Genomic DNA, 68,498 nt, shown 5'->3' on the forward strand with positions numbered 1-68,498 from the left:
GGGGCTTGCTGACAAAGCCAGTCATCCTGGGTTCAGTACCCTGGTACCCATATAAAACTGGCTGCACAAAGTGGCACACGTATCTGGAGTTCATGCACAGGGGCAAGAGGCCCTGAAGTGCCCATATGCTCTCTTTTTTCTCATTTTCTCTTTCAGTTAAATAAAGAATTTTTTTTCTTTTTTTTTCTTTTCAAGGTAGGGTCTTGCTCTAACCCAGGCTGACCTGAAATAGTGATGTAGTCTCAGGGTGGCCTCTAACTCACAACAATCTTCCTACTCTGCCTCTTGAGTTCTGGGATTAAAGGCATGTGCCTCAATGCCCAACAATAAAATTTTTTTTTTGAGACAAGCCCAATAGACAAGGCGTATTTTTGTGGGAGAGAGAGTGTGTGTGAGAATTGGCATACCAGGGCCTCCAGCCACTGCAATCGAACTGCAGACACATGTGCCCCCTTGTGCACATGTGTGACCTTGAACGCTTGTGTCACTTTGTGCGTCTGGTTTACATGGGACCTGGAGAGTCTAACATGAGTCATTAGGCTTCACAGGCAAGTGCCTAAACCGCTAAGCCATCTCTCCAGCCCAATAAATAATTTTTTTAAAGCTACCATTGACAGCCATTATTTAATTTGTTGATGCCATTAATTCATTTACATTGTGGCCAGATAGGGTTGCAAAAGAAAATGGCTTTCTTTGGTCTGACTTTTCCCCTAGGATAAAGCGCTTTGAGTTTCTATGAAAGGTACATGAGGGAAGAACTCTTAGGTGAGAATGAGCATGACCTCTTATGAGGTCTGTAAGTCAAGCAGGTGCGGAAGTTGGTGTTGGGAATAGATAGCCCGTGATAAAAAGTGTGGGGGCGGGGAGGACACGCCACCTCAGGCGTACTTCTAGCCAAGTCATAGGGCTGTATGTAAGGTTGGCTTGGAGAGAGAACGATGAGGCAAACTGTTCCTTGAGGGCACAAGATTTACTTAACACCGAGTGAGAGACTAGCAGGAACTGAAAGAAGGCAAGGAAAGCAGCTCTGGACCACCTAGAAGGAAAAGTTCTGTTGTGGGGGCTAGGAGCAGAATCACTGCAAGTAAGGTAGCTTGTGGCCTGTTGACGTGTCGTGTAGAAAGCACATAAGACATGAGGGCAGTGTGGGGACGGAGAGCCCATGTGACTCTTTCTCTGAGTAGGGTGGGTATGATCTCAGCTAATATAAATCCATTCTAATGGGTCACGAGTGGCTCTGGTTTCCAGGAGAGTCCTCTAAAATCCTTGGCGCATGATGAATTATGGAATCACAGTAGGGTGTTTAGTCAATTTCCTGTGACAGTGAGGATGACAGATGCCTGCTCGGTCCCAGTAGGGCTCTTTGCTACGGGGACAAAGAAAGACATCTGTAAGTGTGCCTTGCCTAAGATCTAACAACAGTATGGAATATCGTTTCCTTCTGTTTTATCATAAAACAGGCCAAAACAAAGGTTTCTTTTGACAGAGATTTTTGTTCTACTTAGTGATAAAGAAGGAAGAGGGAAAGTAACGGAAGTACTTGGATGAGAGAATAAGGTTGAGAATTGTGATGATTTAATGGACTGACCACCTGACAGGACCCGGAGTCCCCTGTGAGCGACTCCCTTGATTAGGTTATTTGAGGTGGGAAGACCCGCCTTAACTGAGTGAGGTTCTATACTATAGAAAAAAGGGTTCAGAGTTCCATTCCCCATCCTGGGCTGCCACCATTAGTGACTTAAGGTACGCAACTCCTTCCTGGAACCCTCTTCATTTCCCTCCCTTGGTCTCCAAGGATCACTGATTGCTGACTTCCATAACCCACTTCCATCTACCCATGGCCCTGTCCATCCCCCATCATGGGCCACCTCCACTGGGGAGTTTGGGCACATAGCTTCAAGTCAACGTTAGAAGAAATGTCTTTAGTTCTGACATAACATGTGAAAAATTTTAATACCTTATTCATTTTTTATCATATTTTTAAAACTTAGACCTCATTTGCATTTTTGTAAATTATCAATTTCATCATTTCTTTTCTTTACAAGTATTTAATTCTCAATTAAAATAAGTTGCCTTCTCATGTCCTTTAATTCTATGGCTTAGTGCTTTCAGTTTAGTACAAAAAATAAATTTAGGCTCAAATGCTTGTCATTGAAGGAAACATAAAGTCAAGTTATCTCCAGTTGAAATTCTTATTTTCCAAATACATCTATGTTAAATTAACACCATTATCAAACATAAAACCAGCTGAATATCAAATGGAAGTTTTTCTCCAAACATCTCTTCTTTCCTTGATTTAAACATTGGAGGACTAGAGACTTCCAGTTAAGATGGTGGAGTAGGAACCACGCCAAAGCAGCCTAGGAGAGAAAAGGTAAAACAAAACAAAACAACACAGCAAAATACACTCTTCCACTAAAAAGTGCAGGCATAAGAAATTATTGACCACAGCAGAGAAGTAGAGAGACCCAGAGCATCTAGAGCCTTCAGAAGCCGGCAGGGGCGGCTCCAGCAGCGGCAGCATCAGGTTTACGTGGCTGCGGCCGCAGGAGAAGCCAGGTGAGGGGATTTCCCATTCATATCGGCCTCCTCACGAAGTCAAGAAACGTGAAGGAACCAGCCTAGACGTCCCTCAACTGATGAGTGGATAATGAAGGTGGCACATTTATACAATGGAGTTCTACTTAGCAGTAAACAAAAATGAAGTTATGAAATTTGCAGAAAAATGCATGGACCTGGAAAGGATTATACTAAGTGAGGTAACCCAGGCCCAGAAAGCCAAGCGCCACATGTTCTCCCTCATATGTGGATCCTAGCTACAGATGATTGGGCTTCTGCGTGAGAAGGAAAATACTTAGTAGCAGAGGCCAGTAAGTTAGAAAGGAGACATAAAGGGAAGAGAAAGGAAGGGAGGAGGGGACTTAATAGGTTGGTATTGTATATATGTAAATACAATGATTGAGATGGGGAGGTAATATGATGGAGAATGGAATTTCAAAAGGGAAAGTGCAGCGGGGGGAGGGTATTACCATGGGATATTTTTTATATTCATGGAAAATGTTAATAAAAATTGTGAAAAGATTAAAAAAAGAAAAAGAAACGTGAAGGGGAGGATGGCAGGGACCAGCAGAGTGGTCTATGAAGCCAGCATCACCCTGATACTAAAACCAGACAAGGATAAAACAAAAAAAGAGAAAATTACAGACCAATCTCCCTCATGAACATAGATGCAAAAATTCTCAACAAAATATTGGCAAACAGAATACAAGAATATATTAGAAACATCATTCACCCCAACCAAATAGGCTTTTTTATCCCAGAAATTCAGGGATGGTTCAACATATGCAAATCGATAAATGTGATACATTATATAAATGAAGTGAAGGACAAAAATCACATGATCATCTCATTAGATGCAGAAAAAAATCATTTGATAAGTCCAACATCCCTTCATGATAAAAGTCCTACAGAAACTGGGAATAGAAAGAACATATCTCAACATAACAAAGGCTATTTATGACAAGCCTACAGGCAACATATTACTAAATGGAGAAAAACTGGAAGCTTTTCCACAAAAAGTAGGGACAAGACAAGGGTATCCACTGTCCCCACTTTTATTTAATATAATACTGGAAGTCTTAGCCATGGCAATAAGTCAAGAGATGCACATAAAAGGGGTACAGATTGGAAAGGAAGAGATCACGTTATCTTACTTGCAGATGATATATATAAAGCACGCTAGGCTCTGCGGTGTGCCCATCCCGCTGGGCCAGCCGCAGACCAGGCCTGGGTGGTGGCACTGCCAGCTCTAATCCTGGAGGTGTCTGTGCTGCTGGCCCACGACAGGGCCTAGGCGGAGACATCATGTTCTCGCTCAAGCTGCCCAGACCCTCCTACAGGTCCTACTTCCTGCCGCCCACCCAGACTGACCATAAGATCACTTCAGAACCAAAGATTAAAAAACTAGAGCCAGTCCTTCTGCCAGGAGAAATTGTTGTAAATGAAGTCAGCTTTGTGAGAAAATGCATTGCAACAGATACAAGCCAATATGATCTGTGGGGAAAGTTGATATGCAGTAACTTCAAAATTGCCTTTATTACAGATGACCCAATGCCATTACAGAAACCTTCTTTTTGGAGACCATGATGTCTCTTTAACATGTATTGAGCAGATTGTCACAGTAAATGACAAGAGGAAGCAGAAAGTCCTAGGCCCCAACCAGAAGCTGAAAGTTAATCCAACAGAGTTAATTACTGTTGCAGTCCGGTTTGTATTGCTGTTAGAAATCACCCAACCAAGAGCAGCTTCTGGGAAAAAGAGATTTATTTTGGCTTACAGCCTCGAAGGGAAGCTCCACGATGGCAGGGAAAAACGATGGCATGAGCAGAGGGTGGACATCACCCCCTGGCCAACATAAGGTGGGACACAGCAACAGGAGGGTGTGCCAAACACTGGCATGGGGAAACTGACTATAAAGCCCTTAAGCCCGCCCCCAACAAAACACTCCCTCCAAGAGGCGTTAATTCCCAAATATCCATCAGCTGGGGAGCTAGCATTCACAACACCTAGGTTTATGGGGGACACCTGAATCAAACCACCACAATTACTTATTGTAAAAATTTCAGAACTGTCAGAGTTCGTTTTGGTGAATCAGGTCCTGAAAGTGCCAAAAAGGTATGCCTTGCAATAGCTCATTATTCCTAGCCAGCAGACCTCCAGCTACTATTTGCATTTGAATGTGTTGGGGGAAAAATACTACAATTCAGCCAATAAAATTAATGGCATGCCTTCAGGAGGTGGAGGAGGAAGAAGGAGTGGTGGCAACAGCCAAAAGACACTGTTGTTTGAAACTTACTCAGATTGGGACAGAGAGATCAAGAGGACAAGTGCCTGTGGGTGGAGAGTTTGTTCTATTAACAAGGGTTATATGATATCTACTTGCCTTCTGGAATACTTTGTAGCGCCAAGTTCTTTAGCTGACCAAGAGCTGGAGATTTTTGCCCATTCTTTTGTTGGAAGAAGGATGCCATTGTGCTGGAGCCCCTCCAATGGCAGTGTTCTTGCACGAACAGCCCTCATCAAAGATGTCTGCAGCAGAGGAAAATTGACCAGAGAATCTGTAATGCAATAACTACAAGTCATCCACAGAGAAGTGATGTTTGTACGAATCAGATTCGGATAAGACCTTGCCCAATATTCAAGAAATACAAGTGGCATTTCTAAAACTTCAACTATGTGTAAACGAGCCTTTTGACGAAGCTGAAGAAAAATGGTTGTCTTCTCTGGAAAAGCAGTTGGGGGCTAGAATATGTCAGGGCCTTCCTTAAACATCCTGCAGAGCTTGTGCACATGCTAGAACGCAAACATGTCTGTGTAACCCTCCGAGAGGATGAGGGGACAGACTTGAGCTGTCTTGTAGCTTCTCTTGTTCAGGTGATGATGGATCCACATTTCCGGACAATTACTGGATTTCAAAGTCTGGTCCAGAAGGAGTGGGTGATGGTGGGATATCCGTTCCTAGACAGAAGCAACCACTTAAAGAGATCAGATAAAGTCTCCCTTATTTTTGCTATTCTTGGATACCACATGGCAGCTGTTAGAACAATACCCAGCCGCCTTCGAATTCTCTGAGACATGTTTAGCAGTGCTATGCGACACTGCCTGGGTCTCACTGTTTGGCACCTTCCTGTTCAACTTTCCTCATCAGTGAGAGCGCACAGAATTTGCTATAAGCAAAAATAGTCAACTGGGTGACAAAAAGGGCTTAAAATTACCTTCAGTTTGGGACTGGTCTCTTCAGTTTACAGCAAAGGAATGCACCCTTTCCACAACCCTTTCTACATCAGGAAGAGCACACCTCATCTACAGAATGGATCCAGGAAGTCTTTTAAGCACACACACACACAAAGCTACAGCTCAACACTGAGAAGAATGCCATCTTCCTTCAAGAATGGAACCATCATCCAGGCGTGGGGGCGCATGCCTTTAATCCCAGCACTTGGGAGGCAGAGGTAGGAGGATCGCCGTGAGTTCGAGGCCACCCTGAGACTCCATAGTGAATTCCAAGTCAGCCTGAGCTAGAGCAAGACTCTTCCTCAAAAAAAAAAAGAGAAAGGAATCATCAGTGACCAAGGACTACTTCCGAGGAGAAACTCACTGGTACTGAAGCTAAGACCAGGCCCACCTGAGCACACCACCAGCCACAGCAGTGATGTGGAGCAGTACTGTAGAGAATGGTTCTCCAAGACCTATGTACCGTTGTCCTGCCGCGTCTCTCTGGAACACACATAAAGCTGTGGAAACTGTGCTACTTCCGTTGGGTCCCTGAGGCACAGATCAACCTCAGGGGCTCCATCATGGCCTTCCACAAGCTCTCCCTCCTAGCTGATGAGGTGGATGTGCTCAGCCGGAGGCTGCATCAATGTCGGAGTGGCCCCTTGGAAGCCTGCTACACAGAGCTGGACCAGAATAGAAGGTACTTCAGAGCCAGTGGCCCCCATGGCACCTTGGGGACACCAGAATTTCTCTCCTCTTCAGTTCCAATTTCTCCTGTAGGGAACCTGTGCAGACGCAGCATTTTAGGAACACCATTAAGCAAATTTTTAAGTGGGGGCCAAAACATGGTTATCTACTGAGACACTAGCAAATGAAGACTAAAATGTATTTTCTGAACATTTTGAGGGAAGCTGAATTTTCCCACTGAACTGAAATTACTAACCAAGGCATTAAAACTGATTATTTTATATGTAAGTAATTTGCACTAAGTAGCAGAGGCCAGTAAGTTAAAAAGGAGACATAAAGAGAAGAGAAAGGAAGGGAGGATACTTAATAGGTTGATATTGTATATATGTAAGTACAATGATTGTGATGGGGAGGTAATATGATGGAGAATGGAATTTCAAAGGAGAAAGTGGGGGGGCAGGGAGGGAATTACCATGGAATTTTTTTTTATAATCATGGAAAATGCTAATAAAAATTTTTTAAAAAGAAAGAAATTTGCACTAATCTTTAAAGCATATTGAATCATTCTCCCTCCCTTCAGTTATTTTAAGAAAACTGTAATTTTTATTTTTTTATGCCCTTTCTGTAATTATAGGTCTGGCTTATTTTGGGTGATTTGCAGCATACATATCCCCATTGTTATAACTGATCTCACTAATCAGGTTTGCTCTGCTATTTTTTTCTAATTTTTTGTTCATTTTTATTTATTTATTTGAGAGCGACAAAGAGAAAAAGAGGCAGAGAGAGAGAGAGAGGGAGGGAGAGAGAGAGAGAGAATATGAGCGTATCAGGGCCTCCAGCCACTGCAAACGAACTCCAGACACATACACCCCCTTTTGCATCTGGCTAACATGGGTCCTGGGGAGTTGAGCTTCAAACCGGAGTCCTTATGCTTCACAGGCAAGCACTTAACTGCTAAGCCATCTCTCCAGCCCCTCCTCTGCTATTTTTTTATCCTTATTGATATTTCCTACTACTTACTGAAGGTTATCTGATAATGTACCAGATTAGCAACCTGAAGAAAGTGACATGGAGTTGACAAATTAATATTTAGTATATTTTCAGGAACATGTGCTAAAATCCTCAGTAGGCGTTGGTAGGTATATTCATGTATTTTTCTGGTCATTTGCAGTTATCTGTAGTTGAATTTACCTGATGAAGTTTCAGTGTTCTAAAGCTAGAATTTATTTTAGTTCACCTTGGTTAGGACTTTTCAATCACTGTTTGCAATCATGAGTTTGCTTTTGAATTCCAATAACTAACTTTAAAATGAAAATGGTTTGCACTGTAACTTTAAAGCATTCACTGTAGCTAGTTAAACCTAGAAGTGCCTTTGACATTAGGTATGAGTAACAAAAGTGATAGAACAATGGGAAATATAATATTACTTTTAATTTAGAACATTAAAAATCCTAATACGTCAGGAAATGGCCAGGGGACTCCAGACCACATTCTTGTTCTGTGGATGCTGATCGTGAGGGGCTCTTCGGACTACCCAGGCAGCTTCTGCCATAGACAGGAGCATGCCACACTCAGATCACAGGCCGTGGGGCATCCCCGCTGATGCGCTCCTGTTGGCCAGCACTTCCCTGAGGTACCTGGGCAGTGGGACACGTGCACACAAATCCTTCTCAAGTCCTCACTGCTTAGAATAGAGCTTAAGAAATAGAATTGCACTTCTCCCAGAATGTTGTTATTTTTAAAACTAGCGAGAAGAGACCCTCCCCATTTCCTGACTGTTGACAGCGATGTTAAGAGGAAATGGAGGGCTGGAGAGATGGCTTAGCAGTTAAGCGCTTGCCTGTGAAGCCTAAGGACCCCGGTTCGAGGCTCGGTTCCCCAGGTCCCACGTTAGCCAGATGCACAAGGGGGCGCACGCGTCTGGAGTTCGTTTGCAGAGGCTGGAAGCCCTGGCTCGCCCATTCTATCTCTCTCCCTCTATCTGTCTTTCTCCCTGTGTCTGTCGCTCTCAAATTAAAAAATGAACAAAAAAAAATATTTTAAAAAAGAGGAAATGGAGACGCTCACAAAGGTATGCTCCTTGTCCGAGGCTCCCTTCTTTTCATACTGGGGCTAGACCCTGGCCAGCTTTGCAGTGTCCAGTTAAACCAGCTCCTTGTAATGAAGTTTCATGCCATCCTACCATGCATCCTTTCCATTCCCTGATATTAAGGTGGACAATTTAAAATTGGTGTCATGTCTTGTTAATTTCATTTTCTAAAAACGTTTTTAAGAGAGTGTGCATTCTACTTTAGTTGTGTGCCTTCTAAAATTATGAGATCATATCTCTGGATTTAATGGCATGAGTTCTTATAAAATGGCTTAGGAAATTCATATCTTGTGCATACACCTCATTTTCATCTACTAGTTGCCTATAAAATTAAGGACTATGTTCAGTTTGTACAAATAGTATTGTTGTCAGTAAAGAAGTTATAGGCCTTGATGGGAAACCAGCCCTGATTTCCTATCACAATCCAGCATGTCCTGTCATTGACTCCTCCCTTTTCATTAAGCTGCTTTTTATTATTACAAATTGTTCTAGAGATTTTGGCTTGAGAATTTATTTCTTTTCAGTTTTCTTTTCACACATATACTTCAATTCTGTTAATAATTTGTGTTTTGTTAACTTACAGAAAATTAGGTACTATTAACATTATTTTAACATAGAAAGTTGCATATTTTTGTATGATAATCAAATATAGTAAAATGTTTTTATACTTAAAAAAAATACCCTAAAGACTCTACCAGCAAACTGTTAGAGCTGATAAACACTTATAGACATGTAGCAGGATACAAAATAAATGCACAGAAATCAATAGCCTTCCTATAGGCTAACAGCAAACACACAGAGGATGAAATCAGAAAGTCACTCCTAATTACTACTGCATTTAAAAAAAAATACCTTGGAATTATCTTAACCAAGGAAGTGAAGGGTCTCTACAATGAAATCTTTAAAACACTCAAGTGAGGAATTGCAGAAGACACTAGGAAATGGAAAGGCATCCCTTTTGCTTGGATTGGAAGGATCAATATTGTAAAAATGGCAATCTTACCAAAGCAATCTATACATTTAATGCAATCCCCATCAAAATTCCAACGGCATTCCTCAGGGAAATAGAAAAAACAATGTTAAAATTCATTTGGCAACACAAAAAACCTTAAATATCTAAAACAATTTTGAGCAACAAAAGTAAAGGTGGTGGTATCACCATACCTGATTTTAATTAACCTTTATTACAGAGGCATAGTAACAAAAACAGCATGGTACTGGCACAAAAATAGACATGTAAATCAATGGAACAGAATAGAGGACCCAGATATAAGTCTGGGTAGCTACAGCCACCTGATCTTTGACAGAAATGCCAAAAATACTCATTGGAGAAAAGACATCCTCTCTTGCAGTGGCTGGAGGCCCTGACATGCCCATTTTCTCTCTGTCCCTACTTTCTCTCCCTCTTTCTCTCAAATAAATAAATAAAAATTTTTTTTTAAAAAAAGGAGGATCACTATGAGATGGTGACCATCCTGAGACTATATAGTGAATTCCAGGTCAGCTTGGGCTCGAGTGAAACCCTACCTTGAAAAAAAAGAGGAAGCAGGTAGAGATAGAGAATGAGTACACTAGGACCTCCAGCCACCACAAATGACCTCTAGACACATGTACCACCTTGTGCATCTGGCTTACATGGGCACCAGGGAATTGAACCTGGGTCCTTAGGCTTTATAGGCAAGAGCCTTAACCACTAAGCAATCTCTCCAGCCCAGTCTTTAATGATCTTAATCTCCTTAACACTTCCAACCAAAGCCTCTGAAGTTTCTGTGCCTGAGTCTTTAAAGTTGTTTACATTTCTTTCTGTGTGGAACTTTATATTTTTATATAATAATTTATATTATATTTTTTTATATCTGTCTTATTTGTATTTTGTTCTTTTTCATTGAATCAGGGCAGCAAAAAAAAAAAAAAAAAAAATCCATATCACAGAGCTGGGGATGGTGGCACATGCCTTTAATCCAAGCACTTGGGAGGAGGATCGCCATGAGTTTGAGGCCACCCTGAGACTATATAGTGAATTCCAGGTCAGCCTGAGCTAGAGTGAGACCCTATTCTCAAAAAAAAAAAAAAAAAAAAAAAATTACAGAGTAAAGGTTTTCTGTCTTGAAATATCCTCTGCCAAGCATATTAGTCCATTAACTTAAATTCAACTTTGCTCAAGTTCTTGGGACATGCAGCCAGTCAGAATATCATAAGGACTGCCTCTGACCCAGTTCCCAACAAAGCCATGCTTCCCCTCTGAAACCTCATGAGTAAAACCTCCCCAGTCCACATTTCTTATGGCCTTATGGTCTTCCAAACTGCCATCAGAATGGCCCATTAAACTCTGCTTACAGCATGGTGAGGTGTCTCTAAGTCCAAAGTTACAATCATTGCATGTTCCTCCCACAAACCAGTTTCTAAAAACTATGAACCATATAATCATGAAAAATGTTAATAAAAATTAAAAAATTAAAAAATAAATAAAAACTATGAACCAGATGGTCACGTTGCTTACAGCAATAGCTTCTTGATACCAGTTTTCTGGTTTAGTCAACTTCTCATTGCTAGGACAAAATAACCAACAAAATTAGTCTGGAGGGAGGAAGAGTTTATTTCAGCTTACAGTTCCAGGTTACAGTCCATCATGGTGGGGAAGACATTTTCAATCAGGTCTATAGTGAGGAAGCAGAGAATTTGAATCAGGTCTAGCCCAGGATGAGGTAGAATTCACTTTGTAGTCCAGCTGTCTCTCCTCTTTATATAGTCAAGGACTCTGCCCAGAGTTAAGGAGTATCTTCCCACCTTGATTAATCTGATCAAGATAATCCCTCACAGGTGGTTCTACTTCCTGTCTAGTTGACAATCATATATACCATCATACCCACCAAAAGTTATTGACATCAATAGGATCACTCTTACTTAATTCACTACTATAACATCTGCAGAGCAGAAATATTGATCAGCTCTGGTCACTCCTATTGCTCATATTCTTTTTGTTTGTTTGTTTTTTGTTTTTCTGAGGTAGGGTCTCACTCTAGCTCAGGCTGGCCTGGAATTCACTCTGTAGTCGCAGGGTGGCCTTGAACTCACCATGATCCTCCTACTTCTGCCTCCCAAGTGCTGGGATTAAAGGCATGTGCCACTATGCCCGGCTCTCTTTTCTTATTTTTTATTTATTTGCAATCTCAGAGAGAGTGTGTGAGAGAGAATGGATGTGTCTGGGCCTCCCACCACCATAAACAAACTCCAGATGCATGTACCACCTTGGGCACCTGACTATAGGGGTAATGGGGAATCAAACCTGGGGCTTTAGGCTGTGCAAGCAATCGCTCCAGTCCAGTATTCTTTAATTAATTACTTTGCAAGCACAGAAGGAGTGAATATAGGTATATCAGTACCTCTTGCCTCTGTAAACAAACTCAAGAAACATGTACCACATTGTGCATTTGGCTTTACATGGATACTGGGGAATTGAACACTGGTAGTCAGGTTTTACAAGCAAGTGTTTTCATCACTGAGGCATCTCCCCAGTCCTCTAACCCCACTGAGGAGCATCCCCAATGGAATGGGTGCAGGAACAAAAGAAAAGAGGGTACCAGCCTGGTGTGGTGGCACATGCCTTTAATCCCAGCCCTTGGGAAGCAGAGATAGGAGGATTGCTGTGAGTTCAAGGCCACCTTGAGACTATGTAGTGAATTCCAGGTCAGCCTGAGCTTGAGTGACACCCTACCTTAAAAAAAAAAAAAAAAAAGCAAATAGTACAGAAAGAGGACCTTTTCATTAAAAAAAAAAAAAAAGCAAAGAAAAAGGAAAGAAAAGAGGGTACCAACACATGATGTATCCATACAAAACATCGTTAATAATAATAAAATGCTACAGATAAAAACAAATAAATCTTTAAATAATAATAATTTTTAAATCCCCGAGGGCTGGAGAGATGGCTAAGTGGTTAAGGAGCTTGCCTGCAAAGCCTAAGAATGCTTGTTTGAATCTCCAGGTCCCACATCAGACACAAAGTGACACAAGCATGCAATGTCGCACATGCGCACAAAGGGACGAACACATCTTTAGTTAATTCACGGCGGACAAAAAGCCCTGGCATGCACATTCTTTCTCACTCCCTACCTCTTTCTTCCTCTCTCTGTCAAAAATTTAAAAATTAAAAAAAAAAATTTTAAATCTCCCAGTTTAAAAAACTCCAGGCCTAAATGGATTCACAGGTGAATTTTATGAGACCTTAAATAGAAGAACTAACACCAAATGCTCCTCAAAAATCTTCATAAAATGGAAAAGGAAGAAATACTACCAAATTCCTTCTATGAAGCCAGGATTACTCTGATACCAAAATCAGACAAAGACAGAACAAAAAAGAAAAAAAAGAAAAAGAAAGAAAAGAAAAGAAAATTACAGGCCAATCTCCCTCATGAACATAGATGCAAAGATTCTCAACAAAACACTGGCACACAGAATATAAGAATATGTCATGTAAGTTATCTGTAGTATCCTTAGATGTGTAAATCTGATGTTACATATCTTCATGGTGTGAGTTTAGGGTGCATGGTGTGGCTCTTCTATTACTCCCAGAGTAACAGCAGAAGTGACCCTGAGTGTTGGGTTTGCCTGCTATGCAGGTATTCTAGCAGGCTGGGTGGAACAAAATACAAGTAAATTCTAAAATTCAACTGAGCAATATACACACTCAATCAAAACCAGCATGGAGTATTTATGTAAGAGTGGGGATTAAAACAAACAGGTGATCTAACAAAATCCAAGTCCCTAAGGGTGTGTGTTGCCCCACAACCTTAATCCTGTCAACTGTGAGGCTGAGATTTCTGGTCTGCAAAGGATTCCAGGTCAGTCTGGGGCCGAGTGAGATGTTGCCCCCAAGAAGGACAGAAGACAAAGACCAGGGCTCTTTAAATCAGGAAGCAACAAAGGACAACCCCAAAATACAGCTTATTTAAGAATAGCAAGGCTGGCCATCAATCAAACACATCACCTGCCTTGACATGGAAGGGTGTGATGAGCACTTCCAATGCAAACCTATATGGAAGGCTTTGGGGCAGGTTAGGCCTTGCTACCTTTTGGGATGGCTTTGGTCTCACCTATACTTCGTACCCACTTGGGTCCGTCTTTACTGTGCTGTGGGTTCAGTAAGCTGGCTATGTCAGTGGGTCCACTGTTATGATCACCTTTGCTGGGTCCTGTGTGGCTGAGTGCGGCGAACCCCCTGACCAGCAGGAGAAGAACGACCAGCAAATGAAGATCCTTCTTGATCACACTTTATTGGAGAGCCTCTTGGTTAACAGGAAAGCTGATGGCGAGGGGCAAGGGGCGCAGGAGTGTAGCTGCTTTTATAGGGCAGAATACTATGGGGTGCCTGCTGATTGGCTGCCATAGGCTCACCCACCCACAGGAGCCACGGGATAGGCTCAGGACAAGGTGCGTCAAGCGCATGCGCAACCTCAAGCGAGGTTGGCGCCAAGGCGCTGCCTAAATAAGGAATTGTTTACCTCAAGACTGGCAGGAAGCCAGCGCCATCTTGTAATGGCGTCTGCATTAGCTCCCTACAGCTGAGTTCCCTTCACCGGGTGGCTGCAGATCCAAACTACAAGCTAATATAACACTGCATATACTGGGGGCCATCTATTCAAACTACCACAGGTTGTTAACAGAAAATCTCAGTGCTGGGAATGGGAAATTTCCCAGTGATTTGTTGGTCAGGTAGGCTCCCAACACCATGGCAACTATTGCCAATACTCCTGGTTACCCACAAAAACTCCATGGTAAGACACTACTGCTGAAGACACTGCGTGCTTCACTTGCAGGACACTGAGAAGTCAAGCTGGATTGGAGCTAGAAGACTCCATCCTGCTAGCTAGCTGGGATAGGGTAGAAAAACGTCATGCAAGCTTCTGGGCAGGGAGATTAACATCCTTACCTAGCAGTGGACCCTGTGATATACACAACTGACCAGCCAGACAGAATGTGCTCACTGATCTAATAGCAGCATGACTATTACAGGGTAACTAACTACTCTGATTGGATTTGAGGACTGCTTCACAAGAAGAAATTCATGCCTGGTAAATCTAGTTAAGAACCTATGATGCTGAGTGTGGTGGTGCACATCTTTAATCCCAGCATACGGGAGGCTGAGGTAGGAGAATTGCTGTGAGTTCAAGGTCAGCCTGCATAGTGAATTTCAGGTCAGCCTGGGCTACAGCAAAGCCCTACCTCAAAAAACCATAAAAATAAAACAAGGGGGCTAGAGGGATGGCTTAGCAGTTAAGGCATTTGCCTGAAAAGCCAAAGGACCCTGGTTCGATCCCTTAGGACCCATGTTAGCCAGATGCACATGGGGGCACACACATCTGGAGTTCATTTGCAGTGGTTGGAGGTCCTGGCATGCTCTCATTCTCTCTCTCTCTCTCTCTCTCTCTTTCTCTGTCAAATAAATTTAAAAAAAAATAAAATTTAAGAAAAATAAAATGAAACAAGGGCTGGAGAGATGGTATAGTGGTTAAGGTGCTTGCCTGCAAAGCCAAAGGACCCAGGTTTAATTCTCCTGGACCCATGTAAGCCAGATGTACAAGGTGGCACATGTGTCTGGAGTTCATTTGCAGTAGCTGGAAACCCTCGCATATCTGTTCCCTCTCTTTCTCTCCCTCCCTCTCTTGCTCTAAAAAAATTAATAAATTTTAAAAACAAATAAATATGTAAAATAAAAATAAAATAAATAAAACGAAACCCATAGGTTTTAGATACCTTCTCATGGCTGGCCCAAAGCAGCTTGAGGGAGACAGGAATTATTTTGGCTCTATACATTCAAGGGAAAACTCCATGATGGCAGGGGAAAACATGGCACAAGCAGGGGAGGCTAGACATCACCTCACTTCCTGGCCAACATCAGGCGGACAACAGCAACAAGAGAGTGTACCAAACACTGGCAAGGGGAAGTTGGCTATAATCCCCAACAACATACCTCCTCCAACAAGGTTCTAACTCCCAAATTTCCATCAGCTGAGAATCAAGCATTCAGAATACATAAGTTTATGAGGGGCATCTAATGCAAACCACTGCATTGTGTCCCTGATCCCAATAAATTGATAACCATCCCTGATGTAAAATGAAATGCTTTAAGTCTAGCTTTAAAAGTCCCTATACTTTCTCTTTATTTATCAAATAAATAAATAATAATTTTTTTAAAAAAAGAGGGGGGGGGCTGGAGGTATGGCTTAGTGGTTAAGGCATTTGTTTACAAAGCCAAAGGACCCAGGTTCAATTCCCCAGGACCCACATAAGCCAAATGCACAAGGGAGCACACACTTCTGGGGTTCATTAGCAGTGGCTGGAGGCCGTGGTGTGCCCATTCTCTCTTTTCCTCTCTTTCTCTATCAAATAAATAAATAGTAAAATTTATTTAAAGTCCTTATAGTTTTTATAAATCTCAACATTATTCAAACATCTCCATAGTCCAAGGTCTCTTAACTATTAATTATAAAACCAAATTAAAAAAAAAAAGCCAGGCATGGTGGCACATGTCTTTAATCCCAGCACTCAGGAGACAGATATAGGAGGATCGCCATGAATTCAAGGCCACCCTGAAACTACATAGTGAATTCCAGGTCAGCCTGGGCTAGAATGAGACCCTACCTTGAAAACAAACAAAAAAAAAAACCATAATGGCACAAAGTAAAACTTGACACTGCAAAGATGGCATTGGGCATAGCAAGAAAAGATTGAACCAATACAAGATCTAAAACAAACTGGGAAAATATCAAATACTGCAGCTCCAAGTCAGATATCTCTAACCAGTAAGTCTCTGGAGGACCAATTCTGCCCCTCCAGCTGGGATGTTCACAGCCTGGTGAACAATCAGTCCTAAGGTGGCAGCCCTCCTTGTGGCCATTTCACAGTCCTGGCATTTCAAAAAGTCCTAGGGTCTCTACCACAACCCATGGTTCACTCTCATGTTTCCAGCAAGACTCCACACAAGGACTTCCAACAACCCTGCCTCACGTTTCCCTTGGCCATTTCCAAAAAACAAAACTGTTGCAAATCCAATGACCCTCTCTTTCCTGCATTTGTCATACTTCCATACTACCAGGTGGGCTACCAAATTTGTTAATCCAGGAGATAATAGAGATGACTTGAAGAGCAGGACACTCCTTCAGCATTCAGGCCTCCTACTATCACAAAAAGTCAGCAGTCTTTCTGCTGCTCCAAAATGCAGAGCAGCTTGCCCAACCTCAATGGTTGTAATCTCTCAAGAAACTGCAGTTGAGTGGGCTGCAGTTTCAGCCCAAGGCTTTCATTTCTTTCTGTAACATGTCCATCTGCTCACACCAGTCCATATCTATGCAACTCTACACAAGTTCTCAGGACATAGGAAGGCAGAATGCAGCAAGGCTCTCACACAAACTGCTTCTAAACCAGTCTCATCTTCTGCCTTCTTTTCCTCAGCCAAACCTCACAGTTGATAATTTCTTACTGTATTCAGGTCTTTCAACTCTGACCAGAATGGTCCATGAAACTCTGCCTTCAGCACTACAAGGTATCTCTTAGACCAAGATTTTAAATTATTCCACATTCTTTCCACAAATCTGTTCAGACTTATGAGTTTTATTAAAACTTGTATCTGGGATTTCCAACTTCCTGGCTGGGTAAGGTATCACTAGGGGTTAGCTCCTGGGTCCAGCCCAAAGGTGTGTTTGGGATTGGATCTGAATTCCAGCCTAAGGTATGCACAGTGAGTTCTGCCTGTGTTTCCTGCTGTTTGGCTGCTGATTTTGCCTCTTGCTTTTGGTGGTGGTAGTGGTAGTTTTTTCTCTCTCTTCATGGATTTGTTTAAGGGGGCCAGGATCTTTTACCATTATGGAACTTCCCCTAGATGTATAAGCCTGAAGTAAATCCTATTCCTCCTATGAACTGTGTCAGGTTTGGAAGTTCAACTCAGCAGCATGGAACTAACTGCAACAGCCACACAGTCAAGTTTCTAGAAGAAATGCCCCCACTCCTGGTACCAATTTTTACTGTTGCAGTTACCTTCTCATTGCTGGAACAAAGCATCCAACCAAGCAGCTTGTGGGAGAAAAGGGTTTATTCTTGCTTGCAGACTCAAAGGGGAAGTTCCATGATGGCAGGGGAAACATGGCATGAGCAGAGGGTGGACATTACCTCCTGGACAACATCAGCTGGAGAACAGTAGCAGGACAGTGTGCCAAACACTGGAAAGAAGGAGCTGACTATAACACCTCTTAGCCCACCCCAAACTACATACTTCCTCCAACAAGGCTCCAATTTTCAAATTGCCATCAGCTGGGGATTGGGTGTTCAGAATACATGAGTTTATGGGAGATACCCTAGGAGGGAAGTTAGCATTATTGTTCTCCTAAATAGGTACTGTATGTCCATTAAATTTTTATCAATATTTATGTTTATGTCAAGAAATTAGTGTTTCTAAATGAGCTTCTCCAGCACCCCCCCCCCAAAAAAAAGAAATTAGTGTTTCTTTCAGCTTTGGGTCAGAGAAGCTTTGTTTTGCAGTTGCCCACGAGTACTGGGGAGATGCAAAACTCATCAAAGTGCTGAAAACAAGTGACTGTTAAGTGCTCAGCACTAAATATTTCTCACCACCCCCCAAGGCTCCATTAAACATCATGAAAGTGGGAGCCAAGAGAATATTAGAGCCAGAGCACGAGAAGGAGTGCTTTGGAACGCTGTCTTCCAAAGATGAAGTAACCACTGCATTCATGACCTCACAGCAACTGCCGTTACCCACACAAGACCTGCACAGTCCCAGATCCATCAACATTCTTCCGTGGATGGCAAAGGGAGGGAGTGAACCCATCAAAGTAGAAGGGGGACTAATTGGAAAGAAGAGGTGTAGTAGCAACCTTCTCATTACTGCGACTAAACAGCTGACCAGAAGCACCATATGGAAGGATAAGGTGTATTTACCACATAGTTTCAAAGGGAAGTTTCATCATAGCAGGGGGAAGCCTATCAGAAGAAGACAGATAGGCATCACATCTTGTCACATCAGCAGGGAACAAGCAGCAAGAGTGCGCTGTTGCTGGGCTCTGAACGCCTGGTGGGAATGGACTGATAAACCGCAAGGTCCCACCCTCAGAGACACACTTTGACCAGCAAGGCTCCACCTCCCAAAGGCTCCCCAGCCAGGAACTTTCTATGAGGCTTCATCACAAACACATGAGGCCACGGGGAACATTTCACCACAAAAGAGATGTAGTGGAAGCAGGGCTGTAGGGTGGGCAAGAGAAAGTAGTCACAAGGGATTTTGACCAAGATGTAATGTGCACATGTATGAAGTTGTCAGTAAAAAGGTTTATCAGAATTGTATACTACTTTTCCAAACACAGCAACAGCTAGGGACTGTGTACTTAAACACATTGAGGATATTTTACCCTCAAGCCATAATCCCAAATTTCATGAGCGATTTCATCTCATCATCCTTGTATGATGACAACTACAGACTTTGAGTACAAATGTTTCTCTCCATGTGTTCCCATGCAGCATAAGATTAAACCATTTCAAACAGCACATAGTTTCTAGCAGCTCAAGGCTGTAACTCTTGATTGAGCCTAAACCCCTATTAAGTGCCTTCCTGAGAATGTCCAAGGGTAACCTCCAAAACTCAGCAGTTGTTCAAGCTAACATCTGAAATTAACCCCTGCTATGCCCTTTCTTCAGTCTAATAGTCTCCCTACTGGGCTATTTTGGCTGGGCTGCTACACCCTTTCTTAAAAGATTTTCTTTCTTTCTTATTTAATTTTTTATTTTTTATTAGCATTTTCCATGATTATAAAAAAAATCCCATGTTAATTCCCTCCCTCCCCCCCACACTTTCCCCTTTGAAATTCCATTCTCTATCATATTACCTCTCCACCTCAATCATTGTATTTACATATATACAATATCAACCTATTAAGTACCCTCCTCCCTTCCTTTCTCTTCCCTTTTATGTCTCCTTTTAAACTTACTGGCTTCTGCTACTAAGTATTTTCATACTCACGCAGAAGCCCAGTCATCTGTAGCTAGTTTCCACATATGAGAGAGAACATGTGGCACTTGGCTTTCTGGGCCTGGGTTACCTCACTTAGTATAATCCTTTCCAGGTCCATCCATTTTTCTGCAAATTTCATAACTTCATTTTTCTTTACTGCTGAGTAGAACTCCATTGTATAAATGTGCCACATCTTCATTATCCACTCATCAGTTGAGGGACATTTAGGCTGGTTCCATTTCCCAGCTATTATAAATTGAGCAGCAATAAACATGGTTGAGCACATACTTCTAAGGAAATGAGATGATTCCTTTGGATATATGCCTAGGAGTGCTATAGCTGGGTCATATGGTAGATCAATCTTTACCTGTTTTAGGAACCTCCACACTGATTTCCACAATGGCTAGATCAGATTGCATTCCCACCAGGAGTGTAGAAGGGTTCCTCTTTTTCCACATCCCAGCCAACATTTATGATCATTTGTTTTCATGATGGTGGCCAATCTGACAGGAGTGAGATGGAATCTCGATGCAGTTTTAATCTGCATTTCCCTGATGACTAGTGACGTAGAACATTTTTTAAGATGCTTATATGCCATCTGTATTTCTTCCTTTGAGAACTCTCTATTTAGTTCCATAGCCCATTTTTTGATAGGCTTGTTTGATTCCTTATTATTTAACTTTTTGAGTTCTTTGTATATCCTAGATATTAATCCTCTATCAGATATATAGCTGGCGAAGATTTTTTTCCCATTCTGCAGGTTGCCTCTTTGCTTTATTCACTGTGCCCTTTGCAGTGCAAAATCTTTGTAATTTCATGAGGTCCCAGTGATTAATCTGTGGTTTTATTGCCCGAGCAATTGGGGTTGTATTCAGAAAGTCTTTGCCAAGACCAATATGTTGAAGGGTTTCCCCTACTTTTTCCTCTAGCAGTTTCAGAGTTTCAGGTCTGATGTTAAGGTCTTTAATCCATTTGGACTTAATTCTTGTGCATGGAGAGAGAGAAGAATCTATTTTCATCCTTCTGCAGATACATATCCAGTTTTCCCAACACCATTTGCTGAAGAGGCTGTCTTTTCTCCAATGAGTATTTTGGGCATTTTTATCAAATATCAGGTGGCTATAGCTACTTGGGCTTACATCTGGGTCCTCTATTCTGTTCCACTGATCGATATGTTTGTTTTTGTGCCAGTACCACGCTGTTTTTGTTACTATGGCTCTGTAGTATAGGTTAAAATCAGGTATGGTGATACCACCAGCCTTATTTTTGTTGCTCAGTATGATTTTAGATATTCGAGGTTTTTTGTGATTCCAAATGAATTTTTGGATTGTTTTTTCTATTTCCATGAAGAATGCTTTTGGAATTTTGATAGGGATTGCATTAAATGTGTAGATTGCTTTTGGTAAGATTGCCATTTTCACAATATTGATTCTTCCAATCCAGGAACAATGGACGTTTCTCCACTTTCTAGTGTCTTCTGCAATTTCTCGCTTGAGTGTTTTAAAGTTCTCATTGTAGAGATTCTTTACATCCTTGGTTAGGTTTATTCCAAGGTACTTTATTTTTTTTTGATGCAATTGTGAATGGGAGTGATTCTCTGATTTCATCCTCTGTGTGTTTGTTGTTAGCCTATATGAAGGCTACTAATTTCTGTGTATTTATTTTGTATCCTGCTACATGGCTGTAGGTTTTGATCAGCTATAACAGTTTGCTAGTAGAGTTTTTAGGGTCCTTTATGTATAGAATCATGTCATCTGCAAATAATGATAACTTGATCTCTTCCTTTCCAATTTGTATCCCTTTTATGTGTGTCACTTGCCATATTGCTATAGCTAAGACTTCCAAAACTATATTAAATAGGGCTGGAGAGATGGCTTAGCAGTTAAGCGCTTGCCTGTGAAGCCTAAGGACCCCAGTTCGAGGCTCGGTTCCCCAGGTCCCACGTTAGCCAGATGCACAAGGGGGCGCACGAATCTGGAGTTTGTTTGCAGAGGCTGGAAGCCCTGGCGCGCCCATTCTCTCTCTCTCTCTCTCCCTCTATCTGTCTTTCTCTCTGTCTCTGTTGCTCTCAAATAAATAAATAAATAATTTTTTTAAAAACTATATTAAATAAAAGTGGGGACAGTGGACACCCTTGTCTTGTTCCTGATTTTAGTGGAAAAGCTTCCAGTTTTTCCCCATTTAGTAATATGTTGGCTGTAGGCTTGTCATAAATAGCTTTTATTATATTGAGATATGTTCCTTCTATTCCCAGTCTCTGTAGGACTTTTATCATGAAGGGATGTTGGATTTTGTTGAATGCTTTCTCTGTGTCCAATGAGATAATCATGTGATTTTTGTCCTTCAACCCATTTATATAATGTATTACATTTATAGATTTGCATATATTGAACCATCCCTGCATCTCTGGGATAAAGCCTACTTGGTCAGGGTGAAGGATCTTTTTGATATACTCTTGTATTCTGTTTGCCAATATTTTGTTGAGAATTTTTGCATCTATGTTCATAAGGGAGATTGGTCTGTAATTTTCTTTTTTTGTTCTATCTTTGCCTGGTTTTGCTATCAGGGTGATGCTGGCTTCATACAAGGAGTTTGGTAGAATTCCTTCCTTTTCTATTTCCTGGAAAAGCTTTAGAAGCAATGGTGTTAGCTCTTCCTTAAAAGGTCTGGTAAAATTCAGCAGTGAATCCATCTGGGCCTGGGCTTTTTTTAGTTGGGAGATTATTGATAACTGTTCGGATCTCCATGTTTGTTGTAGGTCTATTTAAGTGATTAATCTCATTTTGGTTCAATTTAGGTAGGTCATATAGATCAAGGAAATCATCCATTTCTTTCAGATTTTCATACTTTGTGGAGTATATGCTTTTGTAGTATGTCCCTATGATTTTTTGAATTTCTCTGGAATCTGTTGTGATGTTACCTTGTTCATCTCTGATTTTATTAATTTGTGTCTCTTCTCTCTTTCTTTTGGTCAGATTTGCTAAGGGTTTATCAATCTTGTTTATCCTTTCAAAGAACCAACTCTTTGTTTCATTAATTCTTTGGATTGTTTTTTTTTTTTTTCTATTTCATTAATTTCTGCCCTAATCTTTATTATTTCTTCCCACCTACTAATTTTTGGTTTGCCTTGTTCTTCTTTTTCCAAGGCTTTAAGGTGAAGCATTAGGTCGTTTACTTGAGACCTTTCTAATTTCTTAATATAGGCACTTAAGGCTATAAATTTACCTCTTAGAACTGCCTTCATTGTGTCCCAGAGATTTTGATATGTTGTGTTCTCATTATCGTTTGACTCTATAAATTTTTTGATTTCCTTCTTGATTTCTTCATTGACCCATTCATCATTTAGAAGTGTATTGTTTAGTTTCCATGATTTTGTGTATGCTCTATAGCCTTTCTTGCTACTGATTTGTAGTTTAATTCCATTGTGGTCAGATAGAATGCAAGGGAGTATTTCAATTTTGCTGAATTTGTTAAGATTTGCTTTGTGTCCTAATATATGATCTATTTTAGAGAATGTTCCATGTGCTGCTGAAAAGAATGTATATTCTGCAGCCTTTGGGTGAAATGTCCTGTATATATCTGTTAGGTCCATTCCTTCTATGACCTCATTTAGTCCAGATACCTCTCTGTTTATTTTATCCTGGGATGACCTGTCCATTGATGAGGGTGGGGTGTTAAAGTCACCCACCACCACTGTGTTTGGTGTTATCTGTGACCTTAGTTCTAATAGTGTTTGTTTGATGAATTTGGGAGCCCCCATGTTAGGTGCATATATGTTTAGGATTGTAATGTCCTCCTGTTGGCGTGTGCCCTTAATCAATATAAAGTGACCTTCCTTATTTTTCTTGACTAATATTGGACTAAAGTCTACCTTGTCAGATATTAGGATAGCAACCCCTGCTTGTTTTCTAGGCCTATTTGCTTGAAACACCGTCTTCCAACCTTTCATCCTAAGATAATGTCTATCCTTTGTAGAAAGGTGAGTTTCTTGGAGACAACAAACTGTAGGATCCTGCTTTTTAACCCAGTCTGCAAACCAATGTCTTTTTGTTGGGGCATTGAGGCCATTGATATTAAGAGATATTATTGAAAGGTGTGTAATTATGTTTGCTTTTTTTTTTTTGTTGTTTTGTTTTTGTGGTTCTGGTTCTACCTGTGCTCTCTTGTGTTAACTTATATTTGAGTATTGCTTGTTTTTTCTAGGGTCCTTGTGATTTCTGGAGATGGGCACTGGCTTTTCCTGTGGGGCAAACTGAGCCTGGCAACTGTGGCCCTGCAGATCAGCACCCCTGCTGCTGGAACTGCTGCTGCTAAAGCTGCCTATGCTGGGTCTGTCAGCAGCTGAAGCTGCTGCTGCTGGGCCCACTGCTGCTGCTGCCTCTGCTGCTGCTGCTGCTGCTGCTGCTGTAGCTGCCACTTCTGGAGCCACTGCTGCTGCTGAAGCTGCTGCTGCTGGGTCCACTGCTGCTGCTGCTGCTGCTGGGCCTGCCGCTGCTGTCGCTCCTGGGTCTTTTGCTGCTGCCCTTACTGGATCTGCTGCTGCTGGGGCCGCTGTTACCAGTGCCGGAGCTGCTGATGTTGCTGCCAAACTCTGCTCCTGCTTAGGTCCCACTGTCAGCCCAAGTTGGCGTGGCCAGGTCCCGGGCCGCTGCTCTGTTCACTGGAGCTGGGCTCAGGCGGTGGGGGAAGGGAGGGAGCCACAGCTGCTCTGGTTCTCTCGCTATTTCACATGTTCTTCTGCTTTGTGGTCTGCTCCTCCGTTGCTCACTGCCGCTCTCCCTTCATGTTTCCTGAGTTGCGAAGAGCACCTATGGGAGTGCAAAATCCCCGCACCTGGGGCTGGAGAGATGGCTTAGCGGTTAAGCACTTGCCTGTGAAGCCTAAGGACCCCGGTTCGAGGCTCGGTTCCCCAGGTCCCACGTTAGCCAGATGCACAAGGGGGCGCACGCATCTGGAGTTCGTTTGCAGAGGCTGGAAGCCCTGGCGCGCCCATTCTCTCTCTCTCCCTCTATCTGTCTTTCTCTCTGTGTCTGTCGCTCTCAAATAAATAAATAAAAAATAGACAAAAAAAAGAAAAAAAAAAAATCCCCGCACCTGGCTTTTCCTGCAGCTGGAGCTGAGTCTGGCCACTTTATGTTACGCTGCTGCCGCCACGGTTGGCCGAGCTTTTGCCGGCCTGTGCGGGCTCTGGATGTTCTGGATCTCTTCTACTTCTCTGCTGCTGCTTCAATTTCCTATACACCTCACTTTTTAGTAAAAGTGTGTATTTTGCTGAGTTTTTTTGGTCTTTTTCCCCCCAGACTGCTTTGGTGTGGTACCTACGCTGCCATCTTAACCGGAAGTCCCATCAAAAGATTTTCTATTGCATCTAGTTGACAGACCTGAAGCAGTTATTGTCTGCTGCCAAGGATTCCACTAAAGATGCAAGAAAGTAGCCTTAAACTGGGAGTGGTCACTCACACCTTTAATCCCAGCACTCGGGAGGCAGAGGTAGGAGGATCGCCATGAGTTCAAGGTCACCCTGAGACTAGAGTTAATTCCAGGTCAACCTGGATCAGAGTGAGATAGATCCTATCTCGAAAAACCAAAAAAATAAAAAATAAAATAAAAGAGCAGCCTTGCACTTTCTGACTGTCCGATTATAGCAGCCGAGATTGAACAGAGGAATATAGTGGGGAAAAGGATTTACTAAAAACAGCTTACAACTGGGATGCTTCCTCTGCCCATCTGAGATATATAGGACTCTCCCACAGTTCTGGAGTGTTCCTCTCTAAGACCTTCTTGTGGGGTGGGGGATGTAGCTCCTCTTGCTGTTTAACCCATAAAGAGTAAAACCTTGATTCTCTAAAAAAAAAATCTATGAGTCAATAAAGTCAGAGCTTTTGTCAGTAAACTCAATCCAGTATTTACTCATTGGTTAATTCTTTGGCAAGAAGAAAAACAAAACCAACAAAAAACAGGAAAGTTTTTTTAGTCCAACTCTGCTGATTTTTTTCTTTTTTTAAATATTTTTTTATTCATTTTTATTTATTTATTTGAGAGTGACAGAGAGAGAAAGAGGCAGAGAGAGAGAGAATGGGCGCGCCAGGGCCTCCAGCCTCTGCAAACGAACTCCAGACGCGTGCGCCCACTTGTGCATCTGGCTAACGTGGGACCTGGGGAACCAAGCCTCGAACCAGGGTTCTTAGGCTTCACAGGCAAGCACTTAACCGCTTAGGCCATCTCTCCAGCCCCTGATTTTTTTTTCAATGTGAGGTCTGATAAACTGCCACACACACAAAAGGAAGAGGTGAAGGTGTTCCAAAATTTCACACAACAAACTACATTTGGGTGTGTTCAGAGGCATATATCAGACCCTGTAGTCTTCCCATTGAAAATATATCCATTAGAAAGGAACTGATCATTGTTTTAGTCTTCATTTGACAAATGCCAGGTAACAGATGCAGTTTGCCTAGTTGGCTGCTGCCCCTTCTGATTCCATACTCTGCCTTTGAACACAGGTCATATGTGTGCAAACCAAAGTGGAATGGCTCCTTGTCCCTAAGGAAATGCTTCATGACCAGTGAAAATCTATCCTCCGTATCAGATACACACACACACACACGCACACACACACACACACACACACACAATTTATTTATTTGTTTATTTATTTATTTTATTTATTTGACAGAGACGGGGAGAGAGAGAGAGAATGGGCACACCAAGTCCTCCAGCCACTACAAATGAACTCCAGACGCATGCAGCCCCTTGTGCTTCTGGTTAATGTGGGTCCTGGGGACTTGAGCCTGGGTCCTTTGGCTTTGCAGGCAAATGCCTTAACCACTAAGCCATCCCTCCAGCCCAGGCTTGGTACCTTTTTGACAAAATTAAGTCATTTGATGTTTAGAAGTCCCAATTCACCCAACCTCAATTTGCTTTTAGGCATCAAGGCTTATTGAACCTGCTAAGCAAATATAAAATGTAACAAAAAAAAAAAAAAAAGGAAGTGGCAGGCTCAATTCTAAGGGTAGTCACAGACAATTAGAGAAAAGAACCTTCATAATCCCAAATTTAGCAAAAGACTCTTTTCCAACATTTTTCTTTTTTTAAAAAAAATTATTTTATTATTTATTTGCAAACAGTGAGAGAAAGAGTGAAAGAGAAAACAGGCATGTCAGGGCCTCTTGCCACTATAAACAAACTCCAGACACGTTCATCACTTTGTGCATTTGGCTTTACGTTCGTACTGGGGCATCAAACCTTGACCAACAGACTTCAAGCAAGGCAACTTTACCTCCTGCGCCATCCATGCAGCCTCCCCAACACTTTTTTTCCTTACACCAACTATGGAACTGTGTTCTTTATGACAAATAACAGTTTAAAACTAGCATATACTAAAGATGTGGTTTTATTTTACACATGAGTAAATGGGACAAGATTCACTCTGAATATAGCAGCCAAAGTAGTCTCCGAATGTTGACGCGCAACAACTAAAGCACAAATGTCTCTAATCCTTAGCAGTCAGCAGGAAGATCCTGGACCTCCATGTTTCTTCCTTGTTTGTATTGACTAGAACTCAAAGTACTATGTTACCTAGAAAAACACCAAAACCAAGATCCAAGCTGGGGCTATTGTAGAGCACTCATCCAATTTCAGTGTGGCCCTTGGTTTGATCCTCAAGACAAGAAAACAAAACAAAACAAACCAAACAAAAAACCAATAATATCTAGGCATGGTGGCACATGCCTTTAATCTCAGCAATTTGGGAGGCAGAGGTAGGAGGATCATTGTGAGTTCAAGACTAGCCTTGGACTACATAGTGAATTCCAGGTCAGCCTGGACTAGAGTGAGATCTTACCTCAAAAAAAGCAAAATTTTTAAAAATCACCCAAACCTCTTGAAAAATAGCTAGGTGTCAGCTTTTAATCCCAGTATGTGGGAGGTAGAGATGTGAAGGTTGCTGCAAGTTGGAAGCAAGCCTGGCCTACATAGTGAGTTGCAGGTCAGCCAACACTTTCTATTAAGATTGTGTCTCAATAAACAGAACCAAATTATAATAGCAATAGAATAATAATGATAATAAGATAAGCCAGCTATGGTGGTTCACTCCCATAATCCCAGCACTTGGGAGGCTGAGGTAGGAGGATCGCCATGAGTTCAGGGACAGCCTGGGCTGCAGAGTGAGTTTCAAGTCAACCTAAGCTAGAGCAAGGTCCTGCCTAAACCAAACAAAACAAGAAAGATAGTTAGAAATGCGCAGACATACCTGGAGGTTTATCTCCTGGTTCTAAATTCTATCAAGTTGGCAATCTGTGTTAACCATCACACGCTTAGTCAACTTTTCTTTTGTGAGATGAGAATCTCTCTGAGCCTGCTTCAAGCACACAATCTAACTCAACCTCCAAGAAGATGTGATTACAGATCGGTAACATCCCACAACACGCTGCTTTCAGTTGAGTTTAACAAGCATCACTTTTGTAGGTCTTGCCTCTGAACATTGTCATTCACACACACTTGTGGTCTTTTGGAAGATGGCTCTGACTCATAAGTTATGAGGATAACCATCGCCTGGACTACTTTGCAGGGACTTGAAGCGCATTGGGGTATGCGTGTGTGTGTGTGTGTGGGGGGGGTTATAACCTTCTCTTTGCTTGGACAAAACACCCAACCAAAAACAGCTTATGGAAGGAAAGGGTGTACTTCCGGCTCAGTGTCCAGGGGTAGTTTCTATCATGGTGGGGAAACATGACGGTAGCAGACGGTCTGATTCCCATAGTCACGCCAGCAGCAGGAGGAAACAGAAAGGTTCGAAAGCACCCAGTGAGGCTGGACTATACTCCCGCAGTGACACACCTCCTCCAGCAAGGCTCTACATCCTAAGGTTTCCACGGGCCTCACAAACAGCCCTGTCATCTGGGAATTAAATGTGGGGCTTACTCGCCAACACATGGGACCAGAGAGGACACGTTACATTCAAACCACCACAAAGCCCATTTCAGTACAAAGCACCAACTCCCTCTTGGGCCTATGCCTACATTAAACAAGTGACTTTCCTTTGTTTTCTTTCCTGTTTTGTTTTAGGTTTTGGTGGTCAGGATAGAACCCAGAGCCTCTGGCTCGCTAGGCAAGCACCAAAGTGCCACTAATCTATGCCCCTATCATCAATCGTTGCCTTTTGACAGCCAGAGGCTGAAAGCACCACAGATTCTGTTAACACCACCACGTTCTGAGCATGAACCTCACGGAGACCCATCATGTGTAAATATCATACAGAGACCAGTGATTAACTGCTGATCACTTTCCCTCACACTTCAGAGCACACTGGTTACTCGGTCCTGTGTGTTTGTACATGTCCACGTGTGTGGTTTGTGCATGTGTGTGTGCATGCATGTAAGAGAATGGGTACGCACATTCCCTGGCACATGTATGGAGGTCTAAAGTTTGTTTGCAGTGGCTGGAGGACCTGGTGTGCCCACTCTCACTGTCTCTGTCTCTTCCTCTGTTTCTCTCTCTCTCTATTTCTCTCTCCCTCTTAAATAAATAAATAAATATTTTTGTTTTTGGTTTTTCAAGGTAGAGTCTCACTCTAGCTCAGGCTGACCTGGAATTCACTATGTAGTCTCAGGGTGGCCTCGAACTCTCAGCGATCCTCCTACCTCTTGCCTAGCAAGTGCTGGGTTAAAGACGTGTGCCACCACACCTGGCCCTAAATAAAAGTTTTTTAAAATATTTTAAAAAAACTTACACAATACCCTCCTACTAATCTCCTTTGTCCCCTTCCCCCCTTTCTCCACTGAACCCCTCTTCTTCTTTCTAATATTGTTCCCACTTTTATTTTGATATCTTTTTTTTTTTTTTTTTTTTTTGAGGCAGGGTCTCACTCAGGCCCAGGCTGACCTGGAATTCACTAAGGAGTCTCAGGGTGGCCTCAAACTCATGGCAATCCTCCTACCTCTGCCTCCCGAGTGCTGGGATTAAAGGCGTGCACCACCACGCCTGGCTATTTTGATATCTTTTTAATATTTTATTTATTTATTTATTTGAGAGAGAGAGGCAGATACAGAGAAAGAATGGACATGCCAGGGCCTCTAGCCACTGCATATGAACTTCAGATACATGTGCCATCTTGTGCACCTGGCCTTACATGGGCACTATAGAATTGAGCCTGGGTCCCTTGGCCTTGCCAACAAGTGCCTCAACCACTAAGCCATCTCCCCAGCCCTATTTTGATATTTTTGCTGTTGTTGTTTTACCCACCTCCATCATCCTGGGCAATATGTTGATGTGCCCAATGTTATGCCAATCTTGTGCAGGCTACAGCAGCCACTGTGAGAGCCTGAATGCACTGGCCACTCTGTGTTTGGAAGACCACGTTCCCAAGCACTTTGGCTCTCACATCCTTTCCAGCACCTCTTCTGCTATGGACCCTGAGCGCGCATCACCACGTCCAGCTTCTCTCTCTGGATCCTTGCTTAGCTGTTCCTTTCTGCACTTGCCTGCCATGAGCTTTCTAGGAAAGTCTCTAATCTCATGGTCAACATCAGTGTGCTAGGTTTGCAGAAGCCGGCCACTGCTCAGACTCAAGTATACCAGCGTGGACAGCAAACACGGCACCCACCGGGCCATCTCCCCAGCCCATTTTTAGTTTTTGAAGACAGGGTCTCACAGTGTAGCCTAAGCTAGCCTTGAACTCCTAAAATTTCTACCTCAGCCTCCTGAATGCTGAGATTACAGATGTGAGTCACCGCACCCACCCACGTTTGTTTGTTTTTTCCATCCTAGAAATGTCCCTAACCCCTGTCTTCTGGAAAGTAGATATGAAACTTATGACTTCTCCTTGCATGCTCAGTTTCCCTGTGAATAAACTTTCTCTTTTGCAAAACTCATTAATTAGCAAATGGAGTTGCAGACAAAAATGTACCTAAAATCCCATGAAATAACTTCTTAGTAATGTATAGCATTTTCTACACTGTATTTTCTGGGAAATCTAGCCCCAGCGGCTTCTCCTTTCTTGTGGTGGTGCCAGGACTGATAGGAATCCAGGGGACAAAGTCATGGCACATGCCTTTCCTCGGGGCTTTGGGTTTTTTGGGGGGTTTTTGTTGTTGTTGTTTGTTTGTTTTTGTTTTCGAGGTAGGGTCTCTCTATAGGCCAGGCTGACCTGGAATTCACTATGTAGGCTCAGGATGGCCTCAAACTCATGGTGATCATCCTACCTCTGCCTCCCAAGTTCTGGGATTAAAGGTGTGCACCTCCATGCCCACCTTAACTTTAAAAACAAAACAAAACAAGGCAGCAAGACACTTACTATGTTCAAACTCCCCTGCACTCCATGACCTAACTCTGAGAGATGCTTTGCTAAATTAACTGCAACCCACAACCTCCTACGACCGGCTCAACCCAGCCACAGAAAAAAAGTACTAGCAGTGGGGGAGAAGAATAAGACTTGTTTCCCAATCTGTAACCCCACTTGGCTGCCACATACACCCCTTTCCCAGTAATGGACTTGCCAACCTTTTCCATTTAGCTTACAGTTTCAAGAAGTTTCTTTTAAAAATAAAAAATATATATAAATATATATATACTTTATATATAATTTTTAATTATATATTATATATAATATATAAAACTATATATAATTTATGTTTATATATTATATATAATTTATATTTATATTATATATAATTTATATTTATATTATATATATAATTTATATATTATAAAAAAATATATATTTGAGAGCAACAGACAGATGGAGAGAGAAAGAGGCAGATGGATAGAGAGAAAATGGGTGTGCCAGGGCCTCCAGGCACTGCAAACGAACTCCAGATGCGTGCGCCCCCTTGTGCATCTGGCTAACATGGGTCCTGGGGAATCGAGCCTTGAACCGGGGTCCTTAGGCTTCACAGGTAAGCGCTTAACCGCTAAGCCATCTCTCCAGCTCCTACCCCAAATTACTTATTTGCAAGCACAGAGAGAGACACACACACAGCGAAAATGGGCATGCCAGGGCCTCCAGCCACTACAAACGAATTCCAGGTGCATGTGCCACCTTGTGCATCTGGCTTTACCTGCCTTAATTCCTGAGTCATCTCTCCAGCCCCTGAGAGGGAGTTTCTACCACGGCAGGGAAAACATGAGATGAACAGATAGTTGTCATCACACTGTTTCGTCAGCAGAAGTAGAAAAACTAATAAACACCAAGTGGGGTTGAACTATGACACCTCAAAGCCCATTTCCAGTGATATATTTCCTCCATCTCCTAAAGGATCCATAAGATTCCTAAATAGCACCACCAACTGGGGATCAAGTATTGAAACACAGGAATCTATGGGGGACATTTTACACTCAAACCACAATAGGCAGTAAGGCAAGTTTTTTGGGAAAACTCTATTTGCAATCCTACACTTATATACGTTGGGCTGCACATGATTAAAATCGGGTGCATTGTGGGAGAAGACATAGACAGGGTTGTAGTCAGCTCCATGTTGCTGGGTGAACATCCAAACCAGACACAGTTCATGGGAGGAAGGGGTTTAGTTCAGGCTGACAGATCCAGAGGGACGGTCCATTGGCAGCGGAAGAAGCTGTCTCCACCCATCCAAGCAGAGGGAACAACATAGCAGCCAGCAAACAACCGAAAGCAACAAGCACAAACCTGGCACCAAGCAGCAGGGACCCCTCCAGAGCTCATACTGCTCAGCATACCTGTGCGCTGGAAATCAGGTCCCTCCCCAAACACACCTTAGGGCTGGACCCCAGGATCCAACCCCCAGTGACACTTCCTCCAGCCAGGAAGCCCCATGCAATAACACGCTCTTGAGCCTTCATCTCAAGGGGCCCATTGCTCCTTGCAACCCATCCCTCAGTAACCGTGGTGTGCAGAGAGGCCAAACAATGAAGACAGTGGGATAAGGAAGAAAATCCAAACCCATGAATTGCACAGAATGAAAAAAAGAATTGCTGCCAGGAGTGGTGGCACACGCCTTTAATCCCAACACTCAGGAGGCAGAGGTGGGAGGATTGTTGTGAGTTTGAGGCCACCTTGAGACTACATAGTGATCCAGGTCAGCCTGAGCTAGTGAGACCCTACCTCAAAAAAAAAAAAAAAAAAAAAAAGCATTGCCAAACATTGCCTGTTTTGCCTGTTTTGTGATGACTTCATCTATACAACATTTAAAAAAATTTTTTTGTTCATTTTTATTTATTTATTTAAGAGTGACAGAGAGAGAGAGAGAGAGAAGAAAGGCACATAGAGAGAGAGAATGGGCGCGCCAGAGCCTCCAGCCACTGCAAACGAACTCCAGACGTGTGTGCCCCCTTGTGCATCTGGCTAACGTGGGTCCTGGGGAATCGAGCCTTGAACCGGGGTCCTTAGGCTTCATAGCCAAGCCATCTCTCCAGCCCCTATACAACATTTCTGAAGTAACAAAACTAGACTGGGACACAGAGTGAGTTCCAGGTCAAACTGGGCTAGAGTAAGACCCTGCAAGAGAGAGAGAGAGAGAGAAAGTAAATTCTCATGAAGATGCTCTGGGTCCTGCTGTGCTGGATCTCCAGCTTGTGTATATGGTTAAAAAAAAAAAAACCTACACAGAATGAGACACTCGTAAATGAGGACACAAGCTCAGTGGATTATTTTGTTGTCACTTCACGTGTGATGCTGTACTATAGTTTTACAAACTCAGGAAAACTGGCTGACAGTTAAACCTCTGGGCTCTTCTTTGCAACTACATGTCAATCAGTCATTATCTCAGAATTTCCAATGGACGCTGAACAGCGGGGCACATGGCTGGAATCCCAGCATCTGGAAGGTAGAGGCAAGAGGATTAGAAGGTCAAAGTTGTCTTCAGCTACAGATGGAGTTCAAAGCCAGCTTGGGCTGCATTAAACCCTGTTTTAAAAAAAATACATATCTCAGTTGGAAAAAAGAAGACGGCCGGGCGTGGTGGCGCATGCCTTTAATCCCAGCACTTGGGAGGCAGAGGTGAGAGGATCACGGTGAGTTTGAGGCCAGCCTGAGACTACATAGTGAATTCAAGGTCAGCCTGGACTAGAAAGAAACCCTATCTCTCCCCGCCGCCAAAAAAAAAAAGAAGGGGATCTTTTAAAACTATCAACTTTTTGTTTAAAAAGATAATTGAAGGCCGGGCATGGTGGCATGTGCCTTTAATCCCAGCACTTGGGAGGCAGAGGTAGGAGGATCGCTGTGAGTTCGAGGCCACCCTGAGACTCCATAGCAAATTCCAGGTCAGCCTGGGCAAAACTCTACCTTGAGAAACCAAAAAAGAAAAGAAAAAGATAGTTGAAAAACTACTTTAAATGGCAACATGATTGTCACCTATGTTAAGGGAAGCTGAGCAGCGGGATAGTCTACCATGAGAGAGACATCTCCTGTTCGTACCGCTGAGTGTAGTGGCCTCAAGTGCACATCCAGAGCTCGTCACATGGCTACTACAAGTAAGACTGGTCTTCCTAATCACATTGATTTCAATGAAGTCTGGACTTAATGGCTGGTGAGTACCCGTGAGACAGCAGAGAAAGGAAGCTTGGCCCGCTGAGCACCTCTTCCTCTGATGCCCACAGAAAGTATTAAAGACTTCCCAGCACTGAACCTATTTATAAGCCTTCTGAGCTTTATTTCATTCTCCTGTGAGGATGTAAAAGTGCATCCTGGCCTTGAAAGACGGCTCAGTGTTTAAGATGCTTGCTTGCAAAGCCTAAAAGCCCCCAGTTCTATCCCCTAGTACCCATGTCAAGTCAAATGCACAGAGTGGAGCACACATCTGGAATTCGTTTGCAGTGGCAAGAAGCCCTGGTGCACCCATTCTCTCCCTCTCTCTCTCCTTGAAAATAAGCAAGCAAACAAACAATAAATAAAAGTTTACCCTGGACCTGGGGAGATTATTCAGCCACTGAAGTTGCTTGCGCAAGACCAGGTTCAATTCCACACACACATACACACACACACACACACACACACACACACACACACAAAGTCAGATAGAAAGTTGATTGTAGCAGCAAGAGACCCTGGAGCATGGCGTACACACAACGTGTACACACATAGACAGACAGATAAATAAGTAATTTATTTTTTACAACATACACCCTTGAAAGTAAAAACAAACAAACAAAAAAAAAAAAACAGATTGCTATGCTCTCTGGCACCTGTACATTTCCATTTTTACCTGAAGGTAAGTTGGTGGTCTTGCAAGTACCCAGAGTTGTAACCCTGTGATGATTAAAGATTTTTCCTAGTAGCGGAGAACCTAGCCCAGGACTAGCTGGTGAGTTTGCTTGCACATATTAGTAAGGTGGAAAGGAACAGCAGTCAAACCTCAGTCACATCTTGCAGTTCTAACTTCAAAGGCTTTCTTCATCTGTAGAGGTAAGTTGTAAGTTCTGAGAACGGGGGAATAAATATAGAAGCCTGTTTCTTCAAGCCCACCATAAAAAGATGAAGAGCTGCACTTACCAGCCTTAGAGAAGCGGGTGTGAGGTGAGGTCACATCAGGTCTGAATGGCTCCTGGCTGCCAGGTGGACAGCTGCCAGCAGTTGACAAAACTCCTTTGGCAAGGACCAGGCCTCCTTTTCTAAAAAAAAAAAAAAATTATCTATTTATGAGTGAGAAATTGGCAGATAGAGAGAATGGGTGCACTAGGGCCTCTAGGCATTACAAACGAACACCAGACACATGTGCCATCTTGTGCATCTGGCTTTATGTGGGTATGTGTCCCAGGGCCTCCAGCCACAGCAACAGAACTCCAGATGCATGTGCCACCTTGTGCATCTGGCTTTATGTGGGTCCTTGAGAATTGCACCTGGATCCTTTGGCTTTGCCAGCCACTGCCTTCACCACTAAGCCATCTATCCAGATCATCCAGGCCTCCTCTCTTGAACCTTTTCCTTTTCCCAGGTCTGTACACTCAGGGTCGGCCTGACTACTCTCCTTCCAAACTCCTTCCAGAAAACCCTAGTGTTTGCCTGGCTCCTAGGGACCCAGTACCCCCGGACTTCAGGCTTATTTGACTTCTCTTCCAATATGCTCCATAGTTGGGCATTAGAAACCATTCCATTTCATTCATTATAAAACTTAATCTATGTGCTGGAAGACACTTATTAAGTAAATATTAACAAAAAGGCTAATGACAACATTAGGAAAGCTAAAGTGGGTGGCAGGGAACAGGTAGCCATTAACTCAAACATACTAGTTTTCTCTAAAACCCCAACGGATGTTGCCCGGTGTGCCAATGACCTCTCAGGTGCCTGGGCTCTGGGCCTAATGTCCCCAGGCATAAGACCAGCAGGCACCTCGTGTGCCTCCAAGCTCACAAAAGTCTGAGCCTCAGCTTGGAGATTGCAGGATCCACTCTCCCAACAACAGGTGCAGCCCCGCCGCCCAGCCATGTCGTCCTGCAGCCGCGTGGCCCTGGTGACCGGGGCCAACAAGGGCATCGGGCTCGCCATCACGCGTGAGCTGTGCCGGAAGTTCTCCGGGGACGTGGTGCTCACGGCGCGGGACGAGGCTCGGGGCCGGGCCGCGGTGCAGCAGCTGCAGGCCGAGGGCCTGAGCCCGCGCTTCCACCCGCTGGACATCGACGACCTGCGGAGCATCCGCGCGCTGCGAGACTTCCTGCGCACGGAGTACGGGGGACTCAACGTGCTGGTCAACAACGCGGGCATCGCCTTCTGGCCTAACAATCAACCACCAACCATCGAGACCATCTTCAAGGACTTTGGGCCAGGTTAATGTGCTCCTAGCTGGGCAATGCTGGGGCGGGGCACGACTGGTCTACAGGGTTCACAACAGGACACCCCTCCCCTCCCGGGAGTGAGACAGGCTGGGAGGTGTGTCAAAGCAGAGCATGACCTTAACTGAGAAAGCTGGTGTGGCTGGCTTGTGCTCTGGGACCTTTTCCGGGGTCTTGTCACAGGTGTTTCTGATTGACGTCAAGGGCAGATGACTTGACTTCCAAATGATTTTTAAAAATATTTTATTTTTATTTGTTTATCTGAGAGTGAGAGAGTGAGGGAAGGAGAGTCAGATAGATAGATAGATAGATAGATAGATAGATAGATAGATAGATAGATAGATAGATAGATAGATAGATAGATGACAGATAGATAGATGGTAGATAGAGGGAGAGAGAGAGAGAATGAGCAGGCCTCCAGCCACTGCACATTAACTCCAGATGCATGTGCCACCTTGTGCATCTGGTTTACATGGGTGCTAGGGAATTGAACCTGGGTCCTTTGGCTTTGCAGGCCAGTGCCTTAGCCCTAAGCCATATCTTCAGCCTTCAATTGATTTTGAAATAAACAAGAAATAGGGGAAAAAAATCTTACAGCAAGATCCCTTGTAGGCTCGTCCACTCATGCCATATTCCAAAATTTTAGAACATGATCAGACCAATACTGGTCCTGGTGGCAGGACTGGCCTTCCCATATTTCTTTTTCTTTCTTTTTTTCACTTTGAAAAATTAAGTTTAATAGGTTATTTTTTTAAAAAAAATATTTTGAACTTAAAAAATATATTTCTTTATTTGCAAGCAGAGAGAGAGAGAGAGAGAGGAAAAATGGGTGTTGCAGGCCCTCTAGCCACTGAAAACAAACTCTAGATGCATGAAGCACTTTTACATCTGGCTTTACCTGCATACTGGGGAAATCGAACCAGGGTCATTAGGCTTCACAGGAAAGCGCCTTAACCATTGAGCCATCTCTCCAGCACTTAATTCTGCATATTGGTTATATTTCCATGAGTCACTCTTCTGTCCCCTCTCCCCTGCCCCAGTCCATTGAGGGTCCAGCTGTTGATACTCACCATGGAGTCAGGAATACACCAGTCCCTGTGGTGGTGGAAGGCCGAGAGGTCAATGCCTCAGAGCACTCTTCCCAACCCCGTGATCCTTAGTCTTTCTGCTCGCTTGTCCACAATGTTCCCTGAGCCTGAAGGGTGTGTTCCAAGTCCACTTTAGTGTCAAGCCTCCGCATCCTGTGAATTTCTGCTTAGGTCAGTTTTGCATCTCCTCAGGGTCTACCATCGTCTCCCTGGAGGAGGTTCTTAGGCTGGCCGAGAGAGCCGCGCTCTTATCTAATCTGCCGCTTCCTCGGCAGTGTTTCCTGGTACCTAGCAGATGTGATAGAGACGACTGGCCTCATACCAGGCAGTCGGCTTTCTTTTCTTGTGGTACTGATGGATATTGGGTCTCTCTGGTCTCCGATGCCATCTGAAAAAAGCACATTCTCCAGCCAAGAATGAGAGCAGCATGGATCAAAGAGGGAAAGCCTAAGTGATTCCCAACATCACTAGGTGCGCATTCGCTCTCCTCCTAGCCAGGCTGGTTGATTCTGTAGCTTGCAGGGTCTCCTGCTTGTTCACACTGTTGGTAATTATTGGCCTCCCGGGTAGCTCACACAGCACTTTACAGCACTATGAGGGATACCCAGCACTTCCTTCTCATTTCCAGCATGATCTCTTGACGTCCTCTGAAGGTGACCTGTGGAATCTTATCATTTAGCTCTGGTGGGTAACCAAGAGCTTTGGCCTTATGGGCCTCCCTGACCAACAGCTCACTTGTGTGTGTGTGTGGGGGGGGGGCGGTAATCCAGTTCTGGTACTAAGATTTACCAGCAGAAGCCTATGGCTTTTGGGTTAAGCTTTCTCCTCCCACTACAGGGTACTTCTGCTCAGACTCTTCCCTATCCTGCCCCTTATTAAGAGTTATATCTTATTTTTTTTAAAGGCAAGCCCAAAGGACTGGCCTTTTTAAAAAATAATTTTTTGTTTATTTTTATTTATTTGAAAGCGACAGACAGAGAGAGAGAAAGAGGCAGATAGAGAGAAAGAGAGTGGGCACGCCAGGGGCCACTGCAAACGAACTCCAGACGCGTGCGCCCCCTTGTGCATCTGGCTAACGTGGGACCTGGGGAACCGAGCCTCAAACCAGGGTCCTTAGGCTTCACAGGCAAGCGCTTAACCACTAAGCCATCTCTCCAGCCCCCCCTGTTTTTAATGCAAGAGAGCAAGAATGAAAGCAAGAGAGACACTGAAAGAATTGGTGCACGAGGGCTTCCAGCCACTGTAATAGAACTCCAGCTGCGAGCGCTATCTTGTGCGCATGTGCAACCTTGTGCACTTGCATCACCTTGTGCATCTGGCTGATGTGGGACCTGGAGAGCCAAACATGAGGCCTTAGGCTTCGCAGGCAAGTGCCTTAACCACTAAGCCGTCTCTCCAGCCCAAGAGTTATATCTTTTAATTAGCTAATGCAGAGGTTGGTTTCTATTGTACTGATTCATGCTGTCATTAGTTTTGAGCATTCCCCTCCTCACCCCCGCTTCAAGAGCCTTCCCCTGTATTCTGTTCCTCCACTTGCACAGACTTGACTATATTTTTATTTTTAACTTTTTATTGACAGCTTCCATAAATATAGAAAATGAAACCATGATAATTCCCTCCCTTCACTCCCATTGGCCCCCTTTCAAATCCACCCACCGTCAAATTCCTTCCCTCTTCCAATTAGTCTCTTTTATTTTATGTCATCATCTTTTCCTCCTATTATGAAGGTCTTATGTAGGTGATTTCACACAGTGGGAGGTCATGAATATCAAGGCCATTTTGTGACTTGACAATATTTCTAATGCCTTATTGTACTTTTATGAAGTTCTTTTATTTTATACATATATATATGCAAGAAGAGAGAGGGAGAGAGAATAAGCACACTAGGGCCTCCTGCCCATGAACTCCAGACACATGTACCACTTTGTGTATCTGGCTTTCCATGGGTGCTGGAGAATTGAACCTGGGCAGTCAGGTTTTGCACGCAAGCACCTTTAACCATTGAGCCATTTCTGCAGCTCTCTTCTATGAAGTTCTACATCATGACTAATGTTAATTGTCTCTGTTCTCTTTCTCTCCTAAAAGATACCAATACCACGCGTTTTCATATTCAAGCAAAAATGACAATGAAAACAAACTTTTTCGGTACCCGAAATGTCTATTTAGAGTTGTTGCCTCTAATAAAACCCCAAGGTGAGTCTCCTGCCTACCTGAGACTTCTCTAGGCCCTGTTTCCTTTCCTGCTACAGCTGAAGCACAGGCGTCAGGTACCCTGGTCATTTTTCCAGAAGTTACTCATACTCACTCTGCCATGATGCTCTGCATTATCTTGCCCCTCCTTATCCTTATCCACATCTGGGCAGAGTCTCTTTGCCCCATGTCTCTTTGACATGTCAGAAGCTTTTAAGATCTGATCCTCTGCTTATCCTCTCTTGTGGGAGTGATCTTCTTCAAGCTGGTGGAGATTTCATTACCACCCATTAACTAGACATACCATCCAGAAAATTCTGTCACCTGCCTCGAACATTCCCAAAGTTCCCTTCTCCTAACAAATGTTTATCTCCTGCTCCTTAACCTTCTCACAATGCCCACCCCCCTCCAAACGTGAAGCAGTTATTTCCAAAGGATGGCCATACCTATCCCCGAATCGTCTTGTTATGTGTGTTTCTGTGACTGCCCTCAAGGGTAGTCATGTTTATTTTTAACTGAGTTTTCTTAAATAAGCAAGAACTTGAAAAACTAAATTTTATACCATGCATAATGCCTCATCCCAGCTCTCCCAGTTTGGTGATTGTCACAGCTGCCCTTCAAAAGCACTTACCCAAACCTAATATTGTACCCAAGGGTCTCTCTTTTTTAAATATTTTATCTTTTATTTTGATTATTAGAGAGGAGAGAATGGGCACACCAAAGCCTCTAGCCACTGGAAACAAACTCCAGATGCATGTACCACCTTGTACGTCTGGCTTATGTGGGCTCTGGGGAATTGAGTCTGTTCCTTAGGCTTTGCAGTCAAGTGCCTTAACCACTAAGCCATCTCTCCAGCTCCCCAAGAATCTATCTCTCTCTCTCTCTCTCTCTCTCTCTCTGTCTTTTGGTTTTTGAGCTAGGGTCTTATTCTAGTGCAGTCTGACCTGGAATTCAATATGTAGTTTCAGGGTGGCCTCAAACTCACGGCGGTCCTCCTCCCTCTGCCTCCTGAGTGCTGGGATTGAAGGTGTGCGCCACCACGCCCGGCATTCCCAACAGTCTCTTGAAGGCATCACTGCGCAGCTCCACCACGGGCCCCCAGCTGTCAAACCACACAGTTGCAAGCCCTCCTGGCTGACCTCCATTCTTTTTTTTTTTTAATTATTTATTTATTAATTTGAGAGCGACAGACACAGAGAGAAAGACAGATAGAGGGAGAGAGAGAGAATGGGCGCGCCAGGGCTTCCAGCCTCTGCAAACGAACTCCAGACGCGTGCGCCCCCTTGTGCATCTAGCTAACGTGGGACCTGGGGAACCGAGCCTCGAACCAGGGTCCTTAGGCTTCACATGCAAGCGCTTAACCGCTAAGCCATCTCTCCAGCCCTGACCTCCATTCTTGACTCTTTTAAAGATTTGTTTTATTAATTTATTAGAGACAGAGAGAAGGAGAGAAAGAGAGAGTGAGAATGGGCACACGAGGGTCTCTAGCCACTGCAAACAGACTCCAGATGCATGCGCCACCATGTGTGTCTGACTTACGTGGGACCTGGAGAATCAAACTTAGGTCCTTAGGCTTCACGGGCAAGTGCCCTAACCGCTAAGCCATCTCTCCAGCCCACTTCACTTTTTCTTTCCTATGGTTCTCATAGTCTTGTCTAGCTCCACCCCACCCAAAAAATTCACGGAGAAACTTAATTGCTCAGCATGGCTTATAGAGATCTCTGTAATCTGACCTCCACCAGGCTCATTTTAGCTCCTTAACCTATATGTTCTGTGTCCTCCATATACAAACTCTCTCATGCCGTCTTCATTGTAAAATGCTCTAATTCCACACTGAATTTGTACTGCAGATGAACCACTACTCATTAAAGATACACTAATAAAGATAAGTGTCACTTTTTAAAATTTTTATTTATTTATTTGAGAGAAGGAAACACATGATGAGAGAGAGAGAGAGAAGAGAGAATGAGCATTCCAGGGCCTCCAGCCCTGCAAATGAACTCCAGACACATGCGCCACCTTGTACATCTGGCTTACATGGGTCCTGGGGAATTGAACCTGGGTCTTTTGGCTTTGCAGGCAAGCACCTTGACCACTAAGCCATCTCTCCATCCCAGTTCTACTTTTAGAAACACAAATCATGCAGATTGCTGTTCAGTACTTGCATGTACAGCTTACATAAGTTCCTATCTTGCATCCACGCTGTTTTCTCAAAAGATTTAACTACTTTTTAAAATATATTTTATTATTTTTATTTATTTGAGACAGAGAGAGAGATAGGCAGAGAGAGGGAAAGAGAATGGGCACACCAGGGCCTCTAGTGGCTGCAGACAAACTCCAGACGCATGCTCCCCCTTGTGCATCTGGCTTACATTGGTCCTGGGGAATGGAACCTGGGTCCTTTGGCTTTGCAAACAAGCACCTTAACCGCCAAGCCATCTCTCCAACCCTTGACTACTCTTGAGACCACTTTCCATAGACCTCAGAGGTCAGCTCTTTGCAATGCCATTTTAATTGAAGGCAAGCATGGTGGGTCTTAGGCTACGACGCCACAGACTGCCCGTGTGTGTTCCTCTTCAAGTTCATGGTGGTGATATTCTCTCAAGATGAAAGCTTTTACACTAAAATTCCTGCTAATCTGTTACCCATGACGCCGGTGTACGCCTCTCTGGGTAATTGTTACTGTCTATTTTAGGCAGAGTGGTGAACGTGTCAAGCATGGCCAGTCTTTTGGGCCTTGAAGCATGCAGCCTGGAGCTGCAGAAGAAGTTTCGAAGTGAGACCATCACAGAGGACGAGCTGGTGGGGCTCATGAACAAGTTCGTAGAAGACACAAAGGATGGTATGCACATACAAAAAGGCTGGGTCAATTCTAGATACACGGTCACAAAGATCGGGGTGACCGTCCTATCCAGAATTCATGCCAGGAAACTCAACGAGCAGAGGAGAGGAGACAAGATCCTCCTGAACGCCTGTTGCCCAGGGTGGGTGAGAACCGACATGGCAGGACCAAGAGCCTCCAAAAGCCCAGAGGAAGGAGCCGAGACCCCCGTGTACTTGGCCCTCCTGCCGCCAGATGCAGAGGGGCCTCACGGGCAGTTCGTGATGGAGAAGAAAGTTGAGCAATGGTGAGCAGTCAGCGCACACCTCCGCCCCTAGTCCCCCTGATGTGACCCAAACTTTTTTAAATTCGATGGAACATTTTCTGATTTCCTCTGTAATAGAAGGAAACCAAAAGCAAAAAAAAAAAAAAAAAAAAAAACTGCTGGAAATAGCGAATGAAAATCACGATGACTAAATGGGTCTTTTGTTTTGCTCATTTCTTTTTTGTGTGTGCGTGCGTGCGTGCGTGCGTGTGCATGTGGAGACCAGAGGTGGATGGCAGGTGTCTTCCTCAATTGCCCTCCCCTTTATTTCTTGAGGCAGGGTTTCTCACATGAGCTCAGAGCTTAGCAACTCAGCAAGTCTGGCTCACCGGCTGGCGTTGGAGATTGCCTGTCTCCACCTCCTGAGCCCTGGGATGACACGCAGGTTCCCCTGCTCACCGGGCATGGGTTCCTGAGAGTCTGAGCTCTGCTCCGCGCGCGCATGCGGCCCACACTTGTCCACTGAAGCATCTCCCTGGCCCTGCGCGGTTTCTTTGCATGTGTCGTTTCTATAGACTGCTTTCAGGCCCAGCCAGCTCCATCTCAGAGTTTAATAAATGTAAAAGGTTGGCCAAGGGAAGGGACAGTGTGACTCAGGGGTCAATAACCATAGTCTTGGGCTGGAGAGATGACTTAGCGGTTAAGCACTTGCTTGTGAAGCCTAAGGACTCCGGTTCGAGGCTCGATTCCCCGGGACCCACGTTAGCCAGATGCACAAGGGGGCGCATGCGTCTGGAGTTCGTGTGCAGTGGCTGGAGGCCCTGGTGCACCCATTCTCTCTCTCTCTCTCTCTCTCTCTCTCTCTCTCTCTCTGTCTGTCTGCCTCTTTCTCTCTCTGTCTGTCACTCTCAAATAAATAAATAAAAATAAACAAAAAAAGAAACATAGACTTGATTTTAATTGTCATATAAACTAATGAGCTTCATTATGACATTTTCATACACATGTGCCGTAGTTAGTTCATGGAACCCGTTGACCCCTTTGTTCCCTCCTCCCCCTCTACTGGTCTTCTTCCCATCTCCAAAGCATCCCTCTACTTTCATGTTATATCTACATATCTATAGATAATGTGTGTGTGTGTGTGTGTATACATACATATATATATATATATGAAACTTTAATCTAGATTCTCCATATGTTGTATTTACCTTCTTATTGTTGGGACAAAACATCTGTCTAGAAACAGCTGGTGGAAGGAAAGGGTTTACTTGGAGTTTCAAGGGAAGCTTCATCATACCAGGGAGCAGATGGCAAATCAGAGGCTGGGAATCACTTCGGGTTACAGAAGCTGGCAGAAAGCAAGAAGAGTGAGCTGGCTCAAAACACTGGCGAACTGGGGCAATAAACTTCAAGGGTTATTTGGATTTGGACACTTAATTTTTTTTTTCTTTATTACTTTTTTGTTTTGTTTTGTTTTTTGAGGTAGGATCTCACTTTAGCCCAGGCTGACCTAGAATTCACTATGGAATCTCAGGTTGGCCTCAAACGCACAGCGATCCTCCTACCTCTGCCTCCCGAGTGCTGGGATTAAAGGCGTGTGCCACCACACCCGGCTCTTTTTTAGTTTTTTAAGGTAGGGTCTCACTCTAGCTCAGGCTGATCTGGAATTCACCATGGAGTCTCAGGGTGGCCTCGAACTCACGGTGATCCTCCTACCTCTGCCTCTGGAATGCTGGGATTAAAAGTGTGTGCCACCACACCCGGCTGGACACTTAATTTTGTTTATTTATTTATTGTATTATAGACAGAGAGAGGGAGCAAGAGAGAGAGAAAGAATGGGCACACCACGGCCTCCAGCCACTGCAAACTCCAGACACATGTGCCACCATATGCATCTGGCTTACATGGGACCTGGAGAATCAAACCTGGGTCCTTAGGCTTCACAGACATGTGCCTTAACCACTATGCCATCTCTCTAGCCCTGGACACTTAATTTTTAAGCACACATTCCACCACTGTATACACCCAGTTCCTAAAGCTCTCTTTTCTTTACAAGTTACCGAGTTTAAGGTATAATTTTTTTCCTGGATAAATTATTTTATTGTTTTTTTATTTTATTTTATTGTTTTATTTTTATGTTTTTGTTTTTTGTTTGTTTGTTTTGTTTTTGTCTGTTGAGGTAGGGTCTCACTGTAGCCCAGGCTGACCTGGAATTCACTATGTAGTCTCAGGTTGGCCTCCAACTGACAGTGTTCCTCCTACCTCTGCCTCCCATGTGCTGGGATTAAAGGTTTGTGCTACTATGCCCCGTTTTAATTATATATTTTAATTTACAAATGGAGGGGGTCTCTTTCTACTGCAAATGAACTCCAGACACATATGCACATATGCCACTTTGCATCTGGCTTTATATAAATGCTGGGGAATTGCACAGTCAAGCACCATTTTTGTTTGTTTGCTTTTGGCTTTTTCAAGGTAGGGTCTGGCTCTAGCCCAGGCTGACCTGGAATTCACTATCTCGTCCCAGGCTGGCCTTGAACTCACAGTGCACAGCAATCCTTCTACCTCTGCCTAGGAGTACTAGGCTTAAAGGCACATGCCACCATGCCAGGGAAAAAGAGAGAGGGACATAGAAAGAGAGAATGGGCACACCAGGGCCTCCAGCCACTGCAAACAAACTCCAGACGCATGTGCCACTTTGTGCATCTGACTTTACGTGGGTCCTGGGGAATTGAACTCGGGTGGTTGGACCTTGGGAGAGTGCCACAACCACTCAGCCATCTCCCCAACCCCAAACTTGTATTTAAAAAGCACTCGCTACAGAAAAACACTAGTATTTCACTCATTTAACTCGAAACTAAGTTATAGCAACATAAAAGAAAAAGAGACAATACAGAAATGGTCAAATCAAATTAAATCAGAGTTTAATTTTTCTCCTGGAAAAATATGCATTCAGGCAATACTTCTAACCAAAAAATTAAAAAGGGAGAAAGAGAAATAAAAGCTGGCTAATGTGCTCTGGCCTGACTCTGAATGCACATTAACTATGGAACGTGCAAAGTGAGAGAGTCTAGTTTTCTGGTAGGATTGTTTAAATCAGCTTTTTTAAAAATTATTTTTAGGAAACATTATTTGCAAGCAGAGAGAGAGAGAGAGAGAAAGAATGAGCACAATAGACTCTAGTCACTGCAAATGAACTCAAGACACTTGCACCACTTTGTATAACTGGCTTTACATGGGTACTGGGACATCAAACCTAGGCTGTCAGACTTTGCAAGCAGTTGCCTTTAACCACTGAGTCATCTCTCCAGCCATTATTTTTTCTAAGTCTACACTCAGGCATCTCTTGGAGAACCTTAGGGCACATTTATCCTGAAGTCCTATTCTATAACACAGTAATATGTATTTTTTAATTTTTATTTATTTATCTGCAAGTGGGGGGAAAGAGAGAGATGCCACTTTGTGCATCCAGCTTTACATGGGTACTGGAGAATCAAACACAGTTCATTAGGCTTTGCAGGCAAGCGCCTTAACTGCTGAGCTGTCTCTCCAGCCCCTAGTGATAAGTACTTTATGAGAAACCACACACAAATAAAACTGTGGTAACATAAAGTATAACACAGGCAATTATTAACTTGCTTTAATGTGCTGGGAGCAAGTGCCTCACTTCAGGGTCGCTAATGAAAATCATGAGGAATTCATACAAAGTTTTAAAAAAAATACAGACTCCTAAAGTGCAATTTTTAACTTAAAAATATATTTGGGCTGAAGAGATGGCTTAGCAGTTAAGGTGCTTGCCTGTGAAGCCTAGGGACCCAGGTTCGTACCCAATAAGCCAGATGCATAAGGTGGCACATGTGTCTGGAGTTTGTTTGCAGTGGCTAGAGGTCCTGGAGCACCCATTCTCTCTCTCTCAAATAAATTAATAAAAATTTTTAAATTTAAATAAAAATATTTCATTATGTCTATTTATTGTACATGGCACTGCATTACATAGGACATTTTCATACAGGTGTATGTGGTTTTATGTAGGTACGTGAAATCTAGGAAGCACAAATGAGATAAAACATATATGAAGTATGTCTTTCTAAGACTGGGTTTAATTTGTCTCGGTTATATCCATTCAGGCCTAAAACCATGTGCAAACTTTCATTTTGTGTACCGCAGCTCGCCATCATTGTGATAAGTACCTGAGCTTAACAATGTAAGGGAGGAAAGCTTGATTTTTCCCCGTGGTTTTAGAAGTTTCATCCCAATGTCACGAGGCTCCCAAGCATCTGGGTCTGTGATGTGGCCAGACATCAAGCCGGACGGTTGGAGGAGGGGCAAGGCCTTTTGTTCTGACAGTCCTGGGAAATTGACAGTGGCGTGAAGCGTGTCCATTAGGCCCCTAGGGGCACTGTCCAGCAGCAAGTACTGCTTTTGGAAATAACAGATCAGAGAAAGCCTTCCAAACAGTGGTCACATGTTTAGTAATGGCAAAGTCATTTCATCATTAAAAATTTTTTTAACCATTAGTACCTTACCGACCTTTGCGATCACCCCACTGGCCGTCACTTTTAAAGACTATTCTTGTCTGGCTGCCATGTTGTACCAGGGGAGTGTCTGCAGGATTAATCCCCCTTCTGAATAAAGTTGCACATTTTAGATTCCAATAGTTAGGCCTCACTGCTCTCACAGGAGGTGGTTAGTTCCACGTTACACTCACCAGAAATGTGTGGAATGCTTGGCAGTATTTTTCCAAACTAACAAGTTAAAAAAAAAAAAAAAATCAAGTCACCAGGGGCTTGGGATGTGGCTCAGTTGGTAGAGAGCATGCTTGGCATGCACATGTCTGGATTCAGTTCCCAGTATTGATAAACCAGGTGTGGGGGCACATACTTATAATCCTAACACTGGGGAGGTGGAAACAGGAGAACCAGAAGTTCAAGGTCATGTTTAGCTAGATAGTAAGTTCAAGATCAGCCTGAGATACATGAGACTCTATCACACACACAGAAAACCGACAACCACAAAAGCTATTCATTGTGTTATGGTGGCACATGCTTGTAATCTTCAAGGAAGCAAAGGCAGGGGGATTGCCAGAGTTTGGGGCCAACCTGGGCTATGTAGTAAGTTCAAGGCTAGACTGGAATACATAGCAATATCCTGACAAAAGAGGGCTGGAGAGATGGCTCAGCAATTAAGGCACTTTCTTGCAAAGCCTAACAAGCCAGGATTAATTACCCAGTACCACATAAAGCCATATGCACAGAGTGGCCCATGCATCTGGAGTTTATTTGCAGCTGTTGGAGACCCTGGCACACCCTCTTTCTCTCTATCTCATTCTGCATGTGTGTGTGTGTGTTCTCTCTCTGCTTGCAAATAAATAAATCAATCCAAATTACAAATTAACCAAAAGAAAAGCACCAGACTTTCGAAGAACAGTGGGACTGTTGAGCCCAAGGACAAGACTGTGGGCCCTTCACCCGCGCTTTCCCAGCCCAAGGGAACCAAGGACCACCCAGCCTGCCGGGCTCCTGCTCCAAGCCAGCCTGGCCAGACTTACCTGATTCTCTGCTGGCCACAGAACCCAGGCTTTCAGACACCATGCTTAAATTATGTGGTGGTTTGAATCAGATGTCCCCTACATTCTCACGTGTTCCAAATGCTTGCTTTCCAGCTGGTGGCAATTTGGGAAGCGGAGCCTTGCTGGAGGCAGTGTGTTGTTGGGGGCGGGCTTAGGGTGGTTACTGTCAGCTCCCCCTGGCTGGAGTTCAGCTCACTCTCCTGCGGCTGTTGTCCACCTACTGCGGCAGAGGTGACGTCCAGCCTCTGCTCATGCCATGCTTTCCTCTGACATCGTGAAGCTTCCCCTCAAGACTGTAAGCCAAAAAAAAAAAAAAAGCCCCTTCTCAGGATTATACTAAGTAACCCAGGCCCAGAAAGCCAAACGTCACATGTTCTGCCTCATGTGTGGATCCCAGCTATAAATGTTTAGACTTATGTGTGAGTTGGAATAAAAAAGTCAGTAGCAGGGCTGGAGAGATGGCTTAGCGGTTAAGCGCTCGCCTGTGAAGCCTAAGGACCCCGGTTCGAGGCTTGGTTCCCCAGGTCCCACGTTAGCCAGATGCACAAGGGGGCGTACGCGTCTGGAGTTCGTTTGCAGAGGCTGGAAGCCCTGGCATGCCCATTCTCTCTCTCTCCCTCTATCTGTCTTTCTCTCTGTGTCTGTCGCTTTCAAATAAATAAATAAAAAATGAACAACAACAACAAAAAGTTGGTAGCAGAGGCCAGTAGGCTAGGAAAGGGCTATAAGGGAGGGAGGAGAGGGGAGGACTTAAGGGGATGGCATTGTATATATGTAAGTAGAACAGATCACTGGGAGTGGAATGGCTGAAGTGAAGTCAGGGGAAGAGATTGAGTAAAAGAAGGGTGACTAAGTAAAAGGAGGGTGGGGAGGGCTAATCAAATTTCAAGATATTGTGAGTAAGCCATATGAAAACTTACTTTTCTGGGTAATGGCACACCCAGAAGCTATAGACTGTTACTAGGAACATTTCGGTGCCAGGGATGGGATAACTTCCAGTGAGTTGTTGGCCTGGGATATCCCTGTTGTCCCCCAAACATTAAAAGCTATTGCCAAGGCTCTTGGTTTCCCACCAGAAATAGATGGTAAGAACCTATTGCTGAAGACTCACACGCCTGGGCTGCAAGGTCAATGACACATCAGCGGGGCTGAGCTACAAACCTCCTCCCTGTAGACCAGCTGACTGAAAGCGAGAAAAGGCTGCACTGCATGCAGCCCTATGGGAGACAGACATCATCAATCAGCCAGAAAAGCAGTGACATAGCTGAATAGTATCTTCAGGCTTGGACAATAGGGAAGGTAGGACTCGAGGGAAGGGAAAGGGGGAGGACACACTGGAAGCCTCAAGTTTGGCCAACCAGGCCAAAAGACTGTGCAGATACAATAGTGGCACATCTGTTCTGGGGGAAACCAACTGCTCTCTACTTGGACTGGAGGCCTGCTCCATGGGCGGGAATACATGCCTGGTACTGAAAATCTAATCACAAGCCTATGGTGGGGGAGGTCATAAGCATTAGAAGTGTAACACCTGCTCTTGTCTGGCTAACTGAATATATGATGCTCACCAAACTGCCCTGTAAGCACTTTACCTAACATTCATACCCATATATTATCATTACTCTCACTTTGTGTTAGAGAAGCTTCTATTTTCAGATGGCTGTGACCACTGAGATGACCCAAAAGGCACCACAGTGCTGAGAAGAATGATGAAGGAGTGTTCAGCACTGAGACACCTCTATCACACCCTCCAAGGCTCAGGGCACATTGTGGAAGAGGTGGCAGAAAGAATGTAAGAGCCAAGGGAAGGGTATGATTCCTTACAACGTAATTGTCCAGACAAAAACTGACCTGGCTATCCATGACCTCGCAGTGCCTATACTACCTTCACAAGACCCTCATAATAGGAGAAAAAGACGATGCCATCTAAATAAAAGAGAGACTAATAGATAGAGGGAGGGGATATGATGGAGGGGGGATTTGTGAAGGGGAAAGGGGGACGAGAGGGAATTATCATGGTTTATTATCTGTAAGCATGGAAGTTGTCAATAAAAAAAAAAAAAAATAGCACCACCACCACCAAAAGAAGCCTTTCCTCTCATCTGCTGCTTCTGGACAGGTGCTGTGCCCCAGCAATGAGAAGCTTAACTGCAACAAACTGTCTCAGGACACATTCACATTTGCAGAACACCTCCTGTGAGCCAGCGCTAAGCACAGCCAGCAGCCTCCTTTCCTCAGTCACTCTGAGTCTCAGGGCCAGAAACCGAATCCAGGCTACCAAATAGCTTGCCACTGTAGTGACCTCAAAAGTAGCCACATGTCTGCTTGCCTTGCGTGCTTAAACCTGGCGAGGACTTTGACAGCCCCAACCTTAGCACTCGTGAAACAGCATGTCGGCAATGGAGGAGGAGCCGCAGTTGATGAGACACCACCACCAGGACTTGCCTCTCCCTGTCACCTGTAAGGCGCTCACAGGACCACTCTTCTGTTTGTGGTCTGTTTTTTTTTTTTAATTTTTTTATTTTTATTTATTTGAGAGTGACAGACACAGAGAGAAAGACAGATAGAGGGAGAGAGAAAGAATGGACGCGCCAGGGCTTCCAGCCTCTGCAAACGAACTCCAGACGCGTGCGCCCCCTTGTGCATCTGGCTAACGTGGGACCTGGGGAACCGAGCCTCGAACCGGGGTCCTTAGGCTTCACAGGCAAGTGCTTAACCGCTAAGCCATCTCTCCAGCCCTTGTTGTTGTTTTTTTTTAAACCTCCTGAAGTCAGCAATGGATAACCAAGATATGGTATATCTACACGATAGAATTCTACTCAGCAGTAGGAACAAATGACACATTGAAATTTGTAGAAAAATGGTTGAACTTGGAACAGATCATTTTAAGTGAACTCACACAATCACAGAAACACAATCGTCGCATGGTCTCACTCATCTGCAGTTCCTAACCTGGATCAGCCCAAGTTGTTGCTGACATAGCTGAACAGTATCTTCAGGCTTGGACAATAGGGAAGGTAGGACTCAAGGGAAGGAAAAGGGGGAGGACACAAAATCTGAACCCAAATTGAACTGGTCCCATAGAATCCTATATCTTGGAAATCAGACTAAAAGATGGAACCCTCAAGCAAACCTTAGAGGGAGCATCTGATTCGAAGGGCCCTGGAGAGAGTGAGATGAAACCTAACCTCAAATTTCTCCTGTTTCTCTTTCTTCTCTGGCTTTTTCTTTTTTCTTTTCCCTTGGTGCTGGCCTATAATTCCCTGTACCAGGATGTGGTCTACATCCACAATGAGCTGTTGATCACAAAGACCAACTAGATCTCCCCCCAAAAAACAAGACAGACTTCCGTCAGAGCACTTGACTACCCACCAGAGGTTAATGGTAAGACCTTACTGCTGAAGACACCAATCGCTGTCAGCACAGACCATGAAGAGACCTGGTTAGATTCCAGAGGAGAGCCAGTCCTCAGATAATTAGCCCATCTAGTGCTGGAAGGTGCTACATGAGCTACCAAGGAAAAGTGGCCAACATCTGTCCAAGCAACTCAAAGTCTAAGCAACTCAGAAGCAAACAACCTGATATGATGCTCACACAAGTGCAATAGCGGCACACAGCCATGTGGGTAACTAGCTGCTCTTGGGTTGGCTAACAGATCCTCTCAGTGGAAAGGAACCCATATCTGGAACTGGGAAACAAGTCAGAATCATATCCAGATAATGATTCTGTTTTCCATTGTCAAGCTCCCACTAACCTTACACTATAAGAGTGTCTAAACCCTTATAATTCTCTCTAAATTAATAATGGTTATACTATTTAACTGGCACTGACTTCACTCTATGTTGGAGAATCTGCTTTTTCAGATGGGAACTGGACTTGAGATAAAACAACCCAGCACACTCCACCCTGGCCCCAGCTGAAACCACAGAGGAACTGGGAAAGGAGCAAGAATACTGCTCTCTTAGTTAAGCTGATGTCAGCACAGGGTGATGGAGAAAGACACTGAGGACCCTCAACACCTACCAAACTAGACATCTAGATGCTCTTAAGTGCCCATCACTGAAGTAGACTTAAAAGGCTCCCAGCACAGCTCAGGGAATTTTGTGGAAGAGAGGGTAGAAAGATGATTAGAGCTACAAGTTGGGACATTTTGCACAGACATTGCCTCTCCCCCATAACTGACCGCTGCCCCCATAATGCATGACCCACAATCCCCATGGGGTTGACCTGCATCCCCAGTGAGGAAGGCCTCTTCAGAAAAGGGGCAGGGAGGGGGGAAAGGATGGTACCAACATGTGATGTTTACATATAAAATATGTCCATATCTAATAACAAACGAAAAATAAATAAAACTAAAACCCTGCAGTCAGAAAACTCACAATCTGTGTTTTTTTTATTATTGACAACTTCCATAATTGTAGACAATATCCCATGGTAATTTCCTCCCTGCCCCCACTTTCCCCTTTGAAACTCCACTCTCCATCATACCCCCTCCCCCTCTCAATCAGTCTCACTTTTATCTTGATGTCATGATCTTTTCCTCCTATTATGATGGTCTTGTGTAGGTAGTGTCAGGCACTGTGAGGTCATGGATATCCAGGCCGTTTTGTGTCTGGGGGGAGCACGTTGTAAGGAGTCCTATCCTTCCTTTGGCTCTTATATTCTTTCCGCCACCTCTCCCACAATGGACCCTGAGCCTTGGAAGGTGTGATAGAGATATTGCAGTGCTGAGCAATCCTGTCACTTCTTTCCAGCACCATGGTGCCTTCTGAGTCATCCCAAGGTCACAGCCATCTGAAAAGAGAGAGTAGCATTAATATATGGGTATGAATATTAAGAGAACTGCTTACTGTTCAGTGTGGTGAGCATAGTATGTACATTTAGCCAGACAGCAGCAGATGTCACACCCCGAGGGCTCATGACCACCCCTGTTGTAGGCACCACAGTGTCCCTCTTCTGACCCTAGCTCACTTTAAGGTCCATGTGTGGAACTTTGAATGCACGTCCTCCATAGATTCGGGTGTTTAATGAAAGCTTGGAACTTGGATCTCCAGCCGCCTGGTTAGGGGAGATGTCACTAGGAGCAGATCCTGGAGTCCAGCCCACAGGTGTGCAGAGCTGTCTGAGCTCCGGCGGGTCCCCGTTGCTCGCTTCTTGGTTTGTCTTTGCCGCTTTTGGTTGTTTGCTGGCTGTTTGGTTGCTTCCTCTGCTTGGGTGGATGGAGACAGCCTCTTCCGCCACTGGATGGACGTTTCCCTGGAGCTTGAAATAAGCCCTGTCCTCCCACAGACTGGGTCTAGTTTGGATGTTCATCCCAGCAACGCAGAACTGACTATGACTTCATCCTTGGAAAAGCCAGGCAGCTAAGGCTTGTGATGGTGAAGAGGAGGCAGGGAGTTGCCAACCTATCTGTTCGCTTCTTCTGTTGCCTCAGGAACCTGCTTCGTAATTCCAGAAAAACAATGGGCCCCGTTCCTGCCCTGACCTGCCTCCCAGTTACACTGTCCTTCCACAAGGCAGGAGTCAACAGTGCATCCTTTAAGGGGAGGCTGTAGACGGCTTCTCCGCCCTCCCCTCCCTGCCTCGCGCCAGCGGCAGCCACTGTGCCTCACCCCCCCATCCCTGACAACGAATGAGCATTCTGGTTTTAGGAGGTCGTCTGCCTCTCCTCGCAGATCAGCATAACGACACGGGTCACGCGGTGTTACCATGTCACAACGCTGTCCTAAGCAATCTCATTTCATTCTTGCAAGAGCCACTGGAGCTAGCACCACAATTGTTCCCATTTTACAGAGGAGCAAACAGAGGCACTAAGAGATTGGGAAGCTTGCCAAGTATCACAAAGTAACCAGAAGAGCTAGGATCAGCTCCACTGGGGTGGGGGACGTGGCCTTCATCCTCACTCTGAAGGTTCCTGGTACTAACAGCTACTCACCTGTTAACTGGATGGATGCAGAGGAAGGAAGACTTTCAAAGGAGAACCCCTGATAGATCAGGTAGCTAGCCAGGGCATCTTTCTTTCTTTCTTTTTTTTTTTTTAATGATTTTTCTTTTTGTCTTGTTTTTCTGTTTTGTTTTTCGAGGTAGAGTCTCACTCGACACCAAGCTGACCTGGAATTCAATTCATTATGTAGTCTCAAGGCTGGCCTCGAACTCACAGTGATCCTTCTACCTCAGCCCCCAAGTGCTGGGATTAAAGCTGTGCGCCACTACACCTGGCTTGTAATGGTTTTTAAAACACATGTAAAGGGTGGCTCAATATTCAGGAGGTCAAGGCAGGAAGATCAGGAGTTCAAGGTCATCTTCAGCTACATAATGAGTTTGAGGACAGCCTGACCACCATGACATTGTCAAGGAGAGGAAGAAGAAATAATGGGGGTGGGGAGGGATAGTAGCTTCACAAAGTGAGAACAAAGCCACAGCACATCAGATTAATTAAAAACCCCCCAGATGGTTCAGCAGGTAACAGCACTTGCTGCTTAAGCAAAGGGCCTCTTGGGTGGAAGACCACACAGTTCAAGTCCCCATAACCCATGTAAAAAGCTGGGCATAGCCACACACATAGTCACCCCAGCTTGGGGGGAAGAGAGGGGTGAATCACTAGGGCTTGTGTATGGATAGCAGCTCCAGAATGAGGGAGAGACCCTGGCTCAAGGAAAGAACTACGTGAATGAGTAAAAAGACGACACCCCACACTCTCCTCTGGCCTCCACACAATTCTTACACACATGTGCCTTATCATTTTGCCATCCAGTCAGCGTCTACCACACACCACACACATGCTCTACACACACAATGAAAAATTAACTGGGAAGATGGTTAAGAGATTAAAGGCATTTGTGAGCAAAGGCTGCCAGCCTAAGTTCAGTACCCCCAGCCACCCACGTAAAGACAGATGAGCATCCACTGACAGCAGAATATTGCCATGTTTGTTGAGACTTACTCAACGTTGCCAGGCTATGGAGCCAGCCTGGGTGCCCATCAACAGGTGAATGGAGAAAGAAGATACGGTACATATATTCAATAAATAAATTTCATTTATTTATCTTTTACTTAGAGAGAGAGAGAGAGAGACCTGGCACACCAGAGCCTCCAGCCACTATAAACAGACTCCAGATACATGTACTACTTTGTGCACCTGGCTTATGTGGGTACTGGACTGGGGAATCAAACCTGGGTCCTCAGGCTTTGCAGGCAAGTGCCTTAACCACTAAGCCATCTCTCCAGCCGTGGAGTTTTTATTCAGCTGTCAAGAATAAGATTACGGGCTAGAGAGATGGCTTAATGGTTAAGGCACTTTCCAGTGAGCCATACAGACCCAGGTTCGATTCCCTAGTAGCCATATAAGCTGGATGCACAAGGTGGTGCATACAACTGGAGTTTGTTTGCAATGGCTAGATGCCCTGGCACACTCATTCACTCTCTCTCTCTCTCTCTCTCTCTCTCTCTCTCTGTGTGTGTGTGTGTGTGTGTGTCTGTCTGTCTGTCTGTCTCTAATACACACAGATATATATACATACACACACATATATATATGTGTATATATATATATATATATACATATATATATATATAATGAAATTACATCATTTTCAGGAAAATTAGTGGAAATGGAGATCATTGTGATAAGTGAAATAAGCCAAACTCAGAAAAACAAGCACCATGTTTTTTTCTCATGTAAAGAATATGAATTTATACACACACACACACACACACACACACACACACATATATATATATTCATTATGTAGTCTCAGGGTAGCCTCAAACTCAAGTCAACCCCCCTACCTCTGCCTCCTGAGTGCTGGTAGTAAAGGGATGTACCACCATGCCTGGCTTGCCTACATATCTATTTTATTTATTTATTTGCAAGAAGAGAGTGAGAGAATGGACATGCCAGGCCCTCTTGCCCCTGCAAACAAACTCCAGATACATGTGTCACTTTGTGCATCTGGCTTTACATGGGTACTAAGGACTTGAGCCTGGACCAACCTGAGCCAGCAGGCTTTGCAAGCAAACACCCCTAACAGCTGAGCCATCTCCCCAGCCTGCATGTAGATATATATGGGATAGGAAGTAGAGGAAAGACGATATATGTGGGAGGAGAGGGGAACTAAAGGAACCAAGGAGTAATGGGGTTGCCCATCAGCAAAGCACAGCATTAGACATGGGTAGAAATGTCAAAAGCAAATCCATTATCTTGTGTGCTCACTAAAAAACTTGTTTCAGGGCTGGAGAGATGGCTTAGCGGTTAAGGCGCATGCCTGTGAAGCCTGAGGACACAAGTTCAATTCTCCAGGTCCCACGTAAGCCAGTTGCACATGGTGGCGCATGCATCTGGAGTTCGTTTGCAGTGGCTGGAGGCCCTGGCATGCCACTTCTCTCTCTCTCCCTTTCTCTGCCTCTAATAAACAAATTAATTAAAAAAAATTCGTTTCAAGCCCATCGTTAACTCTGAACGCGTGCACATGGCCGTGACCATGACTGGGATCTGTGCCGGCCCACAGCGTGTCTGTCGCTCTGTAGATGGCCTCACAGTTCATTCGAGTCCTCTGGGCACCAGTGAACGGCGCTTCCCCTCCGCTCAGAGCTCGAGGTGGGAATCCCCCATTTTTGATGCTGCTGTGGTACCTGACCCCCAAGCCAGCAGCTTAGGAAAAACTCATAATCTCATAGTTACTGAGGTCAAGCGGTTAATGGGGCTGCTTGTTCCAGACACTGCAGGAAAGGATTCATGGTCTCAAGGCCACCTGTGAGCTTCACGTTCTCCTGATTCGGCCTCTCGTTGCTGTAGGCACGTGGGCCTTAACAGGTGCCATCTTACATTTGGCTCTGTGTGCATTTTTGGAGATCTGAATGCTAGTCAGCAAGTTTGGGTTTGTGGAGCAAGCTCCTTTAACCACTGAGCCATCCCCCCAGCCCTGACCCAGCTCCTTTGACATTCATGACCATGGATCACAAATGGAACCCTGATTCAGAGTGACAATGCCACCTAATTCTCTAATAAATAACAAAATGGCTATTCAGTCCTTAAATCCCCCAAACTTATATTTCTCTAACAATGACCTCAAATTTCTCACCCAGCAGTTAAAAGATACCCCCAGGGCCTTAGTTTCTCCAACATCTTGCAAGCAGACCCACAAGCTACTTTCCTTTCTGTTACATACAGAGGTGCCCTGCTTCCCAGGCTGCGCTGTCTGAGTGCTGGATCCAGAAGTTTGGTCTTCCCACATATTTTGTTCTTGCAGTTTTTATTCTATCTTTCCTTTGCTAATTTTCACCTTTCTCTGAAATGATTATCATTACATAAAGCATGCCTTCATATTTCTCAACTTTAAAACTCTTTAAAAAAAAAAAAAAGATGAGGGACTCTGGCCGGTAAATCCCAGGCCCAGAATTGGGCTGCCCCCCACAGTGAGCTGTGGAGACCCAAGGGGTCCTCAAAACAACGTAGGCCTTTGCCAAACCACTTGATTGTTTTCCAGAGCTAAAAGAGAAGGCCCTGTTGCTGAAGATACCACAGTCTACAGCCACAGGACATAGGAATACCATGCTGGAACCAAAAGAGAAACTAGTTCCCTCCTGCCTGGCCCTCAAAATGCTGGAAAGCTCTATGGGGTCCGAGGAAGGACAACAGTCACCAACAGCGTAAATAAGCAGGACACCCTGCAGACTACAAAAATCAACCAGCCAGCCAGTGGCGCACAGCCTCTGTGGGTAACCACCTGTTCTCTGATTGGACATGAGGCCCGCTCAGTGGGAGAGAACTCATATCCCCTTTAACCCAAGCCGTTCCCACTCTTGGTTGGAGAATCTGTTTATTTTACAGATGGCAGAGAAAACAGAGGAGAACCAAGATCCATTGATAAGACAAGAAATAGCTGACTGCCCACCACAAGATGTGCCCACCTCTACCACATCTGTCAGGAGAAATTGCAGAGGAAGGGTTGGAGGGATTGCTTAATGGTTAAGGCTCTTGCCTGCAAAACCAAAGGACCCAGGTTCAAATCCCCAGGACCCACGTGAGCAAGATGTACAAGGTGGCACATGCATCTGGAGTTTGTTTTCAGTAGCTAGAGGCTCTGGCATGCCCATTCTCTCCCTCTCTCTCTGTCTCTTTCTCTCTGTTAAATAAATAAATTAATTAATTATTTTAAAAAAAGAAATTGAGGAGGAAAAGAGACAATGGGAGCACCAGGGCCTCTAGCTACTGCAAATGAACTCCAGATGCACGTACCATTTTGTGCATCTGGCTTTACATGAGTCAAGTCTGCAAAACCCAATAACAATATTTCTTAAAGAAAGAAATAAAGGTCAGAACAGAAATCAAGATAATCCGAAGGGAAATGGAGGGAAAAAAATCAATGAAGCAAAAAATTGGTCTCTTGAGAAATTTTTTCATCAAAAGTTTAAACCATTAACCAGACATGGATGGAAGTGAGGATAAGACGAAAGAAAGAAAAAAAAAAAAACCAGACAGTGATGTGCTCTGGGGTCCCAGTTACTCTAGAAACTGAGGTGGAAGGACAGCTGCCAGATTCCAAAATGTTCAAGATCAGCCTGGGCAACAGTGGTCCTGTCTCAACAAAACAAACTCAAAAGCCAACTTCATTATCAGTAAGATAAAATGCATTCGACAAGAAATAGATGCGGTGGCATGTGCCTGTAATCCCAGCACCTGGGAGGCAGAGGCAGGACGATCACATCAAGTTTATTTTCAGCTGAGTTCAAGGCCAGCCTGGACTACATGAGGACCTATCTCAAAAGAGAAAAATAAGAGTGAAGAGGAAGGAGGAAGGAAAAGAGGAAGGAAGGGCGGGAAAGGAGAGTAGCTAAGAAAGTAAAAGAAAGGAAGAAGGCAGAGAGGCTAGTTGAAGAAAGAATACCATGATACCCTTAAAACAGGGCTTCAGGGCCGGGGAGATGGCTCAGCGGTGAACGCGTGGCATGCCAGCGTGAGACCCAATTCAACATGAGCTCCAGCCTCTGCACTTACATAAGCAGCTGGGTGTGGTCACACGTGCCTTGTAACTCCAATCCAGTGAGTACACTGACTGGGGACTTGGGACTTCTGAAGACTTGCAGCTTCAGGTTTAAAGAGACACTAAAAGAACTACCAGGATGAGCTATAAGACGGGGCGGTCCAACATCCTTCTCCACTCTCCACATGCAGGTGTATGCAGCCCATGCCACGCCACACGTAGTACACGTGAATATGCAAACAATAGGGTTCCAGGGCTGGAGAGATGGCTTAGCGGTTAAGCGCTTGCCTGTGAAGCCTAAGGACCCCGGTTCGAGGCTCAATTCCCCAGGACCCACATTAGCCAGATGCACAAGGGGGCGCACGCATCTGGAGTTCGTTTGCAGTGGCTGGAGGCCCTGGCGCGCCCATTCTCTCACTCAATATCTCTCTCTCTCTCTCTCTCTCTCTCTCTCTCTCTCTCTCTCTCGCTATCTGCCTCTTTCTCTCTATGTTGCTTTCAAATAAATAAGTAAAAATAAACAAAAATTTTAAAAATTAGGGTTCCAACACACACACACACACACACACACACACACACACACACACACACATTATTTGCAAGCAGAAAGAGAGAAAGAGAGAGAGAATGGGCCTGCCAGGACCTCCTGCCACTGCAAATGGAACTCTAGATGCATGCACAACTTTGTGCATCTGACTCCACATGAACACTGGGGAATTGAACCCAGGCCATCAGGCTTTGCAAGCAAATGCCTTTGACTGCTGCCATCTCTCCAGCTCCCCCCCCTCCCCAAAACACGACTATTTTTCTTCTCTTAGTATTAGGGGTCAAATGCGGGACCTCAAGCATGCCAGGCAAGTGATCTCTCACTGAACAACATATTCTCCCAGTGCCTCCCCCCCCACACACACACTGATCTTTAGAGGGGAAGGTTGGAAATACTGGGCCGAGGCACCCCAGTGCCCACCTTCCTGACTTCAGGGAAGACCTGATATGACAGAGAAGGCGGGGTCAGAGGAACAAGAGGCTGGAGCAGTTTGGCCAGCTCCGCTTGGGGAAAACTGAGTCATGATGAGAACACAGTTCTCCGCAAACCTCAAGGTTCCTAGTCAAACCCTCACAGCAAACAGGCTAGGGCGAAACTGGAGAGCTCTAATTGCATGTTCACGCCCAGAATTTTGTTTGTGGGTTTACGGGCCTACCTGGGAGAGATTCAGTCGGCCTAGATCCAGGTAGCTCTCTCTGTACAGGTGTGTGTCCTTTTAGGATAAGGCCAAGGCAGGCACTGTACTCAATGGAGTGAGGATTATATTGAAACGTTGCTATAAAGGGTAAACATTCCTTCCCACTTGGGGGCGCAGTGGGACCTTCAAACCGGCGTGGCCCGCCCACACCTGTTAAATCTAATCTCGGTATCTTTTCTTTAATTCTCTCCTGAGCAAGCCTGTCTGCAGAAGCAGCTATGCGGCCAAGTCATTTCACTGTGAGGCAAGCAAAAGCGAACTTTTGCATTTCTACGCAGATGATGGCTTTAGCCCAAGAAGATTACTCAGCACTTATTTTTCTCTATTTGGGGTTTTCAAAAAAAAAAAAAAAAAAAACAAGTTGCTTCAGTCTTCTGCCTTGGACCACCCCCGCCCCCTTACCGTCGGGGCTGTTGCTTTGGGGACAGACTTGCAGATGCACGCTCAGCTCAGAGCTTGGATCAAAACCAGAGCCTCGCCAAGAGGAGGCGGACGCTTCGGGAACCTTCAGCCCCTCCTCGGAGGGGAGGGACCGACGCCCAGAGCCTGGGTTCTCCGGGGCGGGCCGGGCATCCCAGAACTTCGTCCTGCGCGGCTGCTCCGACCCCACCCCCCTCCCCGGCCGGGCTCCGCCGCGCGCACCCCGCGCGTCCAGCTCTGCAAGCAGGTGTCCCGCGCTGGCCGCCCAGCCATGTCGTCCTGCAGCCGCGTGGCCCTGGTGACCGGGGCCAACAAGGGCATCGGGCTCGCCATCACGCGTGAGCTGTGCCGGAAGTTCTCCGGGGACGTGGTGCTCACGGCGCGGGACGAGGCTCGGGGCCGGGCCGCGGTGCAGCAGCTGCAGGCCGAGGGCCTGAGCCCGCGCTTCCACCCGCTGGACATCGACGACCTGCGGAGCATCCGCGCGCTGCGAGACTTCCTGCGCAGGGAGTACGGGGGACTCAACGTGCTGGTCAACAACGCGGGCATCGCCTTTAAAGGTAGGTGTGGGGTATCCCTTGGCCTGGGGGGGGTGACTCCCCACCTCCCCGCTGGACCCATCCGTGGGATGCGCTGAGCCTCGGACCTGGGTTTTCTCTGTCCACCGTGGGTCCGGACCCCGGGCGCCCCGCCTTGCCCCGCGGGGCCTGACAGCCTGTGCTCCACCCAAGGTCCTCCCAGAACTTTCGGCTGTGGATGTTTTGGAGAAAACCGGGTCTCCTGGGAACGGGCCACGCCTTGCTAAGCTCATCAGTTTTCTGTCCCACGCACCAAGCACTTTCTCTGCGAAGGGTCTTCCAAGAGCGCTGGGGACTTTCGCTTCCCAAGATACAAGGGCGCATTCATAGATGCCAGGAGACATCTGCTGCGGGCAGGAAATGAGTCGCTGAGACACAATTGGCGCGCACTTGCCCATTAGTGGATTGCCTACTGTGTTTTTAATGGAGAACTTTAATAGGCTGGGGCAGGAAAAAAAAATAAAGGAAGCCAGCCCCGGCTCCCTCCTTCAGGGAGCGAGTGTTTGTCGTTAAAATTGTAAGTGTGGTTTGGGGAGGCATCTGCCTTTAAAAGGGTAAGAAATAAAATATCAGGGAGATTACTTATCCTAGCGACTACTGAACTCCAGAAAGTTACCCAGCCAGGTGTGGTGGCACAGGGCTTCAATCTCAACACTTGGGAGGCAGTGGTTGGAGGAGGGCTGTGAGTTCAAGGCCAGCCTGGGCTACAGGGAGACTTCACCTCGAAAACGAAAAACACAAACAACAATGACAAGTAAAAAAAAAAAAAAAAAAGGAAATTTATCCAGCTGCCTTGTGCTGGGAGTAGAACGATGTAAGCAAGCCGAGGAAAGGGAACAGTTGTGGAAGGGTCTGTGTGTTCGACCCCTGCCTCACCCTCTCACCTGCATCTCCCACCAACTCAGCCTTCGGACCCTTGGGAGCTTAGGGGAGAAATGAGTTTACTGCCCTCGGAACAGCTCTCAGCAAGTGAAAGAGGGATTAAAAATAAAGATACCCGTTTCCTGGACTGCTAGTGGAGGAAGTCACGACCCTGAGGCCCTACGGCCCTCAGCTCTGGCCTCACACCTGCTGAATCAAAACCCGCGGCATAGCCAAATTCCCAGGTAACCCTTATGCATAAGCGAAGAAGCAGGGTGCCCTCACAGTGTGGCTGGAAGTCAAGCAGCTGGAGCATTGCCAATGAGAAGCTGATCCAGAAGTTTGAGAACCAGCAACTCCACGTTTTAAGGTTTGGGAGTGTTTTGTTGGGGCTAGTTTAATTTTTTTAATTTTAATTTTTATTTTTATTTTTTGAGACAGTCTTCTATAGCCCAAGGCGATCTGGAACTCACTTTGTAGCCCAGGCTGGTCTTGAACTCCTGATCTTTCTGCCTCTACCTTCCAAGTACTGGGATTACAGCCCAGCAAGACTGAGTTAAAGTTAGCTTTCTTTGGTGTGCGACAAGATCCACCTTCTCATAGGAGTTTCAGAGGGAAGTGACGTTCTTTTTTCCTCTTTTCCTTTTGAAAGTGGATGACCCTACATCCTTCGATATTCAAGCCGAGATCACGCTGAAGACAAACTTTTTTGGCACTAGAAACATGTGCACGGAGTTACTGCCCATAATGAAACCACACGGTGAGTCTAGCTAGCATGAGGGCTGTCTGGAGTCCCTCAGGAGCAGTGAGCTAGTAGTCACCCAGGGACTTTTGCAAGGGGATAAAAAAAAAAGTAGCCTGGTGTGTGGTGGCCCCAGCTGAGGTGTACCTCAGGAGGCTGAGGTAGGAGGAGCCCCATGACTGGCTACAGAGTGAGGTCCAAGTCAGCTTGGGCTACAGTAATGTGACCCTGCCTCAAAAAAAAAATTTTTTTTCTCCTTATTTTCTCATTGTGTCTGGCTCCCTTCAGCTTGCTAGCTTTGGCATTCAGAGATATGAAGAACGGATTACAATGTTCTTGGGACCCATGTAATAAAGTCCACCCTTGATGACACGGTGCTAGAAGACCCTTAAGGCTTGTGATCAATCTCAGCGAGTCCTCCAGCATTCCAAGGATGGGCCACCCGTGGGGTCTAGAAACCCAGGGGATGATATCTATCCTAGCAGAACTTCCCCTTTATTCCTCTCTTCTTTTTTTCCATTTTTTTTTTCCCCCTGAGGTAGGGTCTCCCTGTAGCCCAGCTGACCTGGAATTCATTCTGTAGTCTCGGGCTGGCCTCAAACCCCATGGCAATCCTCCTACCTCTGCCTCCCAAGTGCTAGGATTGAAGGCGAGCACCCAAACACTGGGCTGTTTTTAAATTCTTATTTGCACACACACACACACACACACACACACGTGTGTATGTGTATAGGAGATACTACTGTAAATAAATATGCCCTTGCAGCTTTACATGGGTGGTTGGGGGATTGAACCCAGCAGGCAGACTTTGCAAGCAAGCTCTTTAAACATCTGAGCCGTCTCCCCAGACCCTATTCCTTCCTTCTCATGCCAAACTTTGCCAACTGGTTGAGAATCCAAAAAAAAATTTGTTTGTTTGTTTAAGGCAGGGTCTAGCCCAGGCTGACCTGCAACTCACTCTGTACCCCAGGCTGGCCTTGATCTTACAGTGATCCTGCTACATCCTGAGTGCTGGGATTAAAGACATGTGCCAACACACCTGGCTTTTCTTTGTTGATGTTAATATTTGTGTATGTGTGTGTGTGTGTTTCATGTGTGTGAGAGAATGTGGGCACAAGTGCGTGTGGAGGTCAGAGATAACTTCTGGGTTAGTTCTCACCTTGCCAGCTCCTTAGAGGCAGAGTTGCCCGCTTTGGGCCACACTACTGTCCTTCATTGCTGCAGTTGCCATAAGCTCAGGCGGAAATTCTCCTGTCTCCACCTCCCTTCTCAGTGTTCGCATTACTGTGCCAGGAATGTTGCCCAAGCCTGCCGTGGCATCTGTTTTTTTATTTTTATTTTTTACACGGGGTCTGAGGGTCAGACTTGGTTATTCCAACCTGAGCGGCAAGTGCCTTAACCACTGAACCATCTGCCCAGCCCCATCTAAGCATTTCTTTGTGCACACCACTGTCATTATTGATGTCACTGGGGATCGAACTTAAGTAATTGTATCTGCTAGGCAAACAATCTACCACCGGGATACCATTTAGCCCCTAAATGCACATTTTAGAAACTCGTTTAATTTTTTTCCACAAAAGGCAAAGATTGGCACAATATTTGCTACCTTACTTTATTTTTCTCGTGTACACTTTGGCATGAGTAACTTTATTAACTGCTAATGAAAATTAGAACTTTGCCACACCTTTCATCCCAGCACTCGGGAGGCAGAAGTAGGAGGATCGCTGTGAGTTTGAGGCCACCCTGAGACTACATAATGAATTCCAGGTCAGCCTGGACCAGTGTGAGACCCTACCTTGAAAAACAAAAACCAAAAAAAGAAAAGAAAAAGAAAATTAGAACTTTACTGGGATCTTTTGACAGGATCTTTTGTATGTTAAAATGCTTTCCTTCTCAGTGAAGCTATCTTTGGAGTTAGTCATGACTTCACCGGCTGTCACTCAAGGTGACAGTCAAGCTTCAAACTTGATATACTTCTTTGGGTCCAGACCCTCAGACTTTAAAATTTAGCCTCCGCTTAGCCAGGTGTGGTGGTACACGCCTTTAATCCCAGCACTCGTTAGGCAGAGATAGAAGGATCACCATGAGTTCGAGGCCACCCTGAGACGACATAGTGAATTCCAGGTCAGCCTGGACCACAGTGAGACCCTACATCAAAAAAAATAAAAATAAATAAATAAAATAAAATTTTAGAATCATAGAATTTCAGACAAAGTATTGGTTAAACTCTGCATTGTTACACCTCCACCTTACTGACAGGGAAACTGAGGCCCAAAGAAGTGAACATGAAGGGTCCTGGAAAAATGGCTCTGTGGTTAAAGGCACTTGCTAGCATCTAGCCTGATGGCCCAGGTTCGATTCCCTAGTACCCACTTAAAGCCAGATGTGCAAAATGGTACATGCATCTTAGAGTTCATTCACAGTAGCAGGAGGCCCTGGTATGTCCACTTCTTTCTCTCTCCCTTATAAATAATTTAGACAATTTCAAAAAGAAAAGAAATGAACAAGGGCACATAGTGATGGGGCTGCTTTCCTGACCTCACTTCCTGGTCCTGTTAGGGACACTCATTCTAGTGAAACAATTGGTTGTAAAGCAAGCCATTTCCCAAGGTAATGAAGGCTCTGTGGAGAGCTTACATTCTCGAGGACAAGCTTCATGATGGCAGGGGAAAGCATGGCATGAGCGGAAGCTGGACATCACCTCTGCCACAGCAGGTGGAAAGCAGCAGCAAGAGAGTGAGCCCAGCCCTGACAAGGGGAATCTGTCGCCCCAAAGCCTGCACTCAGAAATACAACTCCTCCAGCTAGGCTCTACCTCCCAAATTGTCACTAGCTGAGGACCAAACATTCAAACCACCATACCGCCCAAGACCATTTTTTGTGCAAATCCAGGTTACTAAGATACAAAACAGGTATAAAATCAAATACTAGCTGGGAGATTTCTCAGGAGTTAAAGGCACTTGCTTACAAAGCTTTACAGCCCAGTTGTACCATTCCCCAGTGCCCCTGTAAAACACCAAGTGGCACATGTGTCTGGAGTTTTGCAGTGGCAGGAGGCCCTGGCATTCTCATACTCTTTGCCTCTCACTCTCAAATAAATAAATAAGTAAATCACCAAATATTAACTGATAACAAATCGTAAAGAAATTTATAATTTGTTGGTCCATAATTTTACCATTTACGAAAGATTAAAACAAGTTCATATGTGAGATGGATGTGTTTGCACAAAAAGAACGGCAGCATGGCTGATATTTGGTATCGTAGGGTGCAGGGCATCTTCAGTGTTCTTCAGAGTCACTGGATTTTTATTTATTTATTTATTAGAGACAGAGAGATAGAGAGAGCAAGAATGGGTGTGCCAGGACCTCTAGCCACTGCAGATGAACTCCAGATGCATATGCACCATCATGTGCATCTGGCTTACGTGGGACCTAGAGAATCGAACCAGGGTCCTTAGGCTTCACAGGCATGCACCTTAACTGCTAAGCCATCTCTCTGAACCCTTAAATATTTTTTAAATATTTATTTAGTTAGTTATTTGAGAAAGAAAGAGGCAGAGAGAGAGAGAAAGAGAGAGAGAAAATGGGCACTCTGGGGCCTCCAGCCACTGCAAACGAACTCCAGACTCATGTGCCCCTATGTGCATCTGGCTTACATGGGTCCTGGAGATTCAAACTGGGATCCTTCGGCTTTGTAGGCAAACATCTTAACTGCTAAATCATCTCTCTGGCCCTCAATGGACATTTGATTTTATACCTGTCAGTGCTGAGAATGCTGCTTCCCATAAATACACAGTACAAAGTGGCAGAAGTATGTTTAGAGCCATTTCAGCAATTGCTAGAAATTCTGTCCTACTCCCAAGCCAAAGTTTACTTGATAATTTTTTTGTTTATTTTTATTTATTTATTTGAGAGTGACAGATAGAGAAAGAGGCAGAGAGACAGAAAGAGAGAGAATGGGCATGCCAGGGCCTCCAGCCACTGCAAATGAACTCCAGATGCATGTGCCACCTTGTGCATCTGGCTTACGTGGTTCCTGGGGAATCAAGTCTTGAACCAGGGTCTTTAGGCTTCACAGGCAAGTGCTTAACTGCTAAACCATCTCCCCAGCTCTTGAATTTTTTTTTTTAATGAAACTGGTTATCAACTCAAACAGCACTTTTAAGAATCTTTACATTTCATATCTTATGTGAGTACTTGGGATTGAACTCAGGTCCTCATGCTTGCAAGGCTAGCACTTTACTGACTGAGCTATCTCTCCAGCTCTCAAACAGCAACGTTTATTTATTTTTAATCTTTCATTTTGGGTTATTTCAGTGCAGAGTCTTACTCCCAGGCTGACCTAGAGCTCACTCTGTAGCTCCAGGCTGGCCTTGAACTCACGGTGCACCTCCTACCTCAGCCTTCCAAGTGCTGAGATTAAAGTCAAACACCACCACACCCAGCTCCCAAACAACAATTTTCAGTGTGTGTGCTTTTAAAGCAAGCACCCAGACAACAATTTTTTTTTTGAGGCAGGGTCTCACTCTAGCCCAGGCTGACCTGAAATTCACTATGTAGTCTCAGGGTGGCCCCGAACTCATGGCACCACCACACCCGGCCACAAACAATATTCTACCACAATGCAGCCCATAGATATACCATTGCTTACATGAAGAATGATGGTAGTGGGCTGGAGAGATGGCTTAGCAGTTAAGCGCTTGCCTGTGAAGCCTAAGGACCCCGGTTCGAGGCTCGGTTCCCCAGGTCCCACGTTAACCAGATGCACAAGGGGGGGCGCACGCGTCTGGAGTTCGTTTGCAGAGGCTGGAAGCCCTGGCGCGCCCATTCTCTCTCTCTCCCTCTATCTGTCTTTCTCTCTGTGTCTGTCGCTTCAAATAAATAAATAAATAATTTAAAAAAAAAAAAAGAATGATGGTAGTAAAACAGTAAGAAAAATCTTTGTTTACAGCCAGGTATGGTGGCACACTCTTTTAATCCCTGCTCTCAGGAGGCAGAGGTAGGAGGATCGCCATGAGTTTGAGGCCACCCTGAGACTACATAGTGAATTCAAGGTCAGCCTGGGCTACAGTGAGACCCTACCTTGAAAAAAAAAAGATAAATAAGATCTTTGTAAGTCATCATATTTCCATTGGGGCAGAGGTGTTTAAAGCAGTGGTCATTGGTGTTATGTGGCAGAAGGACAAGCCCAGCCCAAAGTGTCCATGTTGTGTGTTCAGAACCAAGGCTTTCGCAAAGTCACAGGGTTCAGACCTGATGACAAAGCATGGTGGCACATGCCTTTAATCCCAACACTCAGGGGGCAGAGATAAGAGAACCACTGTGTTTGAGGCCAGACTGGGGGCTACAGAGTGAATTCCAAATCAGCCTAGGCCTCACTGAGACCCTACCTTGAAAAAAAGACAAACAAAAAATCCTGATGAGCACTTCCAGACACACCCCA

The 68,498-nt window shown here is 44.7% G+C and overlaps 2 protein-coding genes and 1 pseudogene across 4 annotated transcripts in view; all 3 read left to right on the forward strand.

The window, feature by feature from the left end:
• Nucleotides 1-3,864: 3,864 nt before the first annotated feature.
• On the forward strand, nucleotides 3,865-6,657 carry LOC101607420 (annotated as a pseudogene).
• Nucleotides 6,658-35,953: 29,296 nt separating this feature from the next.
• On the forward strand, nucleotides 35,954-42,722 carry LOC101607715 (carbonyl reductase [NADPH] 1-like). Of its 3 annotated transcripts, none has more exons than XM_045150619.1 (3): nucleotides 35,954-36,258; nucleotides 39,489-39,580; nucleotides 42,273-42,722. In XM_045150619.1, the coding sequence occupies exons 1-3, from the start codon at nucleotides 35,954-35,956 to the stop codon at nucleotides 42,707-42,709; spliced, it is 834 nt and encodes a 277-aa protein (XP_045006554.1). In that variant the 3' UTR covers nucleotides 42,710-42,722. The 3 variants fall into 3 exon arrangements, with proteins under 3 accessions (XP_045006554.1, XP_045006553.1, XP_045006552.1); XM_045150618.1 differs by having other exon boundaries at nucleotides 35,954-36,251; nucleotides 39,482-39,580; XM_045150617.1 differs by having other exon boundaries at nucleotides 35,954-36,238; nucleotides 39,469-39,580.
• Nucleotides 42,723-61,146: 18,424 nt separating this feature from the next.
• Nucleotides 61,147-68,498, forward strand: part of LOC101607997 (carbonyl reductase [NADPH] 3) — an 8,344-nt gene continuing 992 nt past the window's right edge. The window contains exons 1-2 of the mRNA XM_004654471.2: nucleotides 61,147-61,435; nucleotides 62,967-63,074. Of these exons, the coding sequence (XP_004654528.1) occupies nucleotides 61,147-61,435; nucleotides 62,967-63,074 (397 nt within the window). The remainder of the gene's footprint in view (nucleotides 61,436-62,966; nucleotides 63,075-68,498) is intronic.

This window comes from Jaculus jaculus, chromosome 5 (genome assembly GCF_020740685.1).
Source record: "Jaculus jaculus isolate mJacJac1 chromosome 5, mJacJac1.mat.Y.cur, whole genome shotgun sequence".
NCBI classification, from domain to species: Eukaryota; Metazoa; Chordata; class Mammalia; order Rodentia; family Dipodidae; genus Jaculus; species Jaculus jaculus.

Coding starts and splice junctions, on each gene's coding strand:
- LOC101607715 (XM_045150619.1), top strand. CDS start 35,954: ATGTCGTCCTGCAGCCGCGTGGCCCTGGTGACCGGGGCCAACAAGGGC. Junction 36,259..39,488: donor TGGCCTAACAATCAACCACC/AACCATCGAGAC, acceptor CAATACCACGCG/TTTTCATATTCAAGCAAAAA. Junction 39,581..42,272: donor GCCTCTAATAAAACCCCAAG/GTGAGTCTCCTG, acceptor TGTCTATTTTAG/GCAGAGTGGTGAACGTGTCA.